The sequence below is a fragment of the Benincasa hispida genome, chromosome 5, assembly GCF_027475165.1.
Source record: "Benincasa hispida cultivar pf3 chromosome 5, pf3_genome.v1.1, whole genome shotgun sequence".
NCBI classification, from domain to species: Eukaryota; Viridiplantae; Streptophyta; class Magnoliopsida; order Cucurbitales; family Cucurbitaceae; genus Benincasa; species Benincasa hispida.
In genome coordinates, this window is record NC_143482.1 from 26267124 (window position 1) to 26328071 (window position 60948).

General features: G+C 36.4%; 1 protein-coding gene across 6 annotated transcripts; it reads right to left on the reverse strand.

The window, feature by feature from the left end:
- Nucleotides 1–32977: 32977 nt before the first annotated feature.
- Nucleotides 32978–55576, reverse strand: RBL10 (RHOMBOID-like protein 10). Of its 6 annotated transcripts, none has more exons than XM_090314112.1 (10): nucleotides 55344–55556; nucleotides 48576–48829; nucleotides 48388–48442; nucleotides 48213–48293; nucleotides 48026–48122; nucleotides 47881–47948; nucleotides 47261–47359; nucleotides 46969–47010; nucleotides 36721–36832; nucleotides 32978–33384 (listed from the first exon to the last, which is right to left on the reverse strand). In XM_090314112.1, exons 1-9 carry the CDS (start codon nucleotides 55512–55514, stop codon nucleotides 36761–36763), a joined length of 939 nt encoding a protein of 312 aa, XP_090170238.1. In that variant the 5' UTR covers nucleotides 55515–55556; the 3' UTR covers nucleotides 32978–33384; nucleotides 36721–36760. The 6 variants fall into 6 exon arrangements, with proteins under 6 accessions (XP_090170238.1, XP_038888169.1, XP_038888168.1 ...); XM_039032241.2 differs by lacking the exon at nucleotides 36721–36832 and adding an exon at nucleotides 45497–45545; XM_090314113.1 differs by having other exon boundaries at nucleotides 33274–33384; nucleotides 48576–48826; nucleotides 55344–55576.
- Nucleotides 55577–60948: the final 5372 nt, after the last annotated feature.

Genomic DNA, 60948 nt, shown 5'->3' on the forward strand with positions numbered 1-60948 from the left:
AAATTCTTCCCGCCAGCCATCAACGCAAGAAGACGAAAGGATGTGTTGAATTTTGAGCAAATGGAAAACGAGACTCTCAGCACCGCCTGTGTGCGATTCAGAAGATTGGTAAAGAACTGTCTGTACATCGGGATTACCGATTGCGTTCTAATGGAAACCTTTTACAACGGCTTGGACAGATCAACGCAAGCTGTTGCCGATGCCTCCAGAGCAGGAGAATTTATGGACAAGACCTACACTGAGGCCAAGGACATCTTGGATCGCATTTTGCAAAACACAGATGACTTGGTAGATGGAGGATACGGGGGAAGAGGCCCAGAGAGAAGAAGAACAGAAAGTGTCATTGTACCAGCTGATACAATGACAACATTGGCTGCAAAAATTGCCGCAGTGACCTCTCTTTTCCAGACGATGGCAATAAATCAAGGAACCCTCTCTCAGGGTGCAGCGCAAACCAATGCGATGGCACAAGTGGCAGCGATCCGCTGTGCACAATGCGAAGGGGGTCATTTAGAAGAGATGTGCCCATTGAACCCACAAGCAGTGTACGCCATTCAGAATAACTCGTACAGCAACACATATAATCTGGGTTGGCAGAATCACCCCAACTTCAGTTGGGGAGGTAACAACGATCAGGAGGCCAAAGGAATTCATAGAACAACTCCGAGAATCAAGGAAACCCTCCAGCTTTTCACCAGGGTGTGAATCAGAGTCATCACCACCAAAGGCAATCGTAAAACCAACCTTCCACATCAAACACCTCTACAAATTCATCATCCTTGGAAGCTCTGCTGAAGCAGTACATCGAGAAAAATGATGCGGTTATACAATCGCAGGCATCTTCCATAAGGAATTTGGAGGTCCAAGTAGGGCAAATGGCAACTGAGCTTCAAAATAGAACACTAGAAGCGCTGCCAAGTAATTCAGAAGCCCCCCGACCTAATGGGAAGCAACACTGTCAGTAGTGACATTGTGCAGGCATGTCTGACTGCCTGCGGGGATGCGAATTGTGGTAACCTTGAAGAACTTTTTCTCAATCAGAATCCCAAACATCTATTTCTACTACTTTCTTTAATGCTTTCATAAATTATTTTATTTCTTTGATATTGCGTTATTCAATTCAATTGATTGCTTTCTTAAATTAGTCTTACTGCTTTCTGAATTTACTTCTACTTCAATTCTAGTTGCGTTAATTTCATGCTTTGTTGAATTTATTTACTTTCCAGCCTTAGTTTGCATTGAACCTAATTTCTGTGAATGATTACTAAAAAAGAAATCCACACTGCAACATCTTACCAACTTGGTTTAGGGGTTACGCGTTACGTTGTTGATGGAAAAAAAATAAAAAAATAAAAGTAAACTTTAATAAACATCCGGTATGCATTGTGATGGCGGGTGTATCTTGCGATGATGGATACACTTTGCGCCCGTCTTCCACAAATGCATTGCTTTGAGGGGTATGTTGGGCGCGTGTGTACAATGTGCCTGTCCTCAGCAAAAACGCACTATGTCGAGGTAGTGTTGGGCTAGTAGAAATACCATGCACCTATCCTCCAGAAATGCGTTAAATTGAGGGGTGTGTTGCACTAATGTATATGTTGTGCCTATCCTCCGTAAATATACATTTGCGGTAACTGATGCATTACGTTAATAAGTAACATTGCGCCGTCCGAATAAAATAAAATGATAAAATCTTCGCCGAGAGAGTAGTCGAATTGTTTAAGCTTCCAAAGGAATTATGGCTTAGCAGATGAAAGGACATCCTTTCTGCTAAATCATAATGGGAGGGGCGCGGCGGCAGGCTTTTTGAGAATATCGAAGCCTGCCACGCAGAGATTGCGTTGGGCCCATTAAGGCCCAACCTATAAATCTCACCTCCTTCAACTGAGGAGCTTATTTGAATCTCTCGCGAAAGAAACCATAAAATTTCCTTTGCATACCATACCCTTCCGATTTCCTTCCTCAGACCAAAAATTTTCCTAACTCTTTCACTCAACGGAAACCATGGCCGGACAATCTTCACACTCATCTTTCTTACCATCATCACCTTCCCAAGCCTCCATCACCGCACGGGAGGCGGCATGCCTCGCTGTTAGCCGCCGTCTCGTCGTCCAGCCCAAGCCTTCCTAAAGAATCGCCGAAAAACCCCGGCGAAAGACCTCTGTAGCCAAACCATTCACCATCCGAGAAGGGCTGAGCACGGAGAGTGCCCCTGCCACCAGACCTGAGGTGGCACTCCTAGTACCTTCGATAAAAAGCGAACTGAAGAGAAAGGACGATAAAGAGGTATTTGGGAGTATTTTAAGTAATATGGAAAGAGGGGGGGCTACCAGAAGCTGGAGTTATAAACCAGCCCCTGCCTTCAGAGGAGAAAATGGCGGAAGCTTCACGAAGAATGGCCATGGCCACTACAGATCCTAAGGAGACTGTTCCAACAGACTTCAATGAGGGACCCATCAGGGCTGTTATGGAGGTTGTAGGAGCAAAGAAGCAGCCGGGGACGGCAAAAGGGAAGAAGCAAAGAAAAAGTAAAGAAAACGGGTGGAAGGAGATGAAGCTACCCGGTTGAAGAAGAAGAAGAAAGAAAAGAAGGAGAGTGAAAAGAAACAATGCAGGCGAGAAGATAAATGCCTGAAGAAGGAGGAGAAAAGAAAGAGGGCGAAAAGCCCAGATTTTGATGGAGAATCAACCACCGTAAGGGTGGAAGAGAGGATATCAACGCAAGCCAAAGCATCAGCGTAACCACATGTTTCATCACCGCATATCAGAATGGTTGCGACTGAAGATAGAGAAGATCCTGACATTACCCCTCTTATGGGCGTCGCAAGGAGAATGCACCGCAAAGGTCTACAAGTGACCCATTATTTTTTCAACGCATAGCAAAAGAAGAGGAGAGAAGAAAAAGAGAGGTAGAGAAGAAGCAAGAAAAGATGTCACATGCGCGCCAAATCATTGCATCAGATGATTTGGCCAGAAAAATCCACGATGAGAAAGTTTTCCGTGACAACGCAAGGGTGGCAGAAGAAGAAAAAAGAAGGCACGAGGAAGAGCAACACATTTTGCTTGCCTCAGAGTAGTTTAGAGAGAAATGAGACAAGAAGAAGAAAAAGAAAAAGAAAAAAAGGAGAAAGAGGAGAAGGAAAGACACCGCAAGGCCAATGTGCAGCGCGTCAGAGAAAATAAGAGAACAGAGGTGGCGGAAAGGAAAAGGGAAAAAGAAGAGCAACGCAAGGAAAGGGAACGCAAATAAAGACAAAAATCTCGCCATGCGTCTGCTCACGACAAGGGCAAAGCTAAAGTTGAGAGCAGCGAGCTTGCGTCGACCAGGAGGCACCCATCAACAAAGAAAGAAAATGATGATATGATGATGGAGATGGGTTTCTTCCCTGCATCGACGCCACTACCAAATCTAATCACAAGTGTTGTGTTGGAGCATGGGTGGTAAACCTTCTGCCAATGCCCATCCATCATTATTCCTGCAGTAGTGAGGGCCTTTTATCACAGCCAGCTCCTTGACACCGAAGATGTGGTGATCATAGAAGGGAGGGTAGTGTCGTTCAGCGCAAAGGACATCAATGAACTATACAATTTGAAGAACATCCTGGAAGCACCGAGTAACAAGTTAATTGATGATACTGAAGAAGAATACATGGAGGATGCGCTGAAGGTATTAACGCAACCGGGCACCCAGTGGTCAGTATTATTAACAGGCATTAGAACCCTCGCCACGAACAAGCTGCTCCCAGAAGCGCGACTTTGGGTATATTTGGTGAAACGGTGACTCATCCCAACAATGCATGACAAAAAAATTTCAAGGGATCGAGTGATGGCTGCATACCATATTGCGCGAGGCATTCCGATCGATGTAGGCCAGCTTACTGCAAAGGAAAAAGTCCAAAAACGATCACCGCAAGAACAAACCCAACTACCCTTGGACCCTTTGCCTTTAATCATTTGCCCACCAAGCCCTCCAATTGAGCCCCTTTCCCCTCTCCCCGAATACTTCACAACCCTCCTTCTCACTCTTGATTCTAACCCCGCATCTACAGCCCTCGAATCATTTGCCTTTAATCATTTATCTTTACCATCCGCTTGAACCAGAGATAGATGGCAAAGCGCAACCATGAGTACTTCAACTTCTTAATAGCTTATTTACATGGTCTCGTGGTGCCTCCACATCTACAGCAACCTCTTCAATTTCAAGATGCGCCTCAACGAGCTCCTCCGCAACATCCTCCTCAAGATCCCCCGCCGCTACTCTAAATTTGCGGGTGTGCCATCTTCTCCGCAATTCTGCAATTTTTCTTTGCGGCCATTTATTCATTATTTTTTTTGTATAGAAGCTATACCTTGATTCTTTTGTACATGCTACAATTTTATGTTGAGATATTTATGATTCTTTGTATACTTAGTCAAATTTAATACAACTGAGTAATTATTCTTTCCATATGCGTTTGCCTCTTTACTTATTATCCTTTGTCAATTAATGCGATAGTTCGTCTTTTATTTTGCATTGTTAATTGTGCTGCCATGATGAGTAGTATGCATACCCTTAGCAAATTCCTTTATAAATTGCATTTTCTTACTAACACTTAGACAATTCATCGCAATAGCTCTACTTTACCTTCTCAATTTCAAGACTCTGCTCAAACCTTCTTTTCAAAATTTTGACTAAGTGTTTTGTCTTTTCTATCCAAAATAATGCAATGAGGACCGTGTGCATCTCTAAATTTGAGGGTGGGGAAGGTCTGAGCAGATGCGTTCAAGTGGATGCAGTAATATCAGGCAAATGCATTCATCATCATCGAAAAAAAATCATAAAACTCCGCTGTCAACGCAAGAGAAAATCCCAAAAATCCCAACATGATAAGAGTTAAGTCATTAAAGGAACCTGCTCATAGTTGGATGTTCGCATGACACCCATGGGAGCAAGCCAAAACAAAGGTAGGTTTCTAAGATCGACGCAATATGAAAAAAAAAAAAGAGAGAAAATAAGGATAAAAGAGACAACTCCTCTGACCAGGAAAAGTAAAACTTGGCTAAGGATCAAGAATTGAAGTTGAGATTGGTACACAATCGAAGTTGGATGCTCGCATGACACTCGTGGGTGCAAGCCAAAAGGAAGGGTGTAACCATGATCAACATTCTCTATACGATGACGCAAACCAGGCCACCGCATAAAGACGCACTTTGATGTTTTTGCAAGAAGAGGTAAAACATTCTTCTCAAAACTAGAAGGAAAATTTGGGTAGAGTTTTGTTTTAGATAAGAATAAAGTGAGCATGTGAAGAAATGTTAAAGGATAGAAGGAACTTGCGGTGTTGAGAAATTATGTAGAGGCAGAGCATTCGGAGTAGCCGATCGACACAAAGTTAGGATGGGAGTTGAGCGGAATTGCCTTAGTCGAAGATATGCTTGAGGACAAGCATATATCTAAATTTAGGGGTGTGATAACTTGTAGAAATACAAGTTATTTATGCTGTTTTATTTAGATTATGTGGCAAAAAGAAGGAAAAGTTGCGTCGACAGTATAGAAATTGGCTTAGAAATACGAAAATTGTAAAGTGTCATGAACACACCCACTAACCCCATTGCGATGGTGAAATGGAATGTCCAAATCTTTGTTTTCAGGAAATAGGTCACCGTATGCGTTAATTGCTCGAGGACAAAATGAACAATGCATCCACACAGCATCGACAATCAATCAAGAACGGAAAAGATCGACGCAATTGCAGCGCATGCAACAATCGATCATGGATTCAAGAGATCAACGCATTTCCACCACATGTGGTGATCAACAATAGATCAAAAAAATTACACCGCATGCGGCAATCGATCGAAGATGTGAAGAGCAACGCATTCGCAGAGCATTTGACAAGTGTACAGCTTTTCTGTTGTACAATTCTGACAAATTGATCGTGGAGCAGAGCGGACTTTTCCATTACGCCATGGCAGGAATTATCAGAATTACAAAGTGGGACCACTAATATAGAGAGCCAAGGTCTATAAATAGCTTCCTCGAATTCAATGTTAAGGAGGATAGTCTGAAGAGACAATATAGAGAAAATATGGGAGAATTACGAGACAAGGCTGAAAGGTAAATCTCTGAGCAAGAAATTCTTTCCATTCCCGAAGAAGAAGCTCTATGCAAGAGGTCACTTCTACCTGGAAAGCAAGCCTGAGAGGGAAGCTTTCCACTCCATTTCATCCACATGCCGGTAAGCATAACGACTCCGATCGGGATCTGTGTCAAGACATTGACACGTTTTCCGTATTTGTTTCTATTATTTCATTCATCTACTGTGTTTATCTTTATTTAATCTTTCATTCACAATCATGTATCAAACGCTGATCTCTAGATTTAAATATCATTATCGTAATCATTATCATCTCTCTGTTCTTTTCCATACATTTATCATTCATTTTCTCCATCATGTGTCACTAATCCCCTGGGTAAAGGGGAAAGATTAAGCGAGTGAGTTAATCCTTGTTAAGGTAATCGGCTAAGTTTAGCTAAAGCATGCTCGACGACATCTTCACCTGTGAGAGTAGAAGTGAAGATGTTATTCCGCCTATCGAGAGAAGGTTGGAAGAATGCGTTAACTAAAGCGAGAAGTATTTCCAGAGATGGAAACAACCTTGTGTTCATTACGTTCATCCATGTTTCACCATAGACATATGGGAACGCGGCCGATCACTGAAAGGTGTAAACCAAGGGAAAGCGGAACCTGAGTCGCGTCCTTAACAAGATTGACGAACTTGCGATGTCCTTTCCCTCAACTCATTCTTTTTCTGATTCATTCACAAGACTTGCCACCGCATTCATTAGATTCTTTTGCACAACTTCACAGCCAGTCCTCACCCTGTATCATTAGTAGCTTAGTCATTTATTTTATCATCGCAATTTATTAGACAGCACTTTATTTACCATCGCATTTTATTTTCATCGCAATTTACTTTTCTGCACAAACCAATTCTTTATTCTTTATGTTAAACTGGTCACATTTACCACATTAATATCGCAATAACAACAACAATCCCCGTGTTTGACCTCAGGTCAATCTGAGAAACTTGCGTTTGAATTATACTTGGTTCCAGCACAAGAAAACTTGTGACACGCACTATACGAATGCATACTACGAGCATTTAAGCATCATCGCATATACCTAGAACGTAGTATCGCGCATATCTTTATCGCAAAGCAACTTCAGTCTTAGCACATAACAATTCATTCATTTTTATAAGACATGTAGATAAAGAATATAAATTTATTATTACAAGTTTTTGGCGTCGTTGCTGGGGACAAGAACTTGAATCATTCATCAGTAGTGTAACATAAGCGAGAAATCATAACAAAACATCATTATTTTTATACGTTATTAAGTCCCTTATTTTTTTATAAATTACTAGTAAATTTATAGCTCATTAAGGAGAATGATCATGTTATATTGGATTTTGTTCATCATCCCATTGCTACGAAATTGTAGGAAACTCTTCGGAAGAGATTCTAGGATGAACGCAACCTGACTACGCTCGTTTATGACCGCTCCATTTGCCTCTGCCATATTAATTGGATCGTCATGTCCAGGATATATTCTCGAACAGATGTGTTCTCTTTCATGCAGTAGTTGTAAATGTATTTGAGGGCACCATGGTGGAGCTGATAGGACAGTTGTCCAAATATGTCTTGGAGAGATTCCATAATCTCCCTAGCAGTTACATGACCTCATGCTTCTTAGACAAAACTTCAAATAAGCTCGCCAAGATGTAGTCATGAGCCTTTTCGTTGGCCTTTATCCACCGGTCATAAGCATCCTTCGTAGTCTGGGATGCATTACGAGTAAGGGCCAGAGGACAATCTTTCGATAAGACGAACCACAGACCGTTAACAACAAGAATCGTATTCAAGTTGGACTTCCACGTAGAGTAATTTTCGCCAGTAAGTTTTTCATTTTTAAGTAGTGCAATTATTGAGGAAGACATTGGTGAAAATAAAAAAACAAACATTGTTCGTATTAGTTATCTTTGCCTTAACCCATCACACAAGAAAACAATTACGAACTATCCAATCAATTTAGCAAAAGCAAGCAATCGTAGTACCCTAATAAACTATTGATTTAGTTTTTGCAATGATGCTTCAGGGGTTTAGAGGATCTGCCACCGAAGGGTGATTAGCCACTGCTCCTCTAAAATGAGATAGCTCTCAGCTAATTCTGATACCATAATAGCTCATATTCCTATAGACATTAGCCATCGTTGTTTGGTCAAGGATTCGTTAACTCTTAACTCATCCCCGTAAATGCACCCTCCCACTTTCAGATCCCAAAGGTATGCACCAACAGGCTACCATTAGGAAAGACAACTGTTGGTAATTAACCTAAGTGACCCTATCCTTTTCAGGAGTTCGATATGTTTTGACTCCTATGATCAGGCCCTTCGAAGCTATGGTTGCTCTAGGACAACATGCAAGGGGATCATGGGAATCTCATGTTGTGACCTAGGGGTGGAGACCGAAGGATACGTTGACATGAATCCCACTCCCATTTATTATAGACACTTTCCCCATTCACCTTAATATTGACCCATGTAAACATTTTCTGAAAGGGGGTTACACCCAAGGCGACACGAAGCCGAGCATGGATCTCACGTTGTGAACATACAGGAACAGGAGCAAAACTGGATATAAATATCTCGTTTTTTACTTTTCCTCCCACTAAAGTGTCCTACCATATTTTAGGATTATTTAACTTAGATAAATTCGGCTAAGTTAATCTATCTAAGTCTATGCCTATTATAACTCTTATTAAAAGGTCTTTACATTATTTTCTAGGTGAATTAAACCCTTTTAATTAACCTAGTGACATTGCATGCTAACATTAAACTATGATTAATTCAATTCAAGTTCCAGGTCAGTTCCTAGGTAGGAGATGTTCCTTAAATCATCAACTTAAATACCTCCAGTCTGGACAGGACCTACCCGGTAGAGTTCTCTTATAATCATAGTAATTTTTTTCCTACTTAGTTCATTAAAACTATTTTAAAACTAAGTAAGAAATAATTCTAATCCTATTAGAATTAAAATGATCTTAGGTCTAATTAATTTTAAATAATTTAAAAGTAATTAATTGTTCGGTGATTCTATGTTTGCATGCAATTCTTGATTATAGATTGACTGTTTCTAATCATTAATTTTAAAAGCATTTTCAATTTTTAATAATTAGCCCAATAATCATGCTCTTTATGGTTTAATTTAATTAACAATCATATTCTAATTAATTAAATAATCCATACTATATGCATTTCATGAAAAATACAACATTTATATTTATACTATGGATGTTTCATACCCAATGCACCTTTCATTTTCATAATTTTATTAACATACACTTTATATTAAAGTCAATCATGAAGATCAAACAAGCATACTCAAGATATTCAATTAAATATAACTTTTATATTCAAATTAAGTAATGTCTTCCTTTATGCTTTATTGATTCCATTAATTTAATATAATAATTACATTAAATTATTCATGAAATTAAATATATACCATGTATTAATACCAGACATTATAACGCTTATAATATATTAAAATGCATGAAATGCTTAACCTATAGTGTGATTTATCTTAATGACATCCATAAAACATTTAAATAGCAAATGAACCAGTAGTTTTGGCCCCTAGGATAAAATAAAGCAATTAAATTATGATAATTATGCTAATTTATCTTAAAATAAGCTTTTGTCGCTCCAAAATCGAACCAGACCAAATGTTGGGGTTGGTGCCCTAAATCTCGTTGGGTCATGTAATTTGTAATTGTATTGTACAAACATTTTATTTGTTTAATAAAATATGATATGTTTTATTTGACATTTAGTAGCATTAAACCCATAAACCAATAAACTAATATCTAAGATTATCTTCTGCAGCTTAAACATGTATGTAGAAACATACATGTGGATGATGTTTAAGTAATAACCTAAATGGTCTGTAGTAAATGGATAAGGCTAGATACTTTTTCCTATTATAGATGTTACAATTATTGTAAAGTGCTACAAATGATCCGATCCTGATCATTCATGTGGTTCTGAGCGGGGGTATTCTATACAAAGAAGTTTGTATAAGACCATACCATAAAATGACAAGTTTCATTATATAACACCATTCATAATAGAGACTTACATTTCCCCAGGATGACCATAAGTGATAAGACCTGAATCCTAAGTGAGTTATGAACTCCTACCTATGAAGGCATTTCTTTGATTCGTATGGGTGAGAGTGGCCAGATCGTCGATTCAACAAGCTTACCATTTTGGGGATTTGTCTGATTGGGAAGCTGGAAACACAATTACACAAGACAGAATTCACTTCTTCACCAACATCAGGGAAAGTAGATAAATTGCTCTCTTAAGGGCTGATTCTAGGGCTTGAACAATGTGGTCACACCCTCTCCTGGCCCAAGAGAGGTTTGGTCATAGTTAGAATATGACCTATTGTTCACTAAAGGGATCAATGGTGTTGGGGATGATGCCCTAAACTCTCGTTCCTATAGTTTGTAAACAATGTATTGAACAAACGCTTATGATGCAATAATATATGATATTTTCTTCATTGTTGTCTATGAAACATGGGATTTTTATTTGCTTTACCACAAACCAATACACTAAGATCTCTGGTTGTCGTTGTAACTTAAGCATGTATGTGGAGACATATAGGTGGATCATGCCTTAAGTGGTAACCAAAATGGTTTGTAGTACATGGATATAGGAGGGAAACCTTATCCTGGTGACACTACGGATGCGGCCCGCTTTGTAAAGTAGTTCAAGTATTGTGACTTACTACAGATGGTCTGATCCTAATCATTCATGTAAAGACATATAAGCGGGGGCATCCTATATAAAGGAGTTTGTATAAGACCAGACCACGAAGTATTTTAGTCTCGTTATATAACGCCGTTCATGATAGAGACTTCACTTCACTAGGATGACCATAGGTAACGTGACCTCAGTCCTGAGTGAGTTGGGAACTCCTACCTTTGAGGGCGGCCCTTTGATTTGCATGGGTGCAAGTGGCCAGATTTTCGACTCAAATCTACCATTTTGGAGATTCGTATGATTTGGGAGCTGGAAACTCGGCTACACAAGATGGAATTCACTCCTTCCCCGAAGGTAAGTAGATAAATTGCTCCCTTAAGGGTTGATTCGGGGGCTTGAACGATGTGGCGCCATACACCTTCTCATGGCTCGAGAGGTGTCCACATATAATAGGACTATGTTGTATTATTCATTAGAGGGATCAGTGGTACTTAAGGAGTTAGATGTAACTATAGGGGAAAATGGTAAATTGGCCCAGCTGTATTTACAAGCAACTGTGAAGGGTTATCGTACTATTGATTGGTTATATCCGATGGACAAAAATATATTTGTGGTGAAAAGAGTGCAGCTGTCGGTCTTTAGTAGAGTATCTGGTAGTTAATGGATGGTGGATCTCGTGGCTAAAGAGTTTAGTCAGCTATTCACGTACCGTTGGAGCTTCAAGTCACGGGTCCATAAGGTCCACTTGGTAGCTCAATGGATTCAAGTTAAGAATCAGTTTTTGGGTCAGTTTGAAGTGTTCAAATTGACAAGAGGGTGTTTGATTATATATGATATGATTAAACTGGTCAATTATATATGATATAGTTGACATGATGTATGAGATACATTAATTGGAGGAAAATGATATAAATATGGTTTATATCTAGTGAAGGAGAAAAGGACTATGGTTTATATGTTGCATATGATGTGATATTAAAACTATAAATTATAAATATATTATGATTATATTTATTTATAATTAAATAATTATGAGATAATTGTTGATGTTTTTCTTCATAACCGTACGTGAAAGTGGGAGGTTGCATTTAGTGTTCATAATTGAAGGATAAAATGAAAATAGTTTTCATTTTGCAAAGATATCGGATAATCGCTTCAAATTTGTACACTGCCATCGTATAGTTAACAAGAGCCTACACGATAGCTCAAGTTTTCCTAAAAGATCATGTACACGCGCAGTCGACCTAAACGATCATATAGCTTTTACTAAACGATCGCTTGTGAGAGCGAGATTACCAAAATGATTGTCTAAACGATCAACCCAATTACCAAACGATCGTATACCTTTTACTAAACGTTCAAGCACCAGTCTATACAATATACTCAAACTTACTCCCACTTGCTTAGTTGTTGTGTGTGATCATACTTTCCTCCTTTCCCTCTACCAAATCCAACAGAGCCCACACCTCCTAGATTCTCACTTCGAGAATACTGAGGTTACTGAGTCGTAGTGTCCTCTCTACTGTGTGTTCGTGTAGAAGAGGTGGTGAGCGATAGCGAGATTTGGTGGACGATTGGCTTTATGTTCACAGCGACAGCGAGAGGTGTTGTTCCAAGCGCGAGCAAGAGATAAAGAAAAGAAGAGTTCTTCAAGAGGTATGTCTCTCGTTCCTTTGTATTTGTTGTTAAAAGCATGTCGTAATTTGATAGTAAATGCATAACGTATGTTTGTTTGTGAATGCTTTTATTTCTTTCACAATGAATTTGGAAAGATCTTGCTTCCGCTCATAGGTATTCTTTGGTAAGAGTTCCTTCAGATGGTACTTAAGGAGTTAAATGTAACTACAGGGGCAACACGGTAATTTTGGCCTAGCTGTACTTACGAGCAATTTGTGAAGAGTCATTATACTTTTGACTGGTTATATCCAATGAACACAGAAATATATCTATAGTGTGAAGAGTGAAGTTGTCGGTCTTTAGTGAAGTGTTCGACAGTTAACATATGTTGAGTAATGTAATTAAAGAAGTTTAATTAATTATTCAAGTACTGTTGGAGCTTAAAGCTATAGGTCCATGAGGTCCCCTCTGTAGCTCAACGAGGGTTATGAGAATCAATTTTGGATTAATTTGAATTGTTCAAATTAATTGAGGGAATTAATTATATGTGATATAATTGTTTATTTTAATTATATATGATACAATTATTATAATGTATTTAATACATTATGATATAAAGTTTATTTGAGAGGAAATAAATATTTGAATATGATTCAAATATTAATTATATGAATTGGATTCATATAATTAAATTTAATATAAATGAGATTTATATTCAATTCCATGAATGAGAGAATTAAAAATATAGGTTATATTGTTTTTGATACAATATAAAACTATAGGCTATGTGATATTTTTTATATAACATATAGTTCAATGTAAATAATATATGATAAAGTAGTTATCATATATTATTTTTTAATTTTAAATTGGGAGGGAGTTGTAACTCTCTTCCCCTAAATTCTCTCAAGATCGTGAGGTAAGGTGAAAGGGTCTTCAACTTCTTCTCAGAAGACTGTGAGTTCTCTCTCTGTGTGTGTAATTGTTTCTTCCCAAAGAAAAATCACTTCCTCTCATCTCATTTTTCTCTTTCCCAAAATTCTAAGAACCCATAAACTCCTTGAATTCTCATCCCAGAGAATACAGAGGAAACCAATTGGTGGAGGCTATCTTGATTGTTCTTGATTTTCTAGAGAAGAATTTTAAAGAAGGGTTCTTTAAAGGTAAGGGTATTCTTATCTCTTTTCTCTTTTATTCATAATTAGCATGCTATAATTTTTATTTGATGCATATTTTTTCTGTAAAATTCATGTTCTGTAAAAATTGGGATTTGGGACCGATCCCCATTTCCGCTCAAGGAACTTCATCGATTCCTTCAATTAGTATCAGAGCCAGTTTTTGTCCCAATTTTTTCTTATTTTCAAAATTAATTTTACAGAATTTGTGGGGTAGCATTATGTATATGTTCATGTGATGAATGTTTGTGAATATGAATGGTTTACAATTACTGGATGTTTTCGTGATTGGACTGTTTACATTTATCGCTTTCAATTTACAAATTGGTTTGTAAGGGCCCTTTTTTTGGATATAATTGTTTGCGATCGAGTCTGTAATTTAAAGTTTTGAGTCATTCGTATTGTTCCCAGTGAGTTTCGAAGGAAAAACAAAGAAACGCTATGATGAGGAAGAAATCGCTCTTAAGAGATCACTCAGCATTTGCTAAGAGATCGCGTAGCATTTACTGGGTTATCACTCAGTGTTTACTAAGAGATCGCTTAGCGTTTGCTAAGAAATTGCTGCTAAGAGATCGTTGGTGGACAGTTCGGTTCGAGCGGTTCAAGAATTAGTTCACTTGTTTCGAACCGGTTGACTATTATTTTGTAATAGTTATAATTTTTTAATTAATTAACTTAATATAAGTGTTATATTAATTTAATTAATTATTTAGGTGTACAATCCCAGTCCAATAATTTTTTTTTTTAATTATGCATTTGATGTATGATTTATCTTTATTATTATATGTCATAATGTATGTCATATAATAAAAATCCCTCTATAGGTTATGCATTATTTATATTATAAATGTTATAATATATAGTTGGATGATTTTATTTTATAGCATGCTCATGCATCATATAATATAAGAGTTATACTATATGTGTGCATGCATTAATAACATAGCCATGCATCATTTATATTATAAGAACTATAATATATAGTTTGGATGCATGGATACAATGTATGTTATTAATTATTTCATTCCTTATATATATAAGTGTTATGTATGTTTAGTAATGAAATGGTAATTGCATGATGAATGACACTACTTTAGATAATTTTATAAATTTCATATTTTTATAAAGTATGTCATTCGATGCAATTGATTGGTTTTAATTTGTTTCATTTATTTTATAATCGTTATAATTAAATGAATTTAGAAATTAAAATCAAGAATTCATATTTGCATCCAAACCTTAGGTTAAAATAATTTTTTTAAATAGTTTTAAAATATGATTCACATAGACCTAAGTTCACTTTTCTAATAAGATTAGAAATTAAGTTTAATCTTTTAATCAATTTAATAGGATTAAGTTGATTCTTAATTAAAAGATTAAATTTGTAACAAATGTTTCTATAAGGGACCTTTTGTCTTAGATTAGTTATGTCTAGGCTAGGGTATTTAAGTTGATGAAAACGTAACACCCCTATCTAGGAACTTACCTGGAAAAGTAAATTAGATATATTTGTTACAAGCATGCAATGGTTGATTGGGGTTTATTAAAGTGTTTAATAAACATTAATCAAAGTTGTTTAACCATCCAAAGTAAGTGTTACTTTTGATCAAATTAAACAAACAATTAGTTAAAAATCAGTAGCTGGATTTTCCCAAGTTAAATAACCCTAGGTAAAACACTCAATTAGAGGAAAATGGGTATATGATATTTCATTTTATCTTTTCATGTTTCTCCCTAAAAGTTCATACCGTGAGATCTATACTCAGCCTTGAGGCACCTTTGCTTGCGTCCCCCTACATATGGTGTTTGTATAGATCAATATCAAGGTGAATAGAGAGAGTGTTTATAGTAATTGGGAGTGGGACGTGTGTCAACACATCCCACAATCTCTCTCATTAGTTTGTAGTAAAGTTTCATGCTCGGCCTCGAGGCACCTTTGCTTGTGTCCCCTTACGGATGGCATTTGCATGATTTTTTATCTCGAACTCCAGAAATGGATAGGGTTACTTTAGTTTTTGCCCCCATCAGTTTTTTCCTATGGTTGGCACATTGGAGTGGAATTCTAGAATCTAAAATGAAGGGTTACACTTACAAGAAATGTTAAGTGACTTTAACAATTTCTGGACCGAAAAATGGTGCCTGATAGTTACAGTAACAAGGAGTTGTTCTCTATTGATTAAGATAGTCTCATTTTAGTGAAGGGGCACCTTATCACCCTACGATGGCTTTTGTCCTGTCTCACTGAAAAATCATTGCAAAATAGATGTCACTTAGGGTGCATTTGATTATTTTACTAAATTTGATTGGTTTTTACAAATGTGTTAATGCATATAGTACTAATATAAATAATTTATATGGTTTCAACAATTTATTAATCATGACTTCTGCGTATTTAAATTTGCTCGCCGCCGACAAACTTACGGACAAAAATTATACAACGTGAAAAAACACAATCAACACAATACTAATCATCGATGATCTATATTTTGTCCTTATGGAGGATTGTCCTCCTATTCCTGCTCAAAATGCCACTCGAAATATTCAAGAGGCATACAAGCGCTGGATAAGGGCAAATGAAAAGGCTCGAGCGTATATCTTAGATAGCTTTTCTGAAGTCCTGGCCAAGAAGCATGAGCCCATGATCACTGCCTATGAGATCATGGAGTCCCTGCCTGATAGTTACACAAGGAGTTGTTCTGTCTATTGGTTAAGATAGTCTCATTTCTGTGAAGAGGCACCTGATCACCCTATGATGGCTTTTGTTCTGTCTCACTAAAAAATTATTGCAAAATTGATGTCACTTTAGGTGCATTAGATTATTTTACTAAATTTGATTGATTTTTGAAAATTCCTTAATTCATACAATACTAATATAAATAATTTTTATGGTTTCAATAGTTTATTAATCATTACTTTTGCGACTTTAATTTTGCTTGTCGCCGACAAACTTATGGGCGAAAATTATACAACGTGGAAAAACACAATCAACATAATACTAATCATCGACGATCTGCATTTTGTCCTTATGGAACATTGTCCTCCAATTCCTGCTCAAAATGCCACTCTAAATGTTTGAGAGGTATACGAGTGATGGATAAGGGAAAATGAAAAGGCTCGAGCATATATCTTGGATAGCCTTTCTGATGCCCTGCCCAAGAAGCATGAGCCCATGATCACTGCCTATGAGATCATGGAGTCCCTGTGGGGCATGTTCGGATAACCATCTACACAACTCAGGCATGATGCTCTAAAACACATCTTCAATGCCCGTATTCAAGAGGGGGAATATGTTAGAGAAGACATTCTCAACATGATGGTCCCTTCAACATGGCGGAGATGAATGGGTCTGTCATCGATGAGGCCAGTCAGGTTAGCTTCATCTTGGAATCCTTATTTGGAAGTTTCCTACAATTCTATAACAATGCTATTATGAACAGGATTGACTACAACCTAACCACCTTGCTTAATGAGCTTTAGACTTTTTAGTCCTTGATGAAAAATAAGAAACAATAAGGAGAGGAAAATGTTGCCTCATCCTCAAAGAAGTTCTACAGAGGATCGTCTTCTAGAACTAAGTTTGTGCCTTCTTCTTCCGACAACAAAAAGTGGAAGAAGAAGAAAGGTGGAAAGGGGAACACTAACCCACTAGTTTCTGCCCAAAGAAGGCCAAGACTGCAAAGGGAATCTGTTTCCATTACAATCATGAGGGACATTGGAAAATGAACTATCCCAAATACTTGGCAGAAAAGAAGAAGGCCAAGCAAAGTAAATCTTATTTACTTATATTGGGGACTTGTTTAGTGGAGAATGATGATTCAACCTGGATAATTGATTCAGGCGCCACTAACCATGTTTGTTCTTCATTTCAGGGAATTAGTTCCTGGCGGCAACTAAAAGCTGGGGAGATGATGATGCGTGTTGTAACTTGGCACGTCGTCTCAGCTATGGCAGTGGAAGGGTTTAGACTCTGCTTATAGGAATCTTATATTTTATTAAATAATATATATGTGATTCTATACATGAAAAGGAACTTGATTTCTTTAAATTGTCTTCTTGAACAAAAATATACTCTTAATTTTCAACTAAATAAAGTGTTTATTTACAATAATGGAGTATTAATTTGTTGTGCTACTCTTAAAGATAATTTGTATGTGCTAAGATCGTTAGCAACTAAAGCCCTTCTTAACACAAAAATATTTAAAACTGCAGTAACTCAAAATTAAAGACTTAAAATTTCTCCTAAAGAAAATGCTCGTCTTTGGCATCTAAGATTAGGACACATCAATCTCAATAGGATTGAGATATTGGTAAAGAATTGACTTCTAAGCAAGTTAGAAAAAAATTCTTTATTTATGTGTGAGTCATGCCTTGAAAGCAAAATGACTAAAAAATCTTTTACTGAAAAAGGTCATAGGACCAAAGAACCGTTAGAGCTTGTACATTCAGACCTCTGCGGTCCTATGAATGTTAAAGCAAGAAGAGAGTTTGAATATTTCATCACTTTTACTGATGATTATTCAACATATGGGTATGTTTATTTAATAAAACAGAAGTCTGAAGCCTTTGAAAACTTCAAAGAGTTTAAGGCTGAAGTTGAAAATGAGGAAACTTCGTTTACAGAAGACCTTTGAGTGGAAGCGGATCGTCCAAAGCCCATTGTAATTGAACGCATATGTTCACAGTCATACATAACAGATTATGATTAAATTATAACATGCTTTGAAATAAAAACAAAAAATCAAGAGACTATACCTTTAAAGAAGCCTTCTTCAAGTAATCCCTCGATCTAACTTGTTCACGAACATAGCGAACAAATCAAAAACTCCCTAAAACAAGCAGTAAGCAGCAACTCGATCCTCGAACAAAATAGGACACTACCACTTGGATACATTGGTAATCTCGGTGTGAGAATCCAGGAGTGGTGGACTCTGGCTAATTTTGGTTAGAGGGGAAGTTTGGTGTGGAGGAGGAAAACGATCAAGATGGGAATTACACTGTCGTGTAGACGAACTAGTCTATCGCATAAACTTCCCACTCGATCGTTTAGTCTCTCAAGTGATCGTATAGTAACTCAATTGCTAATGCCTTGTTTTTCATTCACTTGTCTTTGTAATAATTAAAAAAATTTCATTCATCCTAATTTTCCATAAAACTAAATAACTACCCACTAAGGATGGTTATGGAGAAAAAGAATTTAAATTATCAAATAATTAATAAATATGATAACTAACTTATCATATTATATTTATAACCTATAGTTTTAATATTGCATCATATACAATATATAAACCATAGTTCTTTTTCTCTATTTTATGGCATTTATTATAAATCATATTTATATTAAATTTAATAACTATGAATCTAATTCATAGAAAATATATCTACATCATATTCAAATATTAGTTCCTCCAATTAAACAATAATATATCAAAAACATTATATCAATTATATCATATATAATTGAATTAATTTAATTATATCATATATAATCAAATTCCCTCTTATTAATTTGAACATTTCAAATTAACCCAAAAACTGATTCTCAACTTAAATCCATTGAGCTACCAAGGGGACCTTATGGACCTATTGCTTGAAGCTCCAACAATACGTGAATAACTGATTAAACTCTTTAATCACATTATCCACTATCTGTTAACTGTCGAAGCACTCCACTAAAGACCGATAGTTGCACTCTTAGCACTACAGATATATTTTTGTATCCATTGGATATAACCAATCAATAGTACGATGACCCTTCACAATTTACCGTTTTTCCCCTATAGTTACATCTAACTCCTTAAGTATCATTGATCCCTCTAATGAACAATAAATCATATTCCCACTATGATTAAACTCCTCTCGATCAAAGAGAGGGTGTGGCGCCACATTGTTCAAGACCTGGAATCAGCCCTTAAGGGAGCAATTTATCTACTTACCCCTACTTCGGGGAAGGGGTGAATTCCATCTTAGCTAAGTTCCAGCTCCCCAATCAGACGAATCCTCAGACCCGACATTTTCTATGCAGTAGGGATTGTCAGTCGGTACCAGCCAATCCAAGATTTGATCACTGGACGGCGGTCAAGACAATCCTCAAGTACCCTCGGAGAACGAATAACTACATGCTCGTGTATGGAGATAAGGATTTGATCCTTACAGGATACATAGACTCTGACTTTCAAGCCGATAGAGATTCTCGTAAATCGACATCGAGGTCAGTTTTCACTCTGAATTAAGGGGTTCTAGTGTGGGGAAGCATCAAGCAAGGATGCACTATGGACTTCACTATGGAAGCCGAATATGTAGCCGCTTGTGAAGCAACTAAGAAGGCTGTTTGGCTGAGAAAATTCCTTACAGATTTGAAAGTTGTTCCAAATATGGATTTTCCTATCACTCTCTATTGTGATAACAGTGAGGCTGTGACAAATTTGAAGGAGCCTCGGGGTCATTGTCGGGGCAAGCAGATAGAGCAAAAATACCACTTGATTAGGGAGAATGTGCATCACGGTGATGTGATAGTCACGAAGATCGCGTCAAAGCACAACGTTGTTGATCCCTTTACAAAGGCTCTCACGGCTAAAGTGTTCGAGGGTCACCTAAAGAGTGTAGGTCTACGAGACATGTGGCATCTTGTCTAGGGCAAGTGGGAGATGATACTGGGGTATGCCCTAGTTTATTGTATATCGTACATGTTTTTTTGTATTGTACATTAGTCTCTCGAGGCATTAGAACAAGTGGAAGATTGTTGGGATTGGTGTCCTAATTCTCTCGGAGTCTCATTGTTTGTAATTATACACATTGTTTATGAATAAAATAAGCATTATTTCATTTTGGCATTTACTCACATCCAATAAACAAAGTTTCATGGTTATTGTATTTAAACTTAAGTATGTATATGAGATATATAAGTGGATCATGCCTTAAGTGATAACCTAAATAGGTCTGTAGTATAAGGATTAAGGAGGGATACCTGATCCTGGTGACACTACGGTTATGGCCCGCTTTGTAGAGGTTTGCAAGTATTGTAAACTACTACAAATGATAGATCCTAACCATTCATGTGGACATGCGAGCGGGGTGTCCTATACAAAGAGTTTGTATAAGACCGAACCACGAGATGATTAGACTCTATATATAACACCATTAATACCGGAGACTTACATCTCACCTAGATGACTATAGGTGACATGACCTCAATCTTGAGTGTTTTGGGAACTCCTGCCTATGAGGACAGTCCTTTGATTAGTATGCGTGAGAGTGACCAGATTGCCAACTCAACATGCCTACCTTTTTGGGACTCGTCTGATTTGGGAGCTGGAAACTCAATCACACAAGATGGAATTCACTCCTTCCCTGAAGCAGGGGAAAATAGATAGATTGCTCTCTTAAGGGTAAATTTTGGGGCTTGAACATAGTGGCCACAACTTCTCTTTGGAAGAGAGGACTCAGTCATAGTAGGACTATGACTTATGTTCATTAGAGGGATCAGCGGTACTTAAGGAGTTAGATGTAACTATAGGGGCATAATGGTTATTGGTCAAGCTGTACTTATGAGGGATCTGTGAAGAGTTATCGCACTGTTGATTGGTTAAGATGGACACATAATATATCTGTAGTAAGGAGAGTTCATCTTTCGGTCTTTAGTGGAGTGCCTTGTAGTTAACGGATGTTGGATCCCGTGACTAAAGAGTTTAGTTAGTTATTATGTACCGTTGGAGCTTCGAGGTATAGATCCATAAGGTCCCCTTAGTAGCTCAATAGATTCAAGTTGAGAATCAGTTCTTAGTGTTAGTTTGAAATGTTCAAATTAACAAGAGGTATTTCGATTATATATGATATGATCGTTGTGGTATATGAGATACATCAAATGGAGGGTTAATGTAAATGAGATTTACATTAAGTACCATGGAATAGAAAAAGAGCTATGATTTGTATGTTTCATGAGATGAAATATTAAAAGTATAGGTTATAAATATAGTATGATAAGTTGGTTATCATTTATATTTATGATAATATTAATCATTGGATAATTATCTCTTTTTCTCTAATAACCAATTGAGTGGGAGGTTATTGGTGGTTTCATGGTCACCGTGAGATAAAAGGAAAAATGTTTTCCTAATTTTAGTAAGATTTGCAAAATGTTAATTTGAGATTTCCAATCTCGGAAAGTTCTCACAGATAAGCCGTCAAGTAAATTAGATTTACTAAACAACGGCTTGGAGAAACTAGACGATCGTGGAGTGTTCCGACACGATAGACACTCAGTTGGACAATTAGCTAAATGATCGCATAGCTTTTGTTAAACGATTGGACATTGACCTATACGATAGGCTTCATCTTCTCCTACTTGCTCAATCGTTTACACGATTTGTTGGGGTTGATGCCCTAAAGTCTCGTGTCCTGTAGTTTGTAAACAGTATATACGAACACCAGTGATTGTTAATATATGATATTTACTTCACATCTTGTTGTTTTGCTGGTTATTTGTTTTATTTGCTTTACCATAAACCAATAAACATAAAATCCCTGGTTATCTATATGTGACTCAAGCATGTGTGTGGTGATATACAAGTGGATCATGTCTTGAGTGATAACCAAAATGGTAGGAGAGAAACCTTATCCTGGTAATGCTACGGACGTGGCATGCTTTGTGGAATGGTCACAAGTGTTGTGACTTGCCACAGATGGTTTGTTCCTGATCATTCGTGTTAGGGACATGTGAGCGGGGGCGTCCTATACAAATAGTTTGTATAAGACCTGACCACGAAGTGTTAATGTCTCGTTATATAACACCGTTCATGACAGAGACTTCACTTCACTAGGATGACCATAGGTAACATGACCTCAATCCTGAGTGAGTTGGGAACTCCTGCCATTGAGGGTGGTCGTTTGATTTGTATGAGTGCGAGTGGCCAATTCGTCGGTTCAAACCTACCATTTTGGGGATTCTTCTGATTTGGGAGTTGGAAACTCAGCTACACAAGATGGAATTCACTCATTCCCTGAGGTAGGGGTAAGTAGATAGATGGCTCCCTTAAGGGCAGATTCTGGGGCTTGAATGATGTGGCGCCACACACTTTCTCTTAGCTCGAGAGGTGTTCACACATAGTTGGACTATGTTGTATTATTCATTAGAGGAATCAGTGGTACTTAAGGAGTGAGATGTAACTACAATGGTAAAACGGTAAATTGGCCCAGCTGTACTTACGAGCATCCGTGAAGAGTCATCATACTCATGATTGGTTATATTCGATGGACACAGAAATATATCTGTGGTAAGAAGAGTTCAGTGGTTGGTATTTAATGGAATCACTGACAGTTAACGGATGGTGAATCTCGTGGCTAAAGAGTTTAGTCAGCTATTCACATACCGTTGGAGCTTCGAGCCACAGGTCCATTAGGTCACCTAGGTAGCTTGGATAAAGTTGAGAACCCGTGTTTGGGTTAATTTGAAATGTTCAAATTGACAAGAGGAAGTTCAATTATATATGATATAATTGGCTAAATGTATGAGATACATTATTTTGGAGGAAATTAGATATAAATATGATTTATATCAAGTAGAGGAGAAAGAACTATAGTAGATATATGATATCAAACTATAGGATATAAATATAATATGATTATATTTATTAATTAAATTAATTGATTAATTATTTAATAATTAACCGATTAATCCACGTTTGGACGTGGGAAGTTGGGGCTACGAAGGTTATGGTAACCGGTAGGTTAAAGCTTTGAAAATCATTTTCATTTGATTAATTATTGAGTCGTGCATTCGTATCGCCAGCACCCAAAAGAATCCATGAAAGAGCAATCGTGAGAGCCTATACAATAGAAGCTCGTTCATCTAAACGATCGTCTAGTTCACGTGTTCTCTAAACGATCATATTCATCTTTCCTAAACGATCGTTCAGTTTTTCCTAAACGATCGTGTACCTCTACTATACAATAAGCATTTCCTCTATACGATAGTAGGGTTCATCTCCCACTTCCTTATCGTCTACACGACGTCTTCTCCTCCATCCTCTACCAAACTCACCAGAGCCCACTCTTTAGATTTTTTACGCCGAGGATACCCGAGTTTCTCTTGTGGTGGTTTCGTCCCCACGGCATTGTTCATGTACGTTTGGATCGTGCTGTTACAGTCGATAGACTCGCTAGGTGCTAGTAGATCGTTGGGAGGTTTTCCACTGCTTTGCCCAAACTCTGGATTGTCCTCCTCCGGCATTGTCCTCCTCCAGTCTCATCCTCTAACCACGTCCACACATAGCCCACACTCTGGATTCTCACACCGAGAATACCGAGGTAACCTTTCTGGTGGTGTCATACTCAACTCGACACAGTCGAGGTTCTGTTAGGGCCATTCGTGGTGTTTGGGGTGTTCGTGACTTTGTGATCTCTTTCTTCAAGTTCGCTGTGTCGTGCAGTGTAGCGGTCGTGTTGTATGAGCATTCGAGTGTTGCAATGTTGCAGTTTGTTCGAGCGTTCGTGACCGAGGGATCTTGAAGATGAGTCTTCAAATGTTTGTTAATTCTTTCCCTTGATCTGTAAAAAAGCATGCTGTAATTTCTGTTTTGCGCATAGCCATTTGTTTTCATTTGTGACTATAACGTGTATGTTCATATATGATTGAAATTTTGAAAGATCTTTCCGCCGCTCATGGAAATCCTCATGTCTGATTTCCTTCAATTATAATATGATAAGTTAGTTATTAAATTTATTTATAATATATTAATTACATGATAATTAATTATTCTTTTTCACAATAACTGACTTCAGTGAGAGGTTTTTGGCAGTTTGTGGTAACTGTGAGATAAAAAAAAATAGTTTTCCAAATTAGAAAGTGAATTTCATTCGGATTGGTCTCACAAAAAGACTATCGAGTAAACGTGTTTTACTAAACGATAGCAAAGAGAGCATATACGATCAAGTATCGAGTTTACTATACGATAATTACTCGTTACTACACAATCGAGTAGTAAGTCTATATGATAGGCTTCTTCTTACTACACGATCGAGTATCAAGCATATACAATAGACTTCTTCCTTCTCTCACTTACTCGAACGTTTACCTCCTTCGTTCCTCTATCCAATGTCACATAGAGCCCACAACTCCTGGATTCTCACACCGAGAATATCAAGATAACTTTTATGGTGGTTTTCTTGTTCCATTTGAGGGTTAAGGATCGAGTTGCACTTGATAGTGGTCGAGGATTCTTCAGTTCGTGCTCTTGGTTGTTCTGATCATTGCGTTTAAGTTCGTGTTGTTGAACGATTTGTTGAATGATTGAGGGATACTCAAAGAAAGAGTTCTTCAAAGGTTTGCATACTCTATCCCTTGTTCAATTAAAGAAGCATGCTTGTAATTTATTGTTTATGCATAACCTATTCTTTTAGACTGTAATTGTTTGTGTTCTTTGTCAATGAAATTTGGAACGATCTGCTTCCGCTCACTAGTTCTCTATTTAGAGTTCCTTCATTTACAAACTACAGGACCCTACGAGATTTAGGGCATCAACCCCAATAGAAAATGAATTAAATAAAATGATTAAAACATTTTCATCTGATCGAGGTGGAGAGTTTTTGGATCTTACATTTCAGAACTATTTGATAGAACATGGAGTTGTATCCCAACTCTTAGCTCTTTGTATACCTCAGCAGAATGGTGTATCCGAGAGGAGAAATTGAACCCTGTTGGATATGGTTCGGTCTATGATGGATTATACATCCCTACTTGACTCATTTTGGAGTTATGCAGTACAAACTACAACATACATTTTAAAGTGTGTTACCAGAACACCTTTGGAATTATGGAATGGTCGTAAAAGTGGTTTATGCCATTTCAAGATCTGGGGTTTCCCAACGCATGTGCTTGAGGAAAATCCTAAGAAACGAGAACCTTGTTCAAAACTATGCCTATTTGTAGGCTACCTTTAAGCAACGAGAGGTGGTTACTTTTACGATTCTAAAGAAAATAAAATGTTTATGTCGATAAATGCTTCCTTTCTAGATGAGGACCACATTAAGGAGTATAAGACTCACAGTAAGATTGTGTTAAATAACCTTCAACAAGAGTTATTGAAGAACCAAACACCTCAACAAGAGTTGTTAAAGTTGGTTCATCCAGTAGGTCATGTCCACCTTAAGTGTTGAGGGAACCTCGATGTAGTGGGGGGTTGCAAACCCATCTGTCCGTTACATGGGTTTAACAGAAATCCTAACTATGGTAATTAACGGAGATGTTGAGGATCCATTATCTTACAAGAAGGCAATGGAGAATGTTGACAAAGATGAATGGATCAAAGCTATGGATCTCGAAATGAAGTCTATGTACCTCAATTCAGTTTGGGATCTTGTAGATCAACCAGATGGGGTAAAACCTATAAGTTGCAAATGGATCTCCAAGAGAAAACGGGGTGCTGATGTGAAGGTGCAAACCTTCAAAGCTAAACTTATGGCAAAGGGTTATATCCAAGTTGAAGGAGTCGACTATGAGGAGACTTTCTCGCCTATTACTATGTTAAAGTCTATTCGAATCCTCCTGTTCAATGCCTTATATTATGACTATGAGATTTGGCAAATGGACGTCAAGACTGCCTTTCTAAATGGGAATCTTGAAGAGACCATTTATATGGAGCAACCTGAGGGATTCATAACCCAAGGTCAAGAACAAAAGGTTTGCAGGCTTAATCGGTTCAATTATGGATTGTAGCAAGCTTCTCGATCTTGGAATATACATTTGATACTACGATTAAATTTTATGGCTTCGATCAGAATGTTAATGAGCCTTGTGTATACAAGAGGATCATCAACATTTCAGTAGCTTTTCTAGTGTTATATGTAGACGATATCCTACTCATTGGGAATGATGTAGGACTATTGACTAAAATTAAGAATCGGCTAGTAACCCCATTTCAAATGAAAGATTTGGGAGAGGCGTAGTTTGTTCTGGGCATTCAGATCTTTAGAGATCAAAAGAAAAAAACGCTAGCTCTGTCTCAAGTATCATGCATTGACAAAATGCTTGTCAAATTTTTTATGCAAAACTTCAAGAGGGGTTTACTCCCTTTTAGGCATGGAGTTATATTGTCTAAGGAACAGTGTCCTAAGATACCTCAAGAAGTTAAGGAAATGAGAAGGATCCCCTATGCATCAGCTATTGGTAGCCTGATGTATGTGATGTTATGTACTAGACCTGACATCTGCTATGCGATGGAAATAGTCAGAAGATATCGGTCTAATCCAGGATAGGATCATTGGACTGCTGTTAAGAACATCCTCAAGTATCTACGGAGAATGAGAGACTACATGATAATGTATGGTTCTAAGGATTTGATCCTTACGGGATACACAGACTCTAATTTCTAGACTAATAAGGATTCTAGAAAATCTACATCAGGATCGAGATTTACTCTTAATGGAGGAGCAGTAGTTTAGAGGAGCACCAAGCAGGGGTGCATTGTTGACTCCACCACGGAGGTTGAGTATGTAGCGACTTTTGAAGCTGTTAAGGAAGCTGTATGGCTTAGGAAACTCCTGACAAGTCTGGAAGTGGTTCCATATATGTCAAAGCCCGTCACCTTTTATTGTGATAGTAATGGTGTTATGGCTAATTCCCGAGAGCCTCAGAGTCACAAACGCGAAAAACACATAAAACGAAAGTATCATCTCATCTGAGAGATTGTGTATTGAGTGGATGTAACCGTCACATGAATAGTTTCAGAGCACAATGTTGCTCATTCGTTTACAAAGGCCCTCATGACTAAGGTGTTTAAGGGTCACCTGCAGAATATGGGTCGATAGGACAGGCCATATATAGTCTAGGGCAAATGGGAGATTTTGTATTGGGTGCGTTTTATGCTCTAGTTTATTGATTTGTGTACTTATATATTACTATGATTTGTATGTATACCCCACTAGCTCAAGTGGTAAATTGTTGGGGTTGGTGCCCTAAATCTCATAGAGTCCTGTGGTTTGTAATTGTATTATACAAATATTTTATTTATTTAATAAAATATTAGATGTTTTATTTGACATGTAGTAGCATTAAACCCACAAACCAATAAATTAACATCTAAGGTTATCTTCTGTAGCTTAAACATGTATGTAGAGACATACAGATGGATCATGTTTAAGTAATAACCCAAATGGTTTGTAGTAGATGGATAAGGTATCTATCCTAGTGACACTACGAGTACGACCCGTTGTGTAGATGTTACAATTGTTGTAAAGTGCTACAAATTATCTGATTTTGATCATCCATGTGAAAACATGTGAGCAGGGGTATTCTATACAAAGGAGTTTGTATAAGATCGACCACGAAATGACTAGTCTCATTATATAACATCATTCATAATAGAGACTTACATTTCACCAAGATGACCATAGGTAACATGACCTGAATCCTAAGTGAGTTGTGAACTCCTACCTATGAGGAAGGTCCTTTGATTTATATGGGTGAGGGTGGCCAGATCACTAACTCAATAAGCCTATCATTTTGGGGATTCATCTGATTGAGGAGCTAGGAACACAGCTACACAAAACAGAATTCACTCCTTCCCCAACGTCAGGAATTAGATAAATTTCTCCATTAAGGGTTGGTTTCAGGGCTTGAACAATGTGGCGCGATACCCTCTCCTGGTCCCAGAGAGGTTTGGTCATAGTTAGACTATGACTTTCATTAGAGAGATTAGTTGGTACTTAAGAAGGTAGATGTAACTATAGGGGCAAAACGGCAATTTTGACCTAGTTGTACTTACGAACAATTTGTGAAGGGTTATTATACTGTTGACTGGTTATATCCAATGGATATAGAAATATATCTATATGCGAAGAGTACAACTGTTGGTCATTAGTGGAGTGTCCAACAATTAACGGATGTTGAGTAATTTAATTAAATGAGTTTAATTAATTATTGAAGTATCGTTGAAGCTTAAGGCTAGGCACATGAGGTCCCCCCTGTAGCTCAACAGAAGTTTATGAGAATCAATTTTGGATTAATTTGAATTGTTCAAATTAATTGAGGAAATTAATTATATGTGATATAATTGTTTATTTTAATTATATATGATACAATTATTATAATGTATTTGATACATTATGATATAAAGTTTATTTGAGAGGAAATAAATATTTGAGTATGATTCAAATATTAATTATATGAATTGTATTCATATAATTAAATTTAATATGAATTGGATTTATAATAAATGTCATTAATGAGAGAATTCAAACTATAAGTTATATTGTATTTGATACAATATAAAACTATGGGTTATATGCGATATTTTTTATAATATAAAACTATGGGCTATGTGCTATATTTGATATAACATATAGTTCAATGTAAATAACATATGATAAAGTAGTTATCATATATTTTTTTAAATAATTAAATTGGTTTTAATTTATTTTTGAATTTTAAATTGGGAGAGAATTGTAACTCCCTCCCCTTGAATTCTCTCAAGATCGTGAGGTAAGGTGAAAGGGTCTTCATCTTCTTCTTAGGAGACATGAGTTCTCTTTCTGTGTGTGTAATTGCTTCTTGCCAGAGAAAAATCCCTTCCTCTCACCTCATTTTTTTTCTCTCCCAAAATTCCAAGAACCCACAAACTCCTTGGATTCTCATCATAGAGAATCCAGTAAACCAATTAGTGGACCATCTTGATTGTTCGTGATTTTTTGGAGAAGAAATCTGAAGAAGGGTTCTTCAAAGGTAAGGGTATTCTTATCTCATTTCTCTTTTATTCATAATTAGCATGTTGTAATTTTTATTTGGATGCATAACGTTTTGTTCTGTTTCCGTAAAATTCATGTTCTGTAAAAATTGAGATTTGGGACTGATCCCTATTTCCATTTAATAACCTTCACTGGTTCCTTCACTAAAAACATAAGTGTCTTTAAAATTGATCAAATAAAAAATATGTAAATCTAAGGCCAAAAATACCATAAACATTCATTCGTAATAAACATCCACAATGCAATTAATCCCATCAAAACTTAGTGCAAATTTCATAATCCTAATTAATATATGAGAAGGCTCTGATACCAATTATAGGGATGAAAGAATTAATTTATTTGAATATGATTCAAATAATTAATTAATTAATTTGAATGAGATTCAAATTAAAGTGAATCTGCACAAGATAAATATTTAAATATAATTTAAATATTTTAAACCTTTTAATATGAGATATTAAATGAGAAGATATTTTTTAATTAGATATTATTAAATATTTAATTTAAAATATCTGCGGAGAAGTTATCCTAGTAAGATTAGGAGTAACCCAGTAGAGTTCTATAAATTGAGCCCTATGGAGCCCTCATGGAACTTACATCTACACTCTACAAGAATAATCTCTATGATTACTTTGAAACTCTCTCTCTAAAAATTCTCCCAATTTTCTTAGAAAAGTTCTAAGAAAATTCCTCTTCTCTATTCTTTCAAGAAGTGGTTCCCGCAAGCCGAATCCTTGCCAGAGTCATAGTAAGAAAGATTTCATAAAATAAGAAGACTACAAGGAGAAGACTACCGGTTTTGAGGATAAGTTTTTTTCCTACATTTGTGGATCAAAAAAGGTATGTTGCTTGACCTTTTCTTGATTATTTGTATTTTAAATTCATTCAAGAAATCAAAAAAACTCGACCACACACTTCTGTTGGGATTCAAATCCCTTCAAAATTACCATCATGTAATTTCTTGCAATCTAATAACTCGCTAGACAAAACATCTTTATCATGCATAGGTAAAACATTAGCAAGCTTCTCTTTACTACTTCTCACCTTGTCAAAATTCCCAAATATGGTAGGTAGACTAACTTTTTCCATTAATGTGTTAGGATTGGAATTGGACTTAAATTTAGTGTACCTTTAAGATCCTCTTTGGAATTGTTTTTCTATCTTGATGGCAACGTGCACTATTTCTTCTAAATCCTCACAAGGTGGTCTCTTCATGATTGACAAGCAGATCGACAATCTCCTAATTAAGTTCTTTGTAGAATGGATCTATTGTAGCTTCCTCATCCTCAAACATGTTAACCTCCTCAAGTAATAACATCTCTTCATAGTAATTGCTCACACACTATATTTCTTGATGCTTCAACTTTTAATTACAACGTTTTTATGGGGAAAAAAAAGTAACATGCATTTTTAAAGAAAAATGTCAAAAAAAGTGGAAAAAAAAAAAAGCAGAGGTTGATGGAGTTTTTTAGGTTTTTTCACGCTAACATAAAACTTGAAATTTTAAAAATATCAAGAATTTTCGTAATTTATTTGACCGATTTTAAATGTCAAGAATAATTTTGATTAATTAAAAAAATTAAAAATATCAAATAGGGCACCCAATTGTTTCCACACCTTTTTGTTTTCCCTCATCCTTGAAAATTTTTATTTTCCCTCTATCTACACCAAACTCCCCATTTACTGCTATAACTAGAAAATTAACATAATGAAACACATCTCGCACTTCCTTATGAATCAACCTAAACTTACCACCTATACTACTCAATGGTAGTTAATAGAGTTTGGTACTTATAAATTTTATTTGATTAGCGGAGAGAAGTTTACGACACTCTTTCTCCATACTTTCAACAATTTTGAAGAAGTGAACTTTTATTTCAGATATGGATGAAAATTTGGTTGATAGTATTGAAAATATGTGTTGTTTATTTGATTGATGAATGTTCGTCCTATATATATCAATGTGATTGTTGAACCAAAATACAGGAACGATTTACAGATAAAGTTTATATTACAATTTTTTTAAAAAAAAAGTAATGCATGTGTGTGCGTGCATGTGTGTGTGCGCGCGCGCGTGCGTGTATGCGTGTGTGTACACATGTGCGTGCATGTTTGTGTCTGTGTCCGTGTCCGTGTACCCATGTCCATGTGTGTGCATGTGCGTGTACGCATGCGTGCACGTGCGCGTGTGCATGTGTATTTGACAAGTAGAAACTGTCAAGAATTTATACACTTGACACTTTGCTCTTGTCAAGAACGTTCATATTCTTGACATTTTTAACATATCAAGTAAAGTATATCTTGACCTTTTTTCTTGTAAAAAAACACTCATATTCTTGATGCTGGATATCTTGATTTTTTAAAAAAAAATGTCAAGTATAGTGACACTTGACATTGCGAAAACGTCAAGAAATGTTTTTTTGTAGTGATACTTCTATTCGAGTCTATCAATATATTGTAGGCTTTGGTTGTCTCTTTGGTCTCAAGTTAGTAAGGTGACTACATGCAAAGACAAACTTTTAGTTTGTCACTAAACACAAACCTCTAACAAATATAGTATCAAATAAACATAACAGTGATAGACTTTTACCACGGTTTATCGATGAAAGAAATATAATCATGGTAGACTTCTATCACTATCTATCATTGATATAGAGTGATGGAATGAGTGATAGAAATCTACCACAGATAAATAGTGATGGAAGTCTGTCACTAACATACTTCATTTTATCACTTCTATTGTTGATAGACTTTTATTTGGCACTTAACCAATGATAATGGCTGACAGAGTTGAAATACAAAAATAAAAATAATAAAGAATAAAGAATTAGTGAAAGATTTTTTATATACGTCTATAAAGTCTATCATACATGAAGCAGTCATATAGAATCTATCTAAATCTATCAAGAAAATGGTCTATCAATCATATAGGTATAATTCTATAAGTGACATACTTCTGTTTACTTCTGTCAAAGTCTAATCCAACTTTACCTATTACTTAACCAAGATGAATTCCAAAATTAAATTTCAATTGACTGAAATTGATTTCTTTGGAAATGTGAGGCATTACAATATCGTTGATACTTCTATATACTTCTATCAATGTTTGTCAATATACTATAGGTTTTTGTTGTCTCTTTGGTCTCAAATTTTCAAAGTGGTTACATGTAGAGACAAACAATAAGTTTATCACTAAATACAAATCTGAAACAAATAATGTATTAAATAAGTATATATTAATGATAGACTTCTATTACTATTTATTCTTAATAAAAATAAAATCAGTGATAGACATCTATCACTATCTATCACTAATATGATAGAGTCTATCGATGTCTACTGATTTGATAAACAGTAATAGTGTCTTACCACTAAATTAGAAAATTTTGTACCTCCAACATATTTTTTTAACCTTCAATGGAGTTTTTGGACATTTTATGTGAATTAGAGGTAAATTTTGTTATATTTGTAATTAATTTTAAGTTTTGCTATATACAAGTAGCCCCATTAATAGCTTGATCAACATTTCATTAGGTCAAGTAAAGGTCCAATGGGTTTAAGAACCATTCACAACCATTTTACAATCTTTAGGGACAAATAAAGATTAACGTTAATCTTCAACAAATCAATAGTTCAGAGGTCAATCATGTCACCTTTCCTCAATATTTATAGAAAAATAGCGTTGCAAAGCTAATATTTTGATTTGAATTTAATTTATACAAATATTCACAATTATTTTTTTCAATTACTACTCAACTATCCTCACTTTCACATTCGTAGCCAGTTAATGCTTTTAACAATTTTTCCATCTATATTGGTGAAAAAGCTTTGTGAGAAGGCAATGTTCTAAAAGATGCAACAAATTCAAGTGTTGGGATACTGAAAATCGTCTCATCTAGGTTCTTTTCCTTCCACTGATGAGGAAAAAAATTGGAGCCCTATCTGTAAACGTTCTTTGGCCATTTTCAAACGAAGGTTCCTCCTTCCAAGCAGGTCCAAGAAGCCACGAGATTGCAGCCCCACCTAGAAATCCTCCAAGCTGACATATCAATGGAAGAAAATCAGCACCAGAATCACACTACACATATAAGAATCTTTCCAAAGTTTAATGCTTAAAATGCAGAAAATATTTCTATCTATAAATCACATTTCACGGGATGAGTTAAATTTAGAAATGATTGGTCAAATCCACTCTTATAATTGCAGACTTGAACACTTGGAGGTAAAGAGTGAAATGGTGAGGAGTGAAGAGTGAAGAGTTATGAAGTCTAGGGAGTTGTGAACTCCTGAGACTCACAATAAAAGGAGTTGATAAGATATATAATTAGTGTTTTTTTAGTAGTGGGACCAACCAACTCCTTGAACCAAACAAGGAGTGGAAGTTCACAACTCCTTGGGCCAAACACACCCTAGGGACTATTTGGGCCCCCGACTTAAAAGTTAATGGGGTGGGCTATTATAGTAGTGCTTACCATTATTCATAACCTCCAATTAACACTAGTACTATTTGAAATCCCTCATTGTTAGAATGTTCACTATTTTCTATCAATCCTCATCGTCCCTCTTTGTTACAGTGTTTACTATTTCCTACCTAGATTAAAATAGTCCACAAGCCAAACATAGACTATTATAACCTATAGATTAAAGCATTGACTATAATAACCAATCTTGCATCCCAAACGGCCCCCCTAGTTTGAGCAACTATCCACATGAACTTATTTCATTGCAATTAAAATTCAAATCAGCGGTTCGTTTGCAGTAGAAGTTTGATACTAATATTGCAACTATTTTAAAGTTTTGATATTACCTCTTTAATTCAAAGGTATAATTTGTAACAATCTGTATAATTCAGAAGTGGGTTGCGTATTTTTCCTAACGAAGTTGAACAGTGACAACTTCATAAGCTTAGGAAGACAAATGCTCAGATTGAAAGTTAGAAGATACAATTATAACAAGCTAACAGTACATAAAAGTGGATTTTACACTTTCTCCTTTGATTTTATGATGCAACATTCAAGCAAAAATACAGATCTCAAGACTTTTGGAGAGCTTGAAAAAGGGCAACATTCCTATGCAAATATCCTCTCAAGTTTTGATTTTATTACCACCTCTATCTTGAACCAAGTTAAAGAAAGAAATTGAAATTTCTCTTGGAAGAAGTATTCATCCCAAACAAATCAGAGGAGAGATCAAGTCAACAAATAACGAGGAAAATTGCAGGTACTTCAAATGCAATTCTTTCCTGCACGATTATACTCCTTTCTAAGTTATGTTTTTTTTTTTTAATTTAATTAAAAAAAAAAAAAAAAAAAAAAAAAAAAAAAAAAAAGATACCGAGACTTTTCATTAAGCTGCACATGCACGCATACACACCTGCCTATTATAGCATCTCTTACCCTCAATTGAAGAAGAAAGTACAAAAATAATATGTAAAAAACTACATTGCATGTATAGCAACATATTTTCAATTATATAAAAAAAAATTAAAACAAGTAGGAAGTCACTCTAAAACAAATGTGTGAGATTGGAGGTTGAAATCTCCACCCCGTACTTGGACTAAGAAAAAGTATGTTGATATTTTATGTCCTTCAGCAAAAAGTATAACTCAATTTTTATATTAAGATTATTCACTATTCAACAAGAGGAAATAAAATGTTGATATTTTGGCATTGAATTCTTCACCCAAGTCATCCAACTATTGTCTTCAATCGTTTCAAGACTACAACTTTCTCTCAATTACTGCTGCTCATTCCTTAATTTCCCCACCCTCTCACTCTGTCTATTGTCCATGTTTACTTTGACAACCAAACAAAAAAACGAAGGAAAATAGGAAAAAGAGAAGGAAAGCTTCATCTTTATCATTTGATGAAAATTTTTCGTTGATCATCTAATGAGCAGCAAAAAAGTAAAGGCCACTACCTAAAAAGTTCAACTAACCTTAATTGGCGATTTCTTTTTTTAAATAATGTTATTTTAATAAACAATGATAAAAATAGGACGGAGGAGAAAATATTGACAAAATAAGGTCAGTAATCATGGACCCGACATGTACCGCGCTCACGTCTAGTTAAGTTAAATCATGAACCGGGTCCACAATTTTCGTCAGATATGGCCGCCGGGTCCACGAGTTCGTGGTCCCCAAAAATTGCCCCCCTCCAAATCTGCTATTCACCCGCTCCAAACCCTCTTTGCTCTCAACTTTCTTCCCCAGCCACCGCTGCCACTCGTTGCCATATACCGCCAACTACCCGCTGCCGTCCGTTGCTGCTTAAGGGTTTTTTTTTAACATTATGTGATATTATGGGTGTAGATCTATAATGTTTTTTGTGTATGGATGAATAGATCAATAGATCTAGGGTGTTATTTGCTGTGATCTAGATTTTTTATAAAATTTTCCATATTTTTGTAGATTAGTTTGGATCTAGTTAGCTTTTGTGCGCATTGAATTATGGGTTAATGGGCTGTTGTTTGGTGTGATCTAGTTCGTTTTTGGACTATTGTTTGGATTTCTTATTTTAGATTTTTTTTAACATTAAATGATATTGTGTGTAGATCTATAATGTTGTGTATGGATGTGTTATCTGTGGTTTGATTTTGAACCATTTACTTGGACCTTTTTTTTAAATTTTGACTGATTTATGGTTTGATTTTGGAATGTTTAACTTCAAAAGAAAAAATGGACTGCCATACGGCATTAGTTTGGAGTGTTATTTGGACCTTTTTTCTTGTATTTGAACTGACGTTGGATTGGGTTTAGGGTTTATGTGGACCTTTTCTTTTTTTTTTTTTTTTTGGTATTTGGACTGATGTTGGATTGGGTTGTTTGGACTTTATTTTTTTGGATTTGGATTAATATTAGGCTATTAAGTAAACTAGTGTGATAAAAATTTAATGAAGTCACATTTTCTTAATTTTGGACGGTTGTAAACAAGTTGGTTCAATATGTTTGTGCGTCCTGAAGATTTAGTCATTCTTGAACCTGAAAATAGAGGGGACAGTGATATTGAGGCAGAAACTGATGAATTATTTGGAGATTCAAATGCACAAAATGAAAATGAATTGGTACCTTCAGAGATGTTTACACAAATAGATTGGAAAATTACTAATTTAATTTGTGAAGGGTCAACATTGGATGAAAGGAAAAGATGGGTAGAACACTCAAGTCTAATACAAAAAAGAATGTTATTTAACACCTAAGAAGATCTACAAATGGATGTAAAAAAGAATAGTGACACATCACTAGATAATTCCAAAAATCATGTACTTTTTTTTAAAAAAAAAAAACATGAAAAAAGTGGGTGGTGGAAAACATTTTTCTGAAAATCATGTTAAAAAAACAAATGTCTTATCTATGGTGCAGCCGGAGAGTATTGACATTATTGGGGTAAGGAACAGGGTCCACGATTTCCTTCAACTCATTTGCTCCATGTCATTTGCCACGATGCAGCTATCACCACATGTCCACGAGTAAGATGAAACTCGTGTACCTGTACACGACTTTTCCTCTTTTAATTTAAATTTAAATGTTGCCTAAGAAATGAAGTTTAACTTTTTGGTTTATGTTTGTAAAACAAAATACATCTAAATAAAAATGAATAATAAAATTACATCTAAGAAATGATTATGTAGTTTGACAAATAATAGGAAAAAAGATTAATCAAATTATATTTAAATAAAAATACATCTAAAGTCAAAATTATCTATTACAAATTAATAGGAATTTCATGTGTCGCACGATGGTCGTCTTCTCTAACGCTAGCCACTACGAGGTACAAGAACCTCGAAGTGTGACCGGTGTATTGTAAGTGTAGAAGATATTGTTCAACATACACGTAGACTTATTGTTGCCGACACTAATAAGAGACATGTTCGTTGTAGACGCCAACAACTGGAGGTCGACACTATTCTAAAGCACATTGACCCAAAACCTCACATAGCTAATGATCTGGTTCTAGCTTCTCCTAGACACTTACTAAGAGTTTAGCTCTAGTCAGCAACACGAGTATTATACACCTGATGAATTTTCGTTTGTTGTCACCCAATGAGACATTGATGATGTAATTCAGCATCAACAATACTTTTCGAGGTTCTTGTACCTCATCGTGGCCAACGTCAAATAAGACGACCATCGTGTGGCATATGAGTTTCTGAAGATTTCTAATTGATAGTTTTGACATTAGATGTATTTTTATTAAAATATAATTTAATTAATCTTTTTTCCTACTACGTGTCAAACTAAATCATTTATTAGATGTATTTTTATTGTATTTTGTTTTATAGACAAGAAAAATTTGAACTTCATTTCTTAGGCAACATTTATATTTAAATTTAAATGTAAATTAAAATAAGAAAAAAGAAAAGAAAAAAGAAAAAAGAAAACTCGGGTATGGGGTACATGAGTTTCACCTTACTCGTGGACTGCATCCACGAGTCATGTGGTGATGGCTACCTCATGGCAGATGACATGGAGCAAATTGGAGCTGAAGGAAATCGTGTACCATGTACCCGACTTCCTTACTCCAATTTTGTCGATAGTTTTTAGTTGCGCTTGTGAAAAGTATTGACAAAATTGGAATAAGTTGGGTCTTAATCAAGCTACGATTACCCTTCAATGTTAGTTTCCACTCTCCCACTTGATAGTCCATCTCTAATGTTCGCTAGTTATATTCAACGCGCCTTAAGGTCATTAACCATTGAACTCCCAAGATAACATCAGCATTGCCTAAGTGCAAAGGAAATAAATCATTAATAACATTTAATTCAAGTAGGGTAAGAACGACAACTTTACGCATGCCTGTAGCTCGGACGAATTTTCAAGTGCCTAATAGTATTCCATAGCTTCAAGTGGGAGATTGAGGCATATTAAGGGCTTTCACCAACTCCTCATTGATAAAATTATGTGATGCTCCACTTGATTAAGACCACCACCATTTTGTCCCCCACCAATCCCATAACCTTCACCGTTTTAGGAAAATCCAAGCCCACAATGGAGTTGAGGGATAATCCCACTTTGTCTTATCTCTTACTCCTCCATATCAAGTGTTTACAATGTTGCCGCTACTTCTTCGGCTTCCCCTGATTCCGTGCCAGCCGCGTTGTCCTCCACTTCTTTCATTTCCTCATCCAAGTGCATCATTAGGTTCAACTCTTTCTCCTTGCAGCAATGCCCCGAACTATATTACTCATCGCATTGGAAGCACAGTCCCTTCTCTTGTCTACTCTTTATTTCAATGTCTGAGAGCTGTCGGTAAGTCCCTACATAAAGGGTTTCACGTTCGTGTCTTTTAGGGTTATAGTTCTCGAGGACTGGCTTGAGGTGGCCACTATGTTATGATTCGGGCTAATTATGACAAAGAGGTCGGCCTGAGGAGTCTAACCTGATTGACCCGACTGATTGGATGGGCTAGCTGTTTTCTAGGCCGATGGGCTGGAACTGGTCTTTACACTAGTATTGGGTACTGACACTCCCCACCTTTTTATTCAGGTCGTCTCACTATACTCGATCAACTGGGTCGTCGTCATTTTTTCTCTCAAGCCCACCAAATGAAACATTCTCATTTCAACTTGAATGTCTTCAGTCGGCCCACTTACAAACTTGCACTCCAAAACTGAGCCTAGAAAATCTTTCAATTAATTGGACAGTTGTTCTAACCGACTTCGATACTCACAAACAATTACCTCTTGTTTTAGGTTTAATAATTGTGCTCATCGATCCTCCTCCTTCACTGGCAAGAATCCCAACAGTAGTTGCTCCCGAAACGCAGCCCAGCTCGCTATGGGTGTATGCACGTCTTCCTATTGATGCCATTCAAGGGCTACCCCTTCCAAACAGAGAAACGCCACCTCCAATTTATCTTTCTCAGACATACGATTAACTTCAAAATGTCTCGCTACACGGTGGAGCCATCCATGGGGATCATCCTCTACGTCCCTTTGAAAATCGACACCTCCAACTTTCTCCGTCGCATATCAAACAACAAAACTTCTCACTATTGTTCCGCATGTTTCCCCAATACGATTAATTATTAGCCTCTCATTAAAGTTCCTACGATGAAAGTACTTTAGAAGAAGCACTTCCAAAACACCTATAGTAAGATGGAGCTTTATGCCATGTGGACTTGACAAGCATGTGCTAGGTTTCCAAAGGTTCATGCACTCGGGAAATATCCAAACAATGCAAGAAAATAAAAATAAAAAAACAAGGGAAATATACTCCTTGATTGATATACTGTAATAATATTTCTAACTCAAGACTTAAGCTTCAAGAACGGTGAAAGAAAGATGAAAAACGAACAAGAAAACAAACAAAGATAATTCTGTTAGGCCACCAATTATTCACACTTACACATATGAGTGAAAGGACAAAGAGTTTCTCCCAAGGGGACAAACCATTAATGGGAGGGGAAGGTTGTTATGCAATGCGAAAAGGGAGGGGACGACAAGTATGGCTGGAGGAGGCTGGACATCTAAAGGTTTAAGTAGAGTTTTTCTTTACTGTTTGGGTGTGGAGATTTTAGTAGAAGATGGTAGTCTTCTTGGAGAGAATTTCCCAGCTCTCTCGAAAGTGTTGGGTTGGCTTGTTATCTTTTGAATGTTCTTATTATTTCCTTCTTGTTAAACTTGTGTTGTTATTTCCAGAATCATACATATGTAAGTCAGAGAAGTTATTGCCCTGTTTTTAAGGATTTGGGTGTTTTGTTGGGTTTTTCTGTGTGCAGGTGGAAGAGTCCTAACAAATTCCCCAGCAAATTCTAGAGCGTTGGCTGTTGCCTTCTTCAATCTTCAGCAAAATATTCCACACCTTACTCTGATGCCGCAAACTCTCTCTTAAACCCTTCAGCCTTGGTCCCCATATCCCAGAATAACAGACTCGACGTTCACTGCCAACTCTACTCATGGGAAATTCCTTTCTCGCCCCTTCTCACATAAGTGTGATAAATAGGGGGGCCTTACAGCAGGTCAACAACATAAATCTCTATCATCTTGAGCAGTTTATCTTGAAAATATTTTACGTTTGCATTTTACAAACCAAAGGACATGACTTTATAGCTTTGGAGCTGATGGAGATGAAATACGACCAATGGTGAATTGGCCTTACCCCAAGAATGTCACTGAGAGGGTCTTGGGTGTAGTCAAACTAATTGGTTGAAGTTACTACTAGAAAACCAATGTCCCAAGTATTGCATCTTTAGATTGACTAAAGACAAACTTCTTCCTATTGGTCATAGGCAAAAAGGAAGAAGAAGATAAAATAAAAAACAGGAAAATCGTTGCTGATCTAAGGTTTTTTTTTTTTTTTTTTTTCTGATGAAGAGGAAGAATTTTTTGAGATTTTTCTCTCATCGTGGGTTGCATATTTTCTGGAATTTCTGAGACCACCTCATGCAGTTTGTGTGTTGCAGACGTATCTCTCATCCAAGCTTGTATGCTATATTCTGTGGGTCACATCCGTCAGTGGCAAGCTCCTTTTAATTGGGTCAGTTTCTCAGATTACTTGCAAATTTTAAACTTGTTTGGGCAATTGGGTCAGGCCCAAATTTTAATTTGCAATCTATTCTTTCCTAGCTTAAACTACAGAAAACAAAGCCTCTTCATCAATGGCATCTTCCACTCACAACAATCCAGAGGGAACCTTACTTCCAATCACAAATCACAAATTAATTGGGAAGAATTATCTCTCCGGTCACAGTCTTTATGATGTTTGTTGTGGAAAAGGAAAGAAAGATTACATAGTAAAACTTCTATCCCAGATAAAGATGATAAACAATACAAGGTGTGGAAAGCCAAAAACAATATGGTCATGTCATGGTTAATCAATTTCATGACAACTGAAACTGGTGAAGGATTTTTATTCTTCTAAGCAGCTTGTGAAACTTACTTCGATCAAGAAAATACTTCAGAATCCTTTGAATTAGAAGGAAAACTTCACGAGCTAAGGCAAGGTGATATGCAAGTTACTCAATACTTCACCCAACTTTCTCGTCTATGGCAACAACTCGATACTTTTGAAAGTCATAAGTGGGAGTGCACTAAAGATGCAACTACATACAAACAAATTGTTTAGAAGAAACGGGTGTTCAAATTCCTCCTCGATCTCAATAAAGAATTAGATGAGGTACATGGCTGAATCCTAGCAATTAAACCTCTACCTAATATTAGAGAAGTTTTTGCAGAAGTAAGAAGAGAAGAAAGCAAAAAGAAGTTAACGTTCGGAGTGATTGCAAACTTGAAACCAGAAGGATCTACCTTACTTGTTCGAACTCTTGGTAATGAGGTATGCACTCCAAATATAAGTTTCCATGATACCCATTATAATCGAAATCAGAATTACAATGGAAATGAAAATTGACCACAAAAGCCAAGGCCATGGTGTGAGCATTGTAAAAGGCCAAGGCATACCAAAGATGTATGCTGGGATATTCATGGCAAGCCTCCAAATTGGAAGTCAAACAAAGGCACTAGTGATAGACGAGGAAAGGCATACCAAGCAGGTACATCATCATAAGGTAATGTAGCTTCAGAAAATAATATTTTTACTAAAGAACAATTGGATCTCCTCCTAAAACTATTTGGACAACCCAAGATTACACAAAATTCATCCAAAGCAAGTGCAGCATTTGTTGCTCAATCAGGTAATTCTGTTTATGCCCTTAATGCATTTACAAATTTTAGTACATGGATTGTTGATTCTGGAGCCACAGATCACACGACAGATGACGTGTCTCTTCTAACTAATTACTCACCTTGTACTGACCAACCTAATGTGAGAATTGCCGATGGAGCTTACTATAAAATAGTGGGAACTGGCAATGTTTTTGCCTCTAAAGACCTTATCCTAGAAAATGTTCTGCATGTTCCAAACCTTCAATGCAATCTCTTATCCATAACTAAACTCACTCGTATTAAAAATTACAGAGCAATTTTTCACTCACATAGTTGTATCTTTCAGGATTTGAATTTGGGGAAGACGATTGGCAATGCTAAAGAATCCTCGGGTCTCTACATCCTGAATGTTCCCAAGTCTCAAGTTAAGGAGTTGGGTGTTGACAAATCTACTTTTCTTGTTATTTCTAAAGATAATTATGATGGTAGAATAATGTTATGGCATAAGCGTTTAGGCCATCCCAATTTTATGTATTTGAAATGGTTTTTCCCAAACCTTTTGAGTAAATATTCTCAGGTTTTTCAATTTGAGTCGTGTGAATTGGCTAATACCTTGTAAGTAACTACAAACCCTCTCATCCTTTTTCTATGATCCATAGCGATGTGTGGGGGGCTAGTAGGGTTAAAAGCATAACAGGAGCTAAATGGCTTGTTTCCTTTATTGAAGATCATACTAGACTCACTTGGGTATTTTTAATTAAAGAAAAAACTGAAGTTATTGTCATATTTCAAAGTTTGTATGTCATGATTCTTAATCTCTTCGTTACTAAAATTCAAATTCTTCAAACTGATAAAGCTAGAGATTACTTTAATACGTCTTTAGGAAATTTTTTAAAGAAAAAGGGTATTGTTCACTTAAGTACTTATCCAGATTTTCCTCAATAAAATGGGATTGCTAAAAGGAAAATTAGACACCTCCTACAAGTTTCTAGAGCTTTAATGATTTCCTCTAACACCCCAATCATTTTTAGGGAGAAGTTTTTCTAACTGCAACCTACCTCATTAATAGAATGACATCACGAATTCTAGGTTTCAAAAGTCCTTTACAAAAACTTCAGGAGCACTATCCACGTACAAGATTATTCTCTAAAATTCCCTTAAGAATTTTTGGATGTACTGCATTTGTTCAAGACCATCAGCCCAATAGAAGTAAACTAGATCCTAAGGCAATCAAATGTATCTTTATTGGTTATGCCCCAAGTCAAAAAGAATACAAATGTTATTCACCTTCTTCAAAGAAGTCCTATATCTCCATAAATGTATCTTTCGTTGAAAACCAACCCTACTTCTAACAAGGAAATGACACTGAAACACCCTTCCTCACTGAAACTGAAGGAAGCACTAGCACAATCTTGACAGACGCATATACTTTGTTAGACCCTTTAATTTTCAATGTCCCAAAGCCTTGATGGATGAATGAAAAAAAAAAAAAAAAAAAAAAAAAAACCAATAGTCTATACTAGAAGGAAAACAAACCACTTCCAAACCTGAACCAATTCCTGGCCAAAAAACAACCGAAATATAAGAGAATTTTGTTCCCAACTCCGAAATGCAAATTCAAACAAAAGACATTGATCCACATCGCTCAACGAAAAGGGATAAGAACTTGTACCAAACATCCCATTCAAAAATACCTCTTTTACAAATATCTCTCTCGAGTTCAAAGCATTCACATCTAATCTAACCAACATACAAATCCCGAATAATGTTTATGGGGCCCTTTAAGGATACTAATTGGAAGAAAGCTATTCTGGAAGAAATAAATGCCTTGGAAAGAAATAACACGTGAGAAATAACAAACCTACCCTTAGGAAAGAAAACAGTAGGATGCAAATGGATCTTCACTGTCAAATGCAAAGCAAGTGGAGATATAGACAAACTCAAAACAAGACTGGTTGCAAAAAGATTCACTCAATCCTACGGTATTGATTATCAAGAAACCTTTGCTCCGGTAGCAAAATTAAATACTATTCGTGTTCTTTTCTCTTTAGCAATGAATAATGATCGGGTTCTACACCAATTAGACATAAAAAATCTCTTTCTTAATGGTGACTTAGAAGAAATCTACAGGGATATGCCTACTGGTATGAAATCAACAAAAACCACTAATAAAGTGTGCAAACTCAAAAAATCCCTTTATGGTCTAAAACAATCCCCGAGCCTGGTTTGACAAATTTTCAAAAGTTGTGAAAGACAAAGGATACTTGCAATGTTAATCTGATCACACACTATTCATAAAACATTCATCCAGAAGAAAAATTGTAATTATTATTGTCTATGTGCATTATTCTCATAGGAGATTATGACGAAGAAATAAGGAACATAAAGTTACTCTTGGCTATAGAATTTGAAGTAAAAAAATTGGGCAACCTCAAATACTTTCTAGGGATGGAAGTGGCTCACTCAAAGAAAGTTTTGTGTGTCTCTCAAAGAAAATATGTCATTGACCTCCTAAAAGAGACAGGTATGCTCGAGTGTAAGCCCTCTAATACTCCTATTGATCCTAACTACACCGTAGGAAAAGAAAACACATTTGTTAATAAGGAACAATATCAAAGACTCATTGAGAAGTTGATTTACTTAATTCACACTATACCTGATATTTGTTTCGTAGTAAGTTTTGTGAGTCAATTTATGAACAATCCTACTGAAGAAAATATACAAGCTGTTTATAGGATTCTCATATACTTAAAAGGAACACTTGGAGAAGGATTGAGGGCTCTTGCTCAAGGAATAGGTGAAGGAGTATGGCTTAAAAGCATCTTATCAAAATTAAGAATCATATCTGAAGAACCAATGAAGGTCTACTGTGATAACCAAATAGCAATAAGTATTGCTAAAATCCCTGTCCATCATGACCGTATAAAAATGTAGATATTGATCGACATTTTATCAAAGAAAAATTTGAAAACAAAAGCATCTCTCCTACATACCACCAAGATGCAGATTGCAGACATACTTACCAAGGCTTTATTCAAGAACATCTTTGATGCATTAAAGACCATGATGGATTTAATTAACATCTACAACCCAGCTTGAGGGGGAGTATTGAAAATAGGAATATTTATTTTTTGTAATTACTAGTTTTTCCTTTTTTATAATTTCCTTTTGTGCATATTTAATTCTTTTAATCTTTCTCCTCATTTTACCGTTGAATTATTGCCTTTTATGATTTCTACCCCTCTTTAAATTTAGGGTTCTACCTTTGTATAGCGTAGGAATAAGAAAAATTCTGTCTACCAAAACTACAGTAATAATAATAGTAATGTCAACTAATTCTTTGAAACCTGACCCAACCACTCAATAAAAATCTACTACACCAACAAGCTTTCAAACCGAATAGAAATTTTGTTGGTTTATCAATTGTCCAGTTGCGCTAAGAGAAAACATTGTAATCCTTGGTTAGAATGTCGGAAGGATATTAATCTATATGGCTTATAGGTGGAGCACCTAATGATAAAGATGAACGTGGGAAAGAATCTACTAACCTAGCTCGATGAACCCTCTGTGAAGCTCTAGTCCTTCCTGCTTACAGTGCTGGATGTTGAAGCATCAAGAAATAAAGTAAAATAGAGGTTAGGCTAGGTTTATGGACAAACTTATATGCCTTCTTGGTATGGCAGCTTATAGTTGAGTCATCTACCTAGATGATCATGTGCCCTGGGTTAGCTTCACATGGCTTGAATCATACAATCACACTTTCTTAACATCCCTCATCCCAACTTTTTAGCAACCCATGCTCCCCTAAAAAAATAGGGGGGGAAAAGGTTCCGTTATAAGTTATACCAATGAGTTCTTCAGCCACAAGCCACTCAATCATTGTGTTTGGTTAATGACTATCAAATTTCAACTTCACGCAGACTTTCTCACACATTTTCACCATAACTATCATCAAACTATTCTTTAGATTTTGAATATAGGGGTTTTGAAGGGTTTTTCTTTTGTATAATCTGTGATCTGGCCCCTTTTTTTTTATCATTAAGCTTGTTGGTTAGTAAGTTTGGTTTGTTAGGCTGTTTTGTTCAACAGCTTTGTGGGGCTCATCCTATTTAAAGGATGATGCAGCTTGTGTTTGAAATTCTGAATTCAATTTGAATAATATTGAGTTCGAGAATTCTTCAAGTAGTCTACACCAGATTTTGTTCATATTTAAAACAAAACTTGCATAAGAATGAAAACCTTGAGAACCCCCAAAATCTAGAAAAATACAGTGAATTCGACCTTAACAGTATACATACGTAAAATAAAAAAGAAAGAAACAAGCATTCCAGAAAAAACACGAACATCCCTTGGTCCTCACATTCCCACTCAGTCAAATGGAAAAAGAAAGGATAATTCCTACACCCAGGTGGCCAGGTATGACTGACCGAAGCCAAACCAAACTAAGCAATAAAATAAATGAGGTCTAAAGCTTCTCACCTCCAATTATTGAACATTGCCAGACTTAGGTTTTGCACGAGATGCTGAAGCATTTTACTAAAGGATCAACAATATCAAGAAAACTTCATGACAACCAGATATCTTCTAATTGAGCAGCAACAAAAAAAAAAGTTTTCATCTATTCACAAACTATAAAAGTAAATGGTAGGGTCTATTCTATGGGGGCTGTGGGGGCGAGCGTAATAGTAGGGTCTTTAGAGGGGTGGAGAAAGACCCTAGTGAGATTTGGTCTCTCATCTATTTTCATGTATCTTTATGGGCTTCGGTTTCGAAGACTTTTTGTAACTACTCTATTGGAGTTATTTTGCAAAGTTGGAGTCCCTTCTTGTAGAGGGTGGTCCATTCTTTTGTGGACTGTTTTCTGCCCCCGTATTCTTTCATTTTTTCTCAATGAAAGTGGTTATTTCCATTGAAAAAAAGAAGAAAAAAACTATAAGAGTATAATTTCATCACTAACTGAAGTTCAAGTGTTCTTCAAGGGAGAAATAAATAAATAAATATTGTCTATCCTCAAACTTACATGTCCCCAGTTATCGATGCCTCTGGACATTATCCCGATAGCCTGCAAACCAAATGATCATTGATATTATTCTCCTATTAACAGATACAAAAAATTAAATGGCAACCAATAGATTAAACGTTACAGAATAGTAATTACAGATGCAATTCTAAGTGTTTGTAAGTGAATGCCAACCGATTCCTATGGTTGAAGTAAATTTATCAGGCACACCGGAAGTCTGAGAGATCATGTGATAATTTATATCCACTTTTCTTACCAATCTGACAAAAGAAAAGGAAATTAGAAAACACACCATATTTAAGATTATTATTTGAGCGATGTGCCGAAGATCTTCTTTGCCTCTACCGACCAGTTTCCTATGTCTTGCAACAAATACAGCAAAGGATCCAACCTGAATCAGAAGTCTAACAATTAAAATACTTGGGAACAAAGAAAATGCCAACCATTCATCAAAATAGCTTAAACGTAACAAGTATAGCTTTTTTCTTCCATGTCAACAATATGTAGCCTTCTTATGACAAGTTTTCCTTTTTTTTTTTTTTCCCCTTCTTTCTGATGAATAAGCTTCTTACCCCAGGCACAGGCTTGAGTTAGTTATGGAGCTAAAATATGCAATTAATCAAAATCTTCACAGCAGAATAAAGTTTGCAGTTTCTCAAGTTCAAATAAATCTTTAGAGAAGTAGCGGAAGTGAAATTTATAGAAGACCGTTAAATGAAGCACTGGAATGACAAAAAAATAGAAAAAAAACCCAACATCCTGATACCTACTTCCTTGTTAAGGTTTTTTTGTCCCACTATAAGGTAAATATCAATGGCTACTTTCCGTTTCTTTTTTTCTTTTTTGTTTTTTAGTTTTCTCTGCCATGCATGTTGCCAAAAATCAAGTATGCAAATGAAAAGGGAGTCATACCAGTCCAAAGATTGCTCCTGATGCACCAACAGAAGGTGCCTTGCAGAACCAATAACTCATGGATGAACCTGATTTTCTTGAAATGATCGAGTCAAAATGGTATTTAATAATATCATGGCTATTTTATTGAGATTACGAGTTGTACTTGCAATTGCCGAGGCAAAGTACACTGCAAGAAATCTCCAAGTACCAGATACTTTCTCCACCGCGGGACCAACAGAATTTAAAGAATAACAATTAACCTGGGACAAAAACTTTCAATTGTTTATTTCAAGTCATTAAAGAAGACAAAAACAATGTAGCATGTGCCACAAAATATTAGAACCATATACCATCAAGTGCCCAATATTTGCATGCAAAAAAGAAGACGTGACCAACCTCCATAATTGTCCTTGATCAATTAGACCATTTATCTGCAAATTATAAGTGAATCATGCAGTAAACGTCCAACATACACAGTTACAAAATTATATACCAAACATGATATCTGTAGTAACTGAGGATCACCTTAGCTCCCCATAGGAGTAACTTTCCTTCTGATGCTACTTGAGCTAGATAAGCTCTGTAGAAATTACACAGCACATGTTTAACAGATAAGATAAGCAGGAATTAGAAGAATAAAAGAAAAGATGTACATCAGATAACATAATCGTAGGAACGATATCAAAGAGAAAACAGCTAACTGTAAAACTCACAAAATATTAACAGCAAGAAGAATATTGGTCCATCTTTGATCATTTTGTGGATTTCTATTTGATGTTTTCCAGTGAGATATCCGCTCATTTTTTAAGCTACTCCCAGTTTCCCCACCACCAAAGAAATATAAACAAGCAGCATGTGTGGATGATAAAATAACTTCAAGAAAATTTAATCCTGGAAAATGAAGAGCACTTGAACACCATGCATTCTTCACTTTAGAAGAGAATTCAATGACAGGAGCAAGTTTCTGCTGGAAAAGAAATAGAGCATGACAATAAAAGAAATTATTAATTACGAAGTACTACTATGCTTCAATCAGCATCAAAGAAATGGAGTTAGGAAGTACAGAACCAAGATTCACCAATTAAAAGATAATAGAAACCGAAGAAACTGTGTTGAGATTATCACAGAAGCAATTTGAAATACTCAATACACATTGAATAATTTTGTAGAGACTTTTTAATCCAAATAGAACTCAAATAAGGCCTTTTATATGCACAAAAAGTGAGAAAGATTTATGTCAGAAATCTATGTTCACCAAAAACTAAGACTATAGCAATGTCATAATCTTGTGTGATGCAAAGCAATATGATAAATTAATGGGAAAATGATGTAATAGGAATTGGGGTAATTTAGTAAGTTTAGAATTAGTTATCCTATCCCACACTTCATTCTCTATAAATAGAGAACCTCTCTCTTGTATTCATTAGATTTGAATCATTTGAATAAAACTCTCATTTAGGCTACATCCAATGGTATCAGAGTGCCAATCCAACGCGCATTCCTTTTGGATCTCGAAACATCGTGGACGCGGAAGCATCCTCATCAACTAAGGTCGTGGAAGCCCATTTGTCTTCTGTTGAGAAATCAGTCTTTGAGATGAAAGGGGGAAATTGGAGAAATCCATTCCATGTTGGCCCAAGTGGCCCAAGCCTTGCTGCGATTGAACATCCAAGTCGTGGAAGACTATCAAGGACACTAAAACGCATCTAAAAAGTGCGTTTTCTGGGTTTAGAATTTATTTAGTTTTATGCATAATTTGAGATCTTTGATGCTTTTATTGTTTGATTGTAGGAAATCGAGGAATTGGATGAGAACATGCAATTTTGGAAGATTAATGACCAAAATACCCCCAAGAAGGTCAAATTTTGACCATAGGCATTGATCAATGGAGAAAAAGGAAAGAAAATTCGGAAATCGGAGGCAGCGCAGTGTTGAACAAGCGTTGCAACGCTGCCCCATGACGCTGCAAGGCAAAGAGCTCATGGAAACAAGGCAGCATCACAACGTTGCATACGACTAGAATGCACTTAATTACCGTCAGAGTTGCAACATACCCTGGAGCGTTGCAACATTGTGATTGCTGCCTATATAAGCAGTTTATGGCCGATTTGATTCGGGGAGGCCAAGAGAGGCACTTTTAGGGCTATCTTGAGAGCGTAAAGCAATATTTCGGTGAGACCTCCATGGGGAGTGTAATTCTGGACAGAGGCAACATCTCGAAGCTTCAAAGAATCAAAGATTTAAAGAGTTCGTTGGGTTGCGATTCTGGATTCGAGGACGAGAATCAAGAACACGGCTTGCAATTTCTTCCCTCTTTTATTTTCTGTCCTTCGTATTTGGAAACCTCATGAATGGTCTATGTTTGTGTTGTAACCATGAGTGACTGATTTGTGTTTCTAAGGTGTTGATTTAGTTTTATGGATTGTTAAAACTTATTTGGTTATTTCTTGGATTGAATTTATGCATAATTATTTTAGCATGTTTGTTCTTAAGCTTTTGATTAACTGATCACTAATTGAATGTTCTTTACTTAATGTCTATCTCGAGAGAGAAGGTGTTGAGTTGGATCTAGCAGGTTAAACTATTAATCGAGTATGCACAAGAGTGATAGGAGATTAATAGAGATTGTTGACGGAGGAACTTAATGTTGTGACTAGTCAAGTGATAGAAGAGATTCAGATCGATGGTTAGTCATTAGAAAGGGTTGAGCTCGAGAGAGGATACCTGGATAAAAGACTCCTAGATCTATAATTTGCATGAATCAATCTAAGGTCAAAGTAATTAATTTGTTTAATCCGTTTAACGAAATCATACCCTAGAACGTGTCTTTGTCTAATTTCACTACAATTTTATCTTTTCTTGCTTTTTAGGATTAGATTAGATTAGATTAATTCTCATCACAATCCGGTCCCCTAAATAAAATTAGAAGAATCTCTCAATAGCTAAAAGTCAAACCAATTCCTCAAAGGACGATACTCGGTCTCTTGACCGTTTTACTATATTATAATTTGACGTGTGCACTTGCGCTACCATTAGACACATTGACCGACAGAACAAAGGTGGTATTCGAATTCAAGAATCACAAGATTCAGGCGGGAACTAGGAGAAACCAAACAATCGAACCCTATTGAAAGATTTGAACCTACAAGAAACCTAGGAAAGACCAAGATTTTTGAAGATCCATATCAAGAACATAAACCGAGCAAGATTCCAACTTCGAGAAATTTGTATCGATCAAGATTTCCATCTCAAGAAAACCAAGGGGTACATGTTGCAAAATTCTAATTCGTCAAGTGAAGGAGAGAGTTATTACTATGAAATTCAAGAAAGGCATAATTATAATCTTCAAGATTTTCCAAGAATCCTTCCAGAACTACATTTAAGCACTCAAAAAGATCAAGAATTCAATCAAACAAGGTGTGAAAATATACTAGAAACAAACAAAAAAGAAAGGCCAAGAGATTCAAGACTTGTGTATGAAAGAATTGAAAGCAAACAAGTTGAGATATGGAACACAAGTGTGAAGGCCATATTAGGCGAAGATGAAAAAATTGAAGGAGCTGACATCGAGGTTGCATGGTTTGAATCGGATGAGGAAGAACAATCAATCGAAAATTTGAAAATCAAAGATGAAGATGTTGAGAACGAAGATGAAATTTTCTGTAGAAATGAAGTCAATAAAACCATTTCGAAATCAAGGCTTGTGCAACCAATTTTGAATGAAAGATATGGAGAAAATTAAGAAAAATGTATCATTTGCGATTGATTCATTGTGTAAATGAAGGAAAGCCAGACTTGTTATAGAAAAAAGCAAGGAAGACGACGATGGAAGATTTGCAAACAAAGGTTTTTTCTTCATCGATCAAGCCCAACCCATCTATTTTAAAGAAGTGACCCGAGGATATTGGGCTACCTAGTTTATCAATTTAGCTTTGTATTTTTCAAGGAAGAGGATATTAATTTCCAGGTTCCTCTATGTCAATTTTCAACATCTTTGGAGGTGTCACTAATTTGGAAGCTTTGCCATGTTCATGATCTTAAACGGCAATTTTCTATGAAAGTGTTTTGCAACATCGAAAGAAGTATTTTTGCAACAATGACTCGCCCAATATTTTCATTCAAATTTTTTTTTAAACTCGAGGACGAGTTTCTTTTGGGAGGGATAGAATATGATGTAATAGGAATTGGGATAATTTAGTAAGTTTAGAATTAGTTACCCTATCCCACACTTCATTCTCTATAAATAGAGAACCCCTCTCTTGTATTCATTAGATTTCAATCATTTGAATAAAACTCTCATTTAGGCTACACTAGAAAAATTCCCTTCTGGTCCACGAGTTTTCAAGAGTAGGTTCATTGAGTCCCTATTGTTTCAAATTGGTCATTTTAGTCACTAAGTTTTCAACAATAGGTTTAAAAGGTCCCTCGACTAATAAATCAATTAAAATTAAACATGAATTTTGAGTAAATAAATGATGTGGCAAGATGACTTGGAAAAAGTATATATTTTCTAAATATTTGCCACCTCTCTCCTCCTTTTCTCCTTTTTTCTCCCTCTCTCATTCTCTCTCATCCCCCTCCCTTCTCTTCTCTGGTTCTCTCTCCTCCTTTCTGGGTTTATGGAGAATAATATGGAGATATGAAAAAGGAAGAATTAAAAACAACAAAAAATGTCGGGCAGTCCAATATCTCCTTCAATATCCCTAAATCTTCTTTTTTTAAAAAAAAAAAAAAGAAATTGCAGTACTTATGCATTACAAAAATTGCTTCAAGAGCTCCACAACTTGTCTGATCAACTGCAAGTCTGTAATAACGAAACAGGAAATAGAATATAAATGTATTGATTATTACTGGAGCATTTTTATCTTAATTATATTATATTATATTACAAATAAAAAATTGTACTAGCTCCACAACTTATTACTATCTTCTTGTTTCTCATTTTCCTCTCCAATGGTCGTACTCAAAATCCCAAGTCTCCTCCTCTTTTTCCCCCTTCTTTTCCACTCCATTTCCATCCTCAATTTTGTCTTCAATGGCTTCAATTCCACCGATGTCTCCCTCTTCGGCAAACAGCAATGCCACCATCGAATCCCCGATCCTCGCTCTCACTAACAAACCACCAACATCTCCCTCTTCGTAGATAGCCCTCTTTGTCTTGCGTATCCTCATCTTTACCAAGGAAAACCAAGTTATTTACCTGACAGGTAGGGGTGTGCACGGTTCCCAAACTGAACCGAACCACAAACTTTAAAAGTATATTTTATGAAACCGAAATGCTCGGTTCAGTTTCACGGTTTTTTTTTTTTTTAATTTTTTATGCTTTTCATATTTTCTAAATTATAAGCGGTTCGGTTTGGTTCGGTTTCACAGTTTTTTTTAATTTTTTATGTTTTTCATATTTTCTAAATTATATATATATTGTTTTTTAAAAAGGTGGTTCGGTTTGGTTTCAAATCGGTTTTCAGATTTGAAACCGAACCGAATCGCAATAATCCGGTTTGAAAATATATCAAACCGAACTAAACCACGTTAATTCGGTTTCGGTTCGGTTTAGCATTTGGTTCGATTTTAACGGTTTTAATGATCACCTCTACTAGCAGGTCTTGCTTGGTCGTGTAAATACTTTGGATAGGTTTGCTAGGAAGATGGCCCCGCTAGTGGGTCTTTTTTGTTGTATTCCTTGTTGGAAGGCGGAGGAAAACATGAATCACCTTCTTTGGAGTTGTCAATTTGCGAGAACTATGTGGATTTGCTTCATGCAAGAGTTTGACGTTCAGATAGCTAGCCAAAGGGATATTCGTGCAATGATCGAGAAGTTCCTCCTCCATCCACCTTTCAGAGAGAAAGGCCACTTGTTGTGGTTTGCTGGGGTGTGTGTGGTGTTGTGAGATATTTGGGAGGAGAGAAACAATAGGATGTTTAAAGGTATGTATAAGGACCCTATTGAGATTTGGTCCTTAGTTAGGTTCCATATATCGCTTTGGCCTTCGGTCTCGAAGCTTTTTTGTAATTATTCTCTAGGCCACATCTTACTTAGCTAGAAACCCTTTCTTTTAGGGGTTACTTTTTGTAGACTTGTTTTTTTGTATGCCCTTGTATTCTTTCATTTTGTTCTCAATGAAAGTCATTGTTTTTATTAAAAAAAAAAAAAAAACAAAACAAAACAAAACAAAATTAGTTTCCCTATCCATCACGCTTTGTACCCTTTCAAAAATCCCCACTAAGCCCCCAAATTCCTCTTTCCTCTTCCCTTTCTCCACTTCTTTCATCTTCCCACCTCAATGCCTAGTAATCTTCTACATCTGTTGGGATGAGAGAGAACAAGAGAATATAGGTAAATATTAAAAAAAAAAAGTATCTATTTTTCCAACTCATTTTGCCACATCATCTATTTACTCAATTTTATGTTTAATTTTAATTGGTTTATTAATTCAGGGACCTTTTAAGTTTTAAACCTATACTTGAAAACTCAAGATCAAAATGGCCAATATGAAACATTGGGGACTAAACGCACCTATTCTTGAAAACTCAAGAACCAAAAGGGTATTTTTTTTCCTATATTAAATGTACTAAATGAGATGCTTTCCATAGATACTGGTGGCTAAAATCTCAACCTTTCACAAAACTTCTGGATTAATAAATAGAATATTCCCAACATCCTCCCCAAATTGCACCCAATTGTTTAAAAGGCGAGGCTAAGCTTTTAGGCTCACCTTGAGGCAAAGGCTCTAACTTGTAGCCTATAAACTTACGCCTCCTTTAATCTAGAAGAGGCTTACAGGTCCTCTAACATCTCTTTTCACCCTAACTTCGCTACAAAAGATGACGATCACTTCCTTCACTCAAACATCTCTCTTCATAAGGTTCTATGTGGTTTTCAAAAGGTGGTAAAACTAAAGTCCTTTGGTGGAACGTTTTTAAGCCCGTCAGTCGCTTTACTTTGAATCAACGAATAGAAACAACAATTGAAGGCGTCAAGAGGACTCAGATGGGGTTAGAAGGTTACAACTAATACAAACTTTTGTATTCAAACAAAATATTAATAATAAGAGAACCATTGCAGCAAATCTTCCAAAGTTACAAGCCTCTTGAAAAATACAAAACCTTAAATTATCGATTGACCCAAAAACTTAAACTGACGATGGATGAGGTAAATTTAATATTATATCATCTAACAAAATTACATTAACCCTCCAAACTTCCTATCAACATTCATGCAGAGCATTGGCCTACGCATCGCAGCTAGCCGTAAGTAACAAATATACAAGATCACCAAACAGAGAGACAAAACTCAAGAAATTTAATGCGCCTCTCTCAACAGTCAACAGTACTACAGTTCAAACCCATACAAAAGTCGAATCTGGAAATGATTTCGAAATTGAATAGCAGAAGATCAAAATTCGAGTCATCAAAACTGAGGTAAAGGGAATTTTCTGGATATCGAAACTGAAAATGGTAAGTAGAGAGAAAGAGAAAACCTTATCGAACGAATGGAGATTGAAGGCGAAGCGAATGTGATGGGTAATACGGCGGCGGAGAAAGTGAGTGAGACGGAGAGAAGTGGCAGTTGCGAAGAGATCAACGGCGGCGGGAGTGGGTTCAAGGAACAAGGGAAAGCCCAATGGTCCGGCACCGGAACTTCCCACCATTCTTCACTATGCTGCTAACTGTATACTGTCGGCTTGTCTCTATCTATTTCTTCAAATTTATTAAATGGCAAACTATTATTTGGGAAATTTGTACGGATGGCCCAAGTTTTTTGTCTAAAATGTCAAATGACTCATTTTTAAAAAATAATATCAATTGATCCTCTGCTTACATCATAATAGGATGAGATTACAAAAATGCCCCTCTAGTCTATACGAGTGCGCTCAAACTCAACGGTTGTCCCACTCCGCTCAAAATTATTGTGCAAGTGTCATTCAACCTCGCTCTGCAAAATCATCGTCCATCTACTGCCGTAATCAAAGTTCTCTACTAGGTTAGTGAATTTAATTTTTGTCTTCCATGCTGTGTTGCGTCTGATTAGGTTGGTTTCGTTTGATCGGTCGTCACGTTCATAACTGGTTTCGGGGTTTAATCGATCGCGTCTGTTTTTTATTTTGGGTTTCGATGTGTTCTGCATTGGTTGAGAATGAAAAAGATATAGTTAGAGTCAGACAAGGTAGTGGACGAGTTTTGCAAGAGCGAGATGTGATAGAGCGATTCGAGTAAAAGCGAGATGGGCTAGAGCGAGACGAGCGAAAGCGAGATGGGCAAGAGCGAGACGAGCGAAAGCGAGATGGGCAAGAGCGAGATTAGCAAGACTTTAACGGTATGTTTTGTTAATGATTTTTTAGTACGAAGCTGTTAACTAATAAATTGAATGTTCATACAATGTAAGAGTAATTTAAGATGTCAAAATCTTTGAAAATTCGTGAAGTTGATAGGTTTCTCGGGCAAGTAACTTGCCTGGCCCACGTTGCCAATGCCAACAAGATTGGAAAGCAAAAGCTTACCGGAAGGCAGTTAGAGATGTTCAAGAAAACAGTTTTTGGTCGCTTTTTAGACATTGAACTTGTATTCAATAGCCCACTAATCCACCATATGTTATTGAGGGAAGTGAAAAAGTCAGGAATGGACTCAATTAGTTTCTTTGTCAGAGGAAAGGTCGTCACATTTTCGAAGGACGACTTTTTATTGATCACTGGTTTGTGACGGTCTCCTACGCGAGTTGGACGGAGTGAGGAGTCCTCACAAGAAATTTTTACGAGGTACTTTGGTAGTCGGTCGACCTAAGATGCATTCCACTTGAATTTGCTTGAAGAAGAATACAAAAAATTGGTATTTGAAAATGACGATGATGCTGTGAAAATTACCCTAGTATATTACACAGAGGTTGCAATGATGGGTAAAAACAAGCAAAAGAATGTTGTCGATCGTACTCTATTTGATGATGTTGAAGACATAGACCACTACAACAATCTTGATTGGGGTACAATTATTTGGCAGAGGACACTCGACGCCATGAAGACCGCACTTAATGACAAGGTTGGTTTATACAAGGAGAGAGTGAGGGGAAATAAAAATTATGTTATGAAGTACTCTCCATGGATTTCCCCAAGCATTCCAGGTAGATGTTCCTTAACTTAACTTTATCTTTGGTTTAACATTAACATAGTTATAAATTTGAGTTGTTTGGATTTAGGTATAGACGTACGAGATCCTATCATCAATAGCAGGGAACGTTGCCACTCGAAAGAGCAAGGTAGCCATTCCTCGTATATTATGATGGTCATGCTCCCACTCGGTGTCATTCAAATCACTCGAGAGAGACATTTTTTAGTCTCAAAATATAAGTATAATCTATGTAGCCACAATATGTTTATTCGGTAGTTAAATGTACACTAACCATCTTATTGGGTTCCTTAATGTAGACAAAAGTCAAAGAGGGTCTTGTCATGTCCGATACTGAGAAGGAGTTTCGGGACACCTCAATTGATAGACGGGTCGTAAGACAAGCACACTCCGACATCGAGAGTTTAGGGAGCTCTAATAGTTCAAATAGTGGCAGTAGTTCATATAATAATAGTTCAGAAGGTGGGGAAGGTGAACAGTAGGGTAATTCAGAAGGTGGAGTGAGGGATGACGAATCTGATGGGGACCAAAACATCCACCAACCTACTTACACCCCTAGCGAGGATATGTTTCATGATGTGCTGGTGGGTGACGTACGTCCTGAGCCTAAGGAGGAGTGTTCTGTCCCGGAGGTTTCGGGCCACAGGGAGGGAGGCAATGTTGATCCTGGTGTATATGCGTACCTGCGGAGCATTGACAGCTCAATATTGAGTTTGGATGCCCGTGTATCAAACCTAGAGACGGACACGAGGGACATGAAAGCACAATTGTCAATTATTTTATTTCTATTACAGTCTATGAAGGATTCCACAGTGTTTGAGGCGATGAGGTCTCCCACTCCACAGACAGGCCAGGATGCCATTATGTCCCTTATCCCAACTGTACATAGGTCACCTAACCCACCTCCACCTAAGTCACTTACACCACCTCCACCTAAGTCACATACCTCACCTCCACCTAAATCACTTACCCCACCTCCACCTAAGTCACCGATCCCACCTCCACCTCTCAATTCATCTGTATAGCTTGATATCACGACCTTCTCTAGCACCCTACATCTCGATTCACAGGTATGATCATTATGTGATTCGAAAATTTCTTTCTTCATAATTGTTATTCAACATGTTCACCATTTTGATTTCTGTAGGTTATGGTCGAGGGTAGAAAAACAACATGTAAGAGGAAGGCCGTTGATAAATACACACCTCCTGTTGAACCAAAAAAAAAAAATAACAAAGGAGAAGGAAATTAAGGTTCAACTTCCTTTGGATCGTCCAAATATTAAGTACCCTCTCCCTGGGGTACCTACGATACAGTTTAAAGCGACGATCCAATACTCCTTGGAGCATGAGGTTCCAGCTGCTATATTGAAAGAAATGGTGAACTGGATTGCCAATAAGAATACGGACAACGAGGTTCGAGAAAATGTAGTTTAGCCATTATCCAAAACCTTTTTCCAGGAGTTGACTGAACCAAGTTCATGGGTTGAGTATGACGTAAGTTTACGATCCTTGTCCTTTTTACCAAGTACATATAGTTATAAACCCTCTCCTAACGTATATCTTGTTCTGGATGCAGACCCTAAATATCATATTTGAGTTCATGAAAGATAAATTCTATAGGCGACCAGTCATGTGTATGGCCCGCTTCACCATCCTGCCAATTGGAATAACGGTAATCATTTACTGCACATTTGAATAGGAATTCAATGGTTGACTATTATGTGTTTTAATGTGCTTTTCACCGTGTAGAGTCACCTAAATTCTCGAGATGGGGTCTACAAACATATTAAAAACAAGTCGACCTTGGATGCTACCGTAGCATAGGCAGATGAGACGTTACCGAATTATGTCATGGGTAAATTTGATGTCAAGTGGTCAGATGTGGACTTTGTATACACGACAACAAACATTAGTCAGCATTGGATGTTGATAGCATTCGATCTAAATAGAGGCCGATTGTTCGTATTTGATTCACTACCATCCATGACATCGAAGAAGAAGCTGGAGTCTTTCCTTGAACCGTTGACTTACACCCTACCATTGCTTCTTCACTACTGTGACTTGAAACGTTGAAAGTTGGACATCAAAACGTCTCATTGGAAGATATCCCAACCTACCTTTACGAATACATAGCACGAGTCGTTAGATTGTGGAATATTTGTTGTAAAATTCTTAGAACATTTAGTGACTGGTAGTGCCCCATCTGTAATAACTCAGGATAAGATGACTGACTATAGGATGCAATTGGCATGTCAATTGTGGACAAACACTCTATATTATTGATGTACATGTATATTATATATATTATGTGTATTATGTATATTATTGATGTAATTTTACTAACATGTTGTTTAAATTGTTAGTATAGAACACCATGAATATAGAAGATTCATTCATGAATAGCTAACAAGTTAAATTAAAATTATAAAAGGGAGAGGGAGATAGAGAGACATCTGAAGGGATTCATAAATAGACAAACTTTAGCAATCAAACTTATAAGCGAGACATTTTAAAAGGGATTACAAGTGATAGCAAGATTAGCAAGAGCGAGATGTTTCCAGAATGGTTCACGAATAGCCAACAAGTTAAATTACACTTATAAAAGGGAGATTGAGATAAGCGAAACATCTTAAGGGATTCATGAATAGACAAACTTTAGTAATCAAACTTATAAGCGAGACATTTTAAAAGGGATTAGAACTCTATATGATCGTTTATAGTCTTTACACGTTCGTTTAGTAACACTAGACGATCGCCCACCAATACCCCGCGATCGCTTACAAGATACTACATGATTGCTTATTAGATTTTATACGATCGCCTACCAAATGCTACACGATCGCTTAACTCTGCTACATGATTGCTTAGTAGAAGTAGACGATGAGCGGCACTCTACACGATCGCTTAACTCTCCCTCCTCACTTCTGATATTCAGACTTCACTGTCACACCCCATCCTAGACTATTCTCTGAGCCTAGGAAAGGATATGACTGCAGCAGTTATCAACCGTTTTGTTGATGCCTACTGCCTAATAACTCTTACGGAAATAACTCTAATACCAATATGCAAACTCATATACAGTGGATGCCTCTTAGGCAAAATTCATTAAGTTTAAAAACACAACATATTTAGAGTGATTACATTACTAGTTTCACAAGTCCTGATGCCTAAAACCTTAGCCTCAATATGAACAACTGTAATATGTGTACAATATTTATAGTAACTACCTAACAGACGGCTTACATTATCTTTATCCTTTAGGGGCAGAGAAAATGCAGAGCTATCTCTTGAGGATTTGACCGCTACCTGAGGGAAAGGAAAACATTTGAAAACGGGGTGAGCTTGCTGGCCCGGTGAGTGACTTAAGAAAAAAAAACTGATTCTCATGCAAAAGTCTCAATAAAAAGATTAAACTGAAATATAAATTTCTACAGTAACCTTGTACTGCAGTATAAATATTTTCCAAGCATAAAGCATATAAAGCTATTTTTATCAGAAAACATTAAAACTGTTCCTTAGTTGAGAATAACCCTGCTGTGGTTAAATCCTAACGTCAATTGCTAATCAAGAGAGAACCCTTTTGCTCAATCTTTGACTTTAACTACCTACGTGCACGTGGTCATACTAAGCACCGTCATACCTTTGTTACTTTTGCTCAGATACCTTTTCAAAACTTGTCCTTCAGTATCGAGTTGCTCGGATACCTTCTCAAATGTCCTTTGGTATCGAGTTTCAAGTAAAACTAGTCATGAAATGACTTTCTCTTTAAAGCATGTAAAGCATACCACATAGAAAACATGTCTTTAAAGATAATAATGCATGCTTGGTGTATTTAAACACACATAAATAGTTTTTCAATAAACTTTCATACATGGCATGCGTTTAAAACATAACTCATGGTTTGCTTGAAAATTACTTTGTAAAACTAGCTAGCATGAGAATAATCTTTCTTTTAAAATATGGT

Excerpts from the sequence above, each read along its gene's own strand:
- RBL10 (XM_039032239.2), bottom strand. The coding sequence starts at position 55,514 with ATGGTGGGAAGTTCCGGTGCCGGACCATTGGGCTTTCCCTTGTTCCTT. Across the intron at positions 48,830-55,343 it reads ATCTCCATTCGTTCGATAAG|CAGAAACTTGCTCCTGTCAT; the intron begins GTTTTCTCTTTC and ends TTTCTTTTCCAG. Across the intron at positions 48,443-48,575 it reads CTTCTTGCTGTTAATATTTT|AGCTTATCTAGCTCAAGTAG; the intron begins GTGAGTTTTACA and ends TAATTTCTACAG.